The 72089-nt window shown below is 30.4% G+C and overlaps 3 protein-coding genes across 5 annotated transcripts; 1 reads left to right on the forward strand and 2 right to left on the reverse strand.

The window, feature by feature from the left end:
• The first annotated feature begins 2267 nt into the window (after positions 1-2267).
• Positions 2268-24183, forward strand: LOC112638092 (putative fatty acyl-CoA reductase CG5065). 3 transcript variants are annotated; one of them, XM_025409139.1, is made up of 9 exons: positions 2268-2405; positions 7025-7227; positions 11066-11263; positions 12334-12530; positions 15461-15570; positions 15681-15879; positions 16335-16577; positions 16780-17037; positions 23720-24183. In XM_025409139.1, the coding sequence occupies exons 2-9, from the start codon at positions 7027-7029 to the stop codon at positions 23793-23795; spliced, it is 1482 nt and encodes a 493-aa protein (XP_025264924.1). In that variant the 5' UTR covers positions 2268-2405; positions 7025-7026; the 3' UTR covers positions 23796-24183. The 3 variants fall into 3 exon arrangements, with proteins under 3 accessions (XP_025264924.1, XP_025264922.1, XP_025264923.1); XM_025409137.1 differs by lacking the exon at positions 23720-24183 and adding an exon at positions 17138-17892; XM_025409138.1 differs by lacking the exon at positions 23720-24183 and adding an exon at positions 17138-17892 and having other exon boundaries at positions 2284-2400.
• Positions 24184-46331: 22148 nt separating this feature from the next.
• On the reverse strand, positions 46332-47797 carry LOC112638091 (proto-oncogene tyrosine-protein kinase ROS-like). Its single transcript, XM_025409136.1, has 4 exons — positions 47669-47797; positions 47186-47402; positions 46929-47114; positions 46332-46688 (listed from the first exon to the last, which is right to left on the reverse strand). The coding sequence occupies exons 3-4, from the start codon at positions 47100-47102 to the stop codon at positions 46341-46343; spliced, it is 522 nt and encodes a 173-aa protein (XP_025264921.1). The 5' UTR covers positions 47103-47114; positions 47186-47402; positions 47669-47797; the 3' UTR covers positions 46332-46340.
• Positions 47798-55142: 7345 nt separating this feature from the next.
• LOC105258493 (fatty acyl-CoA reductase 1-like) lies at positions 55143-59253 on the reverse strand. Its single transcript, XM_025409147.1, has 3 exons — positions 59027-59253; positions 58926-58963; positions 55143-55272 (listed from the first exon to the last, which is right to left on the reverse strand). The coding sequence occupies exons 1-3, from the start codon at positions 59237-59239 to the stop codon at positions 55143-55145; spliced, it is 381 nt and encodes a 126-aa protein (XP_025264932.1). The 5' UTR covers positions 59240-59253.
• Between the last annotated feature and the right edge of the window lie 12836 nt (positions 59254-72089).

Genomic DNA, 72089 nt, shown 5'->3' on the forward strand with positions numbered 1-72089 from the left:
GTAGAAAAAGAACAAAAGAAGTATCTAACCAGTTTAATTTATATATAAATCAAACGATAAAGTATTTTCAAAATCTCTACTTATAAATATTTCTAAGTTTAATTTTTATCCTATATTATATCTTCTTATATACTTTTCGTTTAAATAAGAATAGTTATATCAAATAATTTTTATTTTTATTCCATGACACTTTTCACACACATACACACACACACACACATATTTTCTTTTATTTTTATTATTTTTATTTGCTTTAATCTAATTAATTTATTTTAAATATTAATACATGAATGTGTATAAATGATAATGTATTTTAATCATGTTAGGTTAGGTTAATGTTTGTTTATTTATGAATGAGATTATTCACGCATGCATTATATTAGTTTATCTATTCAAATTTATGATTTGATGACTTTTGTTTTTTCTGTAAATATCGTTACGTAAAAATTCTAATAATGGCATGTGATGCTTAAATTGCATGCATATTGCATATTATATGTGTAGTAATGCGGAAAAATATGTTTTCCTCGCTGGATGAAGATATACAGATAAGACAGAAAATTATAATAATATATAGAATATTATAATGCATTTATTAATATCGAGCGAGTTATTTTTAAGAATATATCTTTCTCGAGCCTCGAATGCATTTATTAAAGTTTTTTACAATTTTCTCAATAAAAAATAACTGCGAATTATTGAATATATATTCTTAAGAATAACTCGCTTAATATAAATATTAAAAATCATTTATATAAGTGCAAATGTATTCTTAAAATTTCATAAACATGATCTGACACAACTGATCTTAAATAATCTTTTTTATAATTTTTTTAATCACAAAGTAAGCGTATAAGTAATATGTACATATGTATATTTGTGCATATTTGTATATGTATATTTATAATATGTATATTTGTATACGAATTGATATTGAAAAGCTTAAATGGTCAGTAGAGATTGTAATAAGTGATTATAGAATTAGAAATGCAAAAAAGGACATCGAAATTATAAATAAACTACGATTATTTAATATAAAGATTTTTAGAATAAAACAATCATTATTACTTTTAATAAGAATTTATTCGTCATATACAGAAATCGCGATATATTTTAATTAATTTCTCATTCTATTTGACTAAATTCCTATTTCTATCTTCTATTATCGTCTTCACTAATAAAAAAAATGAAAATCGTTATAAGATTGAATAAATTAGATTGCAAAATTATAATTATTTGAATACAAATAATCGATCTATCGTCAATTTTCTTTTATCATGATTCTTATTTGCGCACAGATTTCTGTAGTTTGTGACCAGAAATCAAATCTTGATGCTGTTTTTCTGCAAGTGCATGCTAACGGCCGAGCGCCGCGAAAAGCAGTATCGTCTATGCCGGTCTAGTGAGGGTAGCAAAGAGGGTACTGTCGCGTAAAAAAAGAATATATGTGTATATATATACATTAACATAAAATATTGTTTAAAATTATACATAATATATAAAATAATATAATAAAATTATATATATGTATATATATATATTATATAAAATATAAAATAATATAATAAATTATTATAGTTTCTTTTTCTACGCGACGGTGTCCTCTTTGCTTTTCCGGCGCTCGGCCGCTAGCATGCAGTGGAAAAAACGGCACCAAAATCCGGACTCAAATTGTGATGCGCGTCCATCCGCCCCGAAAATCTTAACGAGGCGCGAGTCGAGCTGCCGCGCTAGATAGGATTGCAAGAGTCATATCGAGATCTCCGGAGAGACGAACTGTTATTATTATTTCGCGTTCTTAATTGTTATTTTTTTATGTTATATTCATTTCGTACATTGGGCAACTCAGCATATCGAGAAGAGGACAAAGAGGAATCTTTCACGACAACCGAAGCGGCGCTTCCATTCCAGCCACAGATTCGAATGCGGAGATAGCGCCCGAGGATATTCGAGTTAGGATAGCGCAAAATCATGGGTAGCTTTCGCTCCAGCAAAAGGAGGAAGAACATCCCTAAAAACGGCTGTCTAGACCCGAGATTACAGGGCCAGGCCGGCGCTACCCTCCGAGGTCGGAGACAAAAGATCGGCTGAAGAAGATCGTCGATAAAGAGTCCCCTAATTTAGAAAATTTAAATTATCGGGGCCGTTACAATCTCCGAGACGGCGTTGTCGCAGGGCGTCGCGAAATCTATTATGTAACGGTGCGATTGGTCGCCTGCGCGCAGGATTGACACTGTTATCGATCCTGAATCGCGAGATCCAGGGAGACACTGTGGTGCGGGCGCTCATCCCAAGTGGTTGTGTTGTCGCTATAGTTTTGTCGTTGCGTGTGAGTTTCGCAGAAACTGAGAGGACGGAGCCGAAGATCATCCCATTCCAAAACAAGAAGCAAGCATATCAGTGAGGTTGCCTATCTTTAATTTATGTGCCATGCCAATTTATGTGTACGCGATTCTGTCCGTTATCCCACCGTTCTATCACCGTCTCTCTGTCGCGCTTATTATACACAGTAAAGAATTTTGTGTTAAATTTAACATATTTCACATGTCCCAATTTATCCACTCTAATTTTAATGTTAATTTAACAGAAGGCAAGTATGTAAATAAATAACACAAGTAATATGTTTAAAAATTAACACAAAAGTGTAACACTTAAACTTTATCTGGAAATAAAGTTTATGTTAAATTAACATATTTATAATATTAAATTTAATTAATAGAAAGTGTTATTCTTACATTTTTATGATAAATAACACAAGAGATATGTCGATTTAACATATGGAAACTGTTATAGAGAGAAAAATAACACAACTTATCTGTTCATTTTAACATATAACATATTTCATCAAAAAATCGTGCATTTACATATTAATTGTGTTATTTTAACTGTTAGAAACAGTGATTATTAAGGGACGACACCACTGTAACTGCCTATTTTCGACTGCTTTCTTTGATATTTTTTTTTTGAGAAAGGAATAAAATATATGGTTAAAAGAACTTTTAGGCTTTATTAGACATATATTGAAGTACGTAAAAAAATTTTTTATTTGTTAAAAAAATACAAAATAGCGGCGCATGAGTCGCTACATCACTACTGGTTTTCAGCCAACTCTCTCCGCGGCACGCAGTAGAATTGTCGTAAATTTGATCTTGGAACAAAAAGTGAAATATTTTCGTTAATTATATTAGTTTTAGCAGTCAAGTACGAAGGGAAATAAAAAAAGATTTTAAAAAAAATAGAGATGAGTTTGAATAAAAAGTTCGATTTTTCGACCATAATTTTCGTATAAAAAGTGATATATTTTTTACAATTTTCAATTAATCGAAAAAAGCGCTCGTACTTGACTGTTAAATCGATCTAAGAAGCTACAGTTAAAATTTCAAGTCGATCGGATGAAAATTGTTTGAGTTCTGCTGCGTGCCGATTTCAAAAACATGGTTTTGAGAAAAACGCGTTTAAAGTTTTCGGTACCAATAAATATAATATAATATAAATAAACTTAAGAAATTCTTTATGTATCTTTAATCAGCGATTCCAGCTCCGTACAGTTGCTCTTCCACGTTGAGATCAGCCTCGTTTTCTTCTCTCCGAGCTGCCAAATTAGCTCTTCGAGCATCTTTTGCCTGATCCGACATCGATCGCTCTGCCTTGGCGATTCGGATTGCGTCACTTTCCATGCAGAAATTATAGCAGTTGGGCCCGATTTTCATGCCTATTACTTCCAAAACTTTGGCAAGAGACATAAGGCCTTCGTTAAATGTCAATGTGGCTATATCAATTCCAACATCGAGCAATAATTTTTCGGAGCGATCGTCCACATGACTTTATTGAAGCACTCGTTCGTATTTTGCGTATATCCGCCTAAGCAGCGCTGAAGAAGTTCGTCTCTGCTTAAATCATTATAAATAGGCTTGATTGCCTCGTATACTTCATTACGCATAACCGGATTATGATTGTATTTTGCTAAATCATTAGCAGTTTTAGCACGTTGCCAAGAGCACCATGACTCTGAGCCGGCTGGGCAGTCGCGTAATGCTTCTTAGAGCCTTTACTTGGTCTATACAGTTTACCCAGCGTTTTTTGTGTTAAATTTTTAACATACTCTTATGTTAATATGACATATTATCGTTGCGTTGTTTTGACATTTCTGCGTTGAGTTAATATTCACCGTTTCTAAGAGTTAAAACAACACAATTAATACGTAAATGCATGAATTTTTCATGAAATATGTTATATGTTAAAATATACAGATGAGTTGTGTTATTTTTCTCTCTATAACAGTTTAATATGTTAGATGGACATATCTCTTCTGTTATTTATCATAAAAATGTAAGAATAACATTTTCTTTTAATTAAATTTAACATTATAAATATGTTAATTTAACATAAACTCTATTTCCAGATAAAGTTTAAGTGTTGCACTTTTGTGTTAATTTTTAAACATATTACTTATGTTATTTATTTACATACTTGTCTTCTGTTAAATTAACATTAAAATTAGAGTGGATAAATTGGGACATGTGAAATATGTTAAATTTAACACAAAATTTTTTTACTGTGTATGTAAGCGTGTCGCGATGCGCAAAAATACGAGACTGCTGAATTTCGAAAGATTCGCGTATGTTAGGAGCGTTATATCAAGAAGTAAAGGAAGTGTGGCGTAAACGGCGTCCGACGGCTATTGATTATCGATCGCATTGACTCGTCGCAAACGAGTTATCACGTTTTCGTAAATTAATTAATTATTCTCGCTCGATTATTAGGTATTCTTTCGAACTGATTGGTATCGATTTGAATATCGAGACTAAAAATTAGAGCGAGTAGAAGTGCGTTTGCGGGAAAAGTCCCGTAAAATAAGACGACGATTCGACTGTCAAAGTATCGTTACATATTTCGATGCGCCATTCGGCCTCGCTAAGTCTGGCCATAAAAAAGGGATAGAAATATCAGGAATGTTACAGCATTTCCTTAGGTTTTCGGTATCGCGTGAATATTCGATCTTTCTAATTTTCATGTTTTGCGAATTGCGATAGATTGTATTGTAATTATGATCACCGCTGTCGAATTATTATTTGTTATATCGTTGCTTCAAATATTCTCTAATTTATGTTACTATTATTTTTCTTTAAATTGTTTCTTTTTCTATTTTATTTTCTTTTTTTTTATTGAATAAATTTGTTATATTGTATTTTTTTATACTAAGTTCGCGCAATTCGAGTGTCGACCTTTTGTGAACGTTAGATTTTGTCGTGATGGTCGAATTTTTGGATTTTCGTAAAGCCTCGTGTAAATTCATTATAATATTTTCCGTAGACCCACTACTGTTAGACAAGCTAGTCGGCTTGTGGCTAATAAAGCAAGCGTTTGTCGCGTTATTTTGGCGTTTAGCGAATTGATACGTGACAGACCGAATCTGGCGCCCAATTTCGAGATTTCGATACGGCCTTCGCTTCGCCGCGGCTCGCGTAATAATACATCTTCCATCTCTGTTCCTCCGAGCGCGAGTATTTTTTTTGTTATTTGTGTTTTTGACGACGTTTGAACACTCAGGATTGTAAAAATATTACGTCGCACAGTGGATCGAACTACGTAAAAATGCGGACATAAGCTCAAAAAATTTTTTTTTTATATCCAGTTTTTAATTGCAAATTTGATTACTTCAAATATCATAGAAATTGTATATAATCCTCATTTTGAAATATATTGTTACAATCGGTGCGTAAAATGACTTGGAACATTACGAGTTTCATGATTCTGTTTCCATCAATTTAGTTGTCTATTTTCAAGGCAATATAGTTTTCTCTACTTACTGTATTAATATACTAATTTTTATACATCGAATGGACTATTCTTTTACTTGAAAAAAGTCCATATCCGAATAAAAAAATAATATAATTTAAGGTTTGATAACCAATTTTATTATATTTCAAAGAAAATTCCGATAACTAAATTATAAAATAACTTTTTAAAAAAATCTTATAATATCTTAAACTTTGAATTGTCAGATTTGATTAAAGGGGTGTCCTACTTCATGAAATGACATGTTTTAGCTGCTCCTATCTGCTACCTTGAGAGATATATTGCAAAAAGAGAGAGGGCACCTCGAGAAAATCTAAAAAAAAAATGTAACAGACGCGGATAATACTATTGACTACTTTTGTTCTTATTAAATTAATGAATGACCTGATGTTATGTGAAAATTTAAATCCATCAACTTCATATTAAAATCAATGAACTTAGTATTGTCGATGTCTTCAGATAAAAGTCGAATTCATTCATGAAAATCCAGAAATTAAAAAAAAACAAATGAAAGAACACAAAAAGAAACAACAAAACTATTACTCACAAAATGTGATAATATTGTTGTAAATTACGAAATGTTGTTTACCATGGTTGATTGGTAAAATGTGTGTAGCTTTATAAGATATAAGTATTATCATGTTCCATATGTTATCTTTGAGGAAAAATCTTCTGAGATAAATGATATCAACAAAGTACTTCATAAGACTATTGATGTCAATGCATATAGTTACGGAATTTCTTCACGGAAGTCTTCACGCAAGACCGTGCAATCTTCTTGCGTAATATATTGGTTACCAGTAATGTTGGCGCGGTATTTATATAAATTTTTAAAAATTGTTGTTTAATACAATATTGCATACAACAATTATTTAAATTGGTTAGGTATATACTTCATAATTGTGTGTGCATAATTATTTCGCTCTAGTTGTATTTAATTGTTATATCATTCTTACAAATGTGATGTCCGCTCTTTCCTATGTTTCAATCCACTGTGCGTCGCAAGCTTTTGCATGAAAATTATGAGTTGCAATGTAATACGGTGATTTGAAAATAATGTAACAATATACATTTCGCGTGAAATTGTATAACAATACGAACACTATAAATATCATACTGCAAAGCGAATTTGTGTGGTTTCCTATATGTTTTACCGCGTAGTAAAATACATTTTCTTTTTTTGTTTGTCGTGATCACAAATTTTGCAATATATGATCAATTTCAGCTATGAATGAATCAAAGTCTGAGATCCAATCCTTCTACAAAAACAAGACCATCTTCATTACTGGTGCTTCTGGTTTTATGGGCAAGGTCCTCATAGAAAAGTTGCTATACAGCTGTTCAGATCTCAATAAAATCTATATCTTAATGCGAGACAAGAAGGGTCATAGTTGCGACAATCGACTTGAAGATATGTTCAAATTACCTGTAAGATATTGTGTGACTCATATTATCTTTGTTATCCTTAATGACAAGATAATGTTGCTATATATTTTGGATAATTATTTACTTTAGGGGCGCAATCTCTGATGACCTTGAGATTGACATATATGTCAAGGTCACTGTCCTGAGTAACATTCAAAAGATTTTAGCCGTCGCTCGTTGTTTATTAAAAAGTATTAAAAAGAAAAAAAATATGAATAAAAAAACTTCACAATTTTATGAATAAAAAAACTTCACAATTTTAATGCTTTTTATCTCTGAAAATATTGATTTGAGAAAAAAAATGTTGTGCGTACACATACATTTGTGATATATTTTAATTGCATTAAATTATATTAAATTCTATATAAATTTAAATTTATATAAATTTAATTGTATTAAATGTATTTAAAATTATTATTTTTTCATATAACAGCTAAAATAGTAGGTTTATGAAAAAAATGCATATAACCTTTTTTATAAAGTTTTTTAGCGGCTTTATTTTTTGCTTAAAATTTTTTTTCTCAAATCAATATTTTCGGAGATAAAAGGTATCAAATTTGTGAATTTTTTTGTTAATAACTTTTTAATAAACAACGAGCGACGACTAAAACCTTCTGAAGATTAGGTCTCAGAAGAGTGACTACTATAACATATGTCAAGGTCAATGTCATCAGAAGTTGCTCCCCTAAAGTAAATAAGTACCATTATGTAAGATATATTGTGTAAATCATATTATATTTTTTATTTTTAATGATAATATAATGTTGCTATATATTCTGAAATATTCTTGTCTTATAAGAATCATATCATATGTTTGTACATTTGTATTTTCCATTTAGATCTTATTAATTTTTTTTATTTGATACAACTAATTTTTATATTAAATTGTTAATTGTTAATTGATTCTTATCAAGATTTACAATTAACTCTTTCGTACCTACCTCCAGCTTTTCGAAAAAGATGCTTTTCATGTAAAGATAATTTTATAGATTTTTGGGGGTACTATATCAAATTTATCATCAAAATTTGAATTCAAAATGGCAGATTTAAAGTAGCGACCATGAAAAGTTTAAATATCAATATATTTAAAATATAAGCTTGCATTTTTTTTTTAAATATACAGAGTGTCCCATTTTATTCTTATCTGTCAAATATCTCGATATTACTTAGAGTTAGAAAAAAATGTTTCAGACAAAAGTTGTATGGCTTGAAGGTAGTCATAAGATGGAGTCATTGGTTTGACCTCAAAAAGTCGTTGAAGATCACGTCACCTTCAATTTTTTAAACGGAACTGCTTACTTTTTATTACATATTCTTACAGCTTATCTCGAGAGCTTTCCAAAACATTATAAGTACTTTCCGAGTTATGAGGCTTGAAATCATTTTTTAATTTTACATAAACCGTAAAATATTTTGTAAAATATTCATTTTTCGATTATCTTACCTTAATACTTTTATGTACAAAATAATGAGACAAATCAATTGGTGTAAAGAAAACACATAGTTGTTTCGAAGAAAAAATATGTAATTTGCAATTAACAATTACATATTTTTTTCTTAAAAATAATTATTTTGTTGTTGAAACGTTATTGAAAAAAATAAGTTGTCAACGCGGAGATAGTCTTCTTCCGTCGACGAACTTCCCGCCGACAAAATAACGGGTGACGAATACATCCGCAGGGACGCAACTCTACCTACATATAGATACATACATATAAATAAATATATATATATATATATATATATATATATATATATATTTATATGTATGTATCTATATGTATGTATATATAATAAATATATAATAATAAATAAATATATAATAAATTAAGGTAAAATAATCGAAAAATGAATATTTCACTAGATATTTTATGATTTATGTAGAATTAAGAAATTATTCAAGCCTCATAACTTGAAAAATACTCAACAAAAAAATATTTTATTATAGTGTTTTGGAAAGCTCTCGAGGTCAGCTACAAGAATATGTAATAAAAAATAGGGAGTGCCATTTAAAAAAATTGAGGTGACCTTCACGTGACCTTCAAATGACTCTTCAAGGTCAAACCAATGATACCATCTTATGGCCCCCTCGAAACCAAACAACTTTTGTCTGAAACATTTTTCTCTCCTGGGTTTGGTTTTCGAGTTATTTGGCCGCCTAAGTTAAAATGGGTCACCCTGTATATATCCGCATGCTTTCTAACAGAAATATAAGCATTGAAAGTTGATATGAATATGTAAAACATTTTCTATTAGTCTGTCATTGTTTACATTTTTATCAACTTGATATTGTTTACGTTTTCTGTCGATCTGATTTTGTTTGCATTTTCAGTTAGTTTAGTATCGTTTACACTTTCGATCAGTCTGGTATCGTTTATATCTTCTGTCAATCTGGTATTACAAATTAAATTAAATGTCTTTCTTTTCTTTTCTAAATGTCTTTCTTTTTTTAAATATTCAACTTTCAATACTTGTATTTCTGTTAGGAAGCATTTGCGAACATGTTTATTAGACTTTTTTTTACTTTAAATGGCATCAGCAACACATCCTTAAAGTATGGACCTTCAGTCATGGGACAGCCTGTAAATATATATATATATATAATTATTACGAAAACTATACTAATTTCTATTTACGAATAAGAATCAGTATTGCATTGATCTTCAATAAAAACGCTTATTTTTTTGGTACTTTATCTTATATCTCACTATTTATAGTCAATGGAAGAAAATTTCACTATAAAATCAGTGATCGCTATATAATTAGTTCGTTTACCATTACGGTGCGCTATTTTTCTCGTACTTAAGTTTTAATCATGAGAATTATATAAAGCTTGCAAAGGATTAAATACATAAAATTAAAAGTATTACTTCGATTTAATATCTGATGCAATCTCAATAGAGGAAATTCCGATATTAAATCGATTTTAAATGTCGGACAAATAAATGTCCAGCTAATAAACAAAAATGATTCGTTCATGATATATTTAAGTAAAATAAATCGTTATCTGTTTAAGATGCACGTTCAATATGCATGTAAATATAAATAAAATTTTTAATTTTTTACGAAGTAGATAAATTATAATCTAATATTATTGAATAAACAGTCAATATTATACTGATACTTTCCATAAAATAATAACTTATAACTGCAGTGATCAGTGATTCTATTTAATGTTTTCACTGATAATATACTGATTCACTTTTAAAGAGTGTGTATAAATGCATTATTTTATTAATTCCATAAGAAAACAAATGTTTAAGAAATAAAAGAAAAAAGTAAAAGAGGAAAACGTTTTTAAACATTTTTTTAATTAAAAAAGAAACATATCTCTTAACGTTTTTCAAGTGAATATTTTAATTATTTAATTATTTATAATATTTTAACTATTATATATTTCATAATATTTTAACTATTTTCTAATTAATTAGAAACGTTTTCAAGAGTCGGTTATGAAACGTTTCAAAGAAGCATTGTTTTTGAAGCGAATACATATGTGCTCTAACAGGGATATGTTTCTCTTTCTCTTTCTCTCTCCCTCTCTCCTTCGCGTTTTAAACCTTTTATCATAATTTATTATATATACAAATTATAACATTTTACATAATTTGTTAAATTAATTTAATAGTACTTCAAAATATTATAAGATTTCAAAAAATTAATGATATTATTATATTATTTGACTTATGATGTGAATCAAACATACAAACAAAAATTTATTATTAAGTTTTAAATATAAATAGATTTAATATTAATTAAGGTTATTCAACTAAAATGTTTTTAAACAATGAATGGTAATATATGCACGAGATTAACAAATAGAACTGATATTTTTATGCAGTTGTTTCAAAGAATACGAACTGAGCAGCCTCAAGTTTTGAAAAAAGTGATACCATTTAATGGTGACATATGTTCGGACAACTTGGGCCTTACTGATGAAGAACGTGAGCAACTAATAAATGAAGTAAACATAATATTTCATTGCGCCGCGAGTCTTCGAATGAATGCAAAATTGAAAGATGCCGTCGAAATGAACATGGTGAGATATTAGCTTCCATAAAGAAATTTAAATCTAATCAATTTAAGTCAATTATCAATCTAGTCGATTTAAACAATTGAATTTATATTTTCTATAACGTGTTATTAGTTGTTTGCATTGGATGCAAAGTTCTTGATTACAGTATAATTATTTTTAAACTTTGTTTGCTCACGCGATAGATTTTTATATAAAAATGTAGATAAAGATATTTATTTATAGAAAGACTTATATGTGTGTATGCGTGTTAAAACAACATAAAAATTAGTGATAGGACCCCGCACGAGCCTTATGGAAAAGTGGTTTTAGTAAAATTGTCTAAAAGTTGGATATGTTTTAGTTTATGACCTCCTGATCAAAAATTCTAATGGGCATGATCTTTAAACATTATTTTTCGTTACAGACATTCAAAACGGACAATTAGATTCGCTAAAGATGTATTCGAAAATACATGTGGAATTGTGTTGATATATACGCAGGTATACATGAACTCTATGTGTGTATATGTATATACAGAGCATCCCGTTTTAATTGTACACCTTTATTAACATTGTAGAAAGTGATCGGATGGAATTCAACTTTGTTTTTTTAAATTAAATTCCTCATTTTTTATAGCACAACTCCTCGTATTTATTATAGCACATCTCGAAAGCTTTCCAAAATACATTAAAGTATTTTTTTGTTAAGTACTTTTCGAATTATTTTTTCATCCGACCATTTTCTGCGATGTTAATCGAAATACAATTGAAACGCCACATCCTGTATATGCATATACACCCACATAGACTGTATGTATATACGCGCGAATATATCAACATATTTCCACATGTAATATCGAACACATCTCCAGCGTGAATTTAATTGTTCCTTTTAAATGTCTGTAATGAAAAATTTGTCCAAGAAGTCATAAATTAAAGCATATCCAACTTTCAGACAATTTCACTGAAACCACTTTTCTATAAGATTTGAGCGGAATCCTTTATAAATAATGAGACATAGTATATTTTTTAGACTTAATTTTGCATATTATAATATTCTTAATGATTTATAAGACATAAGACTTATTTTTCCAGAATGGTACAAAAAGGATACTAAACTTGGGAAAAGAAATGAAGCATCTGCAAGCTTTTATACATCTAAGCACAGCCTTCTGTCACGTTGATCAAAAGGAAGTAGGCGAGCGTATATATGACACCTCTAATAACCCTGAGGATATCATGAGACTCGTTCAATGCTTAGATGAAGATACTATCGATCTTATTACGCCAAAGTAATTAAAAATTGGTTTTAATAATTAACGACATCTTAAAATCGATTTTAATAATTAACAACATTCAGCATACAGATATTTAAAATCGATTTTAATAATTAACAACATTCAGTATAAGCGTGACTCGCGCAAATATATTTTATTTAGTCTTATTAATAATATATTCTATAATTATAATTTTTTTCAACTATTTATAATTTTTTTCAACTATTTATAATTTTTTTCAACTATTTATAATTTTTTTAATATTTAAAATTTAAAATATTTAAGTATTTAAAAATTAAAATTTAAATAAAGGAAAATTAATCAATTGATACAGTGGTTTTAAAGATAAAATCTAAATGAAATATAATTGATATAATTTAGGCAAAAAGAAAACCACAAATTATGGATGTAATATGCAAAAAAGAAACAAATTGTTAGAATTATTAAAATAAATTATCAGTTACAAATGTACGCGCAAACGTTTCGATCTGTTTCAGATGCTTCTCAATGCTGACATAATAGAAATTACAAAGGATATAAATACAAGTGTAAAAGGTCGCTCGCAAATAATAACGTTCGCAGAATTTGAATCTAAATACAAAGACAAAATTCGAATTAATAAAAAAAGTCGGCGCAAATAAAATATTCGTCAGTGTAGCGGAAATTACAATAATAAAATCGAAATACATGGTAGAGAAAATTAAATTTGTAACGTTTGGATGGAAAAATATAGATGTGGAAATGCCCACATGTCGACATGTTACTCAGGTATATACACAGAGATCGCAACTGTGTAGGAAAGAAAGCGTTGAAAAACAATGGCATGCGAGTAAAGGACAGAGATACCGCACGCTATCCACACTTTGTATAAAGCCAAAAAGATTCCTAATTTTGCAAATTAATAAATCCAAAGCCAAATAAACCTGGACCTGAAAAATAAAATTGAGCAGAGCAACACGCGTTTATGCAATACATATCACATTAAAAAGAAAAAATAAAAAATAAAAGAGAAGAGAAAAATTAATGTGAGAAAGCGATAATTGAGGCAAATTAATAAATGCAGCTTATTAAGAAAAATTACATACAAGCAGTAGAGAAGCCCGTTAAATAAACGACAGAAAAAATGAAGGAAAGAGAGCAATTACACTGATCAATTATAAGAAGCATGTAACTCATCTAAGACAATGAGACGTACTGAGCTGCGCGATATTGTAGCGCCTCGGCTTACGATGACGGTGGGAGGGGAGGGGGGAAGGAAATTCAGGAACGGATAATGTATGAGAATAGTAATTTGAAATTGTAGAAAATAAAAGATGATTTACGACCGAAAAGATTTAATAATTGGAAGGTAACTTTTGTCGAATTTTTCTGTGTCATTTTGAACATTCAAGCCATTGTCCTGTCGTGTAATGTGAATCATTTCTGAAATAATCCTCCTAAGAAACGAAGGATCTTAATCCAAAATTTTGACGTTATTCCATGAAAATTCGTGTCCCTCCAGTCTATGATGGGACAAGACTGATAGATATTTCGTAGGTCGATCAATGTTCAATCGATGCTCGCGGACGCGAGTCGAAAGTTGCCTGCTAGTCTGCCCCACGTAAGAAGGAAGCAATTATTGCAACAAATTTTGTATACAACATTAGAATGTTTATCTATCGGTAATGGATCCTTATGCGTTTTTATGAAACGATTCAGCTTGTTTAACACGACGTAAGCAAGAGATTTATCTAGTTTGGCAGCAATTTCTTTAAAATGCTCGGAAATACCTTTTATGTATGGAATCACAAAGAACGAATAAGAAGGAGAAGGGGAAGGATGGGAAGTGGGAGAGGAAGGGAACGTCATATTGCTATGAATAAGAGACTTAATTCTGTTCGTGATTATGGAAAAAATGAAATTTGTAGGATAACCATTATCGGAAAGTATCTCAAAAATGAGTTTGAAATTCTTCTCATGACATCGGGGATGCGACAATTTAAAAATTTTGTCAGTGAGCCCAATAATTACGCTCTTTTTGTGTGCAATAGGATGTTGCGAAAAGAAATTTAAAAATCTTCCAGAAAAAGTGGGTTTCATATACCAATCAAATTCAATGTGATTGTTGTTAATAATAATTGTTACATCTAAAAAATTAAGTTGATTATGATTGGCGATTTCCATAGTGAATTTGAGTCTCTCATGAAAATAATTGAAAACTGTCATAATGAGATCAAGAAAGGAGGAAGGCGCGATCAAAGCAATGTCATCCACATATCTAAAATAGAACGGAAGATGGAAGGGAAGCTGTGAAATGGCTCTATCCTCCAAATCCTGCAAGACCAAGTCAGCACAGATAGGGGAAAGAACGGAGCCCATGGGAGTTTCGAATATTTATCTGTAAATAATCCCATTAAATCTGAAAAAAGTAGAATTTAAAACGAGCTTAAGTCCAATGGCAAATTCAAAAAATGGAATCTTAATTTTGTTCTTGATCAAATGCCAACGTTTAGCAATACTGCCAACAATCAAGTCCGTAGGAATGTTAGTAAATAAGGATACAACATCAAGAGAAATGAGTTTAAAATGGTCTTCTACATAAAGATTATTAATTTAGAAAGATTATTATTAAAATTTAAAATATTTAAATATTTAAAAATTATTGTAATAATTATATAAATTAATAAACTATATATAAATATAATAAATATAAAAATATAATAAACTAAAAATATAAATATAAATATAATAAATATAAAAATATAATAAATTAACTATATATTGATGAAGGAATATTAAAAAACAGTATTAGTAATATGTAAATATAATGCTTATAACTAATGTTTATATGTTTAATGAAATGAATTACATACATTAATTTAATTAAATTAAGTTATTTCTCTCTCTTAATTGTGCATAGGAAAATATATAAGATTTTATCGTGTTTATCTTTGCAATTCTTTTAGATTAATACAGCCGCACCCAAATACTTATACATATTCGAAACATCTGGCTGAAAAGTTGGTAGCCAATGAATTTCCTGAACTGCCTTGTTGTATTGCTAGACCATCGATCGGTAATTATTGATATATCATATTAATTATAAAAAGATTATAAAATATAATATCTCAGCGGGTACTGTGTATAGACAAAAAAGAATATAAAAATTAATGAATCTCGTCGCAGTGTTCCCTTCTTACAAGGAACCGTTACCAGGATGGGTCGACAATTTAAATGGACCTATAGGATTACTTGTCGCTGGAGGTAAGGGTGTTATCAGATCGATACATGGCAACGGCAATCTTAATATCGAAATTATACCAGTTGATCTTGCAATTAACGATTTAATAATAATTGCATACAAAATAGCCACTAGCCTGAGAAAGTAAGTTTTCATTTTGTTCAAACTTTTCTTCTGCAATAGTAAAATATATTACAATTTAAATTAAAGTGACATTTAATCATCTAATATTATGCTCGTAATATAAACAAATCTTTTTGTCACTAGTGCTCCTTAAAACATTTTTGATATCAAAATTATATAATGTTTTAAATTGTTATAAAGTATCCTAAATTAAAGTATCGTAAATTGTTAATGTATCTCATCTTTTTTTAAATTTTAAACTTTTCTTAAATTTATTGTTGTGATTTATTAAAAATAAATTTATTACAATTTTTAAATTATGTAATATTATGCAATAGAGAGAAATGTTCGGAAGCTTTTCATATATTCTTTAATTGAATTGCATTCTTTAACTATTTTATATTTGCACAATTGTCTTTCATTTATAAATAAAGAAAGAAATATTAATTTTTTTGTGTTTGATTTATCATTTTTAGTTCGAAAAGTATACTCGTAGTCAATATGACATCGCAAATCGATACAATGCGTATCACATGGAGCGAGATATGGAAAAAAGGTAAACAATTTATTCATGAATATCCTTTCGAGAAACAAGTTTGGTATCCAGGAGGCGACTTACATAGCAATAAATTTGAGCATAATATTATTGTCTTATTTTTCCAAATCATACCTGCATACTTCATCGACTTTCTGATGCTAATATTTCGACAAAGAAGATTGTAAGTTTCTCATGTTTTAATATTTTTAGACATTATGTATTTTTTATTCAAATTCTCATTTTATCTGTTGATATTATATATTTTTTATTTATTTTTATCTGTTGACATTTTTTTGCTTTTTTACATGTAATTACATAATATGTATTATGTAAATGTATAAATTTCCTTAACTATTATCTTTTCTTGTTATTCTTACAAACAGTATAGTCAGAATCCAGAAACGAATTTTAGACAATCTCGCAATATTACAATATTTCATCGAACGACAATGGATATTTTATAATAAAAATATAATTACTTTATGCGACGATCTAACACCATTAGATAAAAAAATATTTCCAACTATGATTTATAATTTCGATGAAATGGAATACTTTAAGCATTTAGTCCTTGGCATACGGCAATATTGCATGAAAGAAGATTTATCTACTTTGCCGAAAGCCCGTCGGCGTCAAAAAATGTGAGTATACTTTACATAAATTTATTAAATTTGGCGATATTCGTACAATCAAACAATATCATTACCATACTAATAATTGTTAAAATTTGACACTTCTCAGACTTTTCATACACAGGATTACCGCGTGTTGGCGCTGTAGATCACTGAAATATATCTATACTGGAAGAGGCACTGGCTTTGTTTGCCGTAGACGGAAAGCGTGCCTGCGATAGATAGATGTTTGGGGATTGCTATCTCGTTTTTTCCGGCGCTGCGTCTGCGCAGAACGAAACAAGTCACATGATGTACAGGCGAAATCGAAAGTTTAGTTTTTTGCTTGGCTTATTGAGGTAACGGTGGCAATGTGGCATGTTCTGAAACATTTTATTTTAATCAATTCGAAAAAAGACATTAATGTCAAATTCTTGATGTTTGAAATAGATTTTGTGTTTCAATAAGTTAATATATCTCTATATAGTTCTCGGTTCTCGAACCGTTACAGTGACGTCCTTCCTAACCTTCCTTATGATACAAACACTCTTGGACCTGACTGTACAACAAAGACAGGTAGCCCCTAAATCTTCCCTCTCTCTCGGCACGCTTTCTGCAGCTCAGTGCCTCTTCCAGTATGTATATATTTCAGTGCTGTAGATTGATAACTTTTTTAGTATTCTGTTACCTAACTATCAAGAGACACGGTAGTGTCTTGAAGTCGAGTCATCATCACTCAGGCGCAAGACACACCGTATTCGCTTTACGCGAATGGCTAAGTTGCGAGTAATGCATATTATCGGTTCTCAATAATCGCTGAATCGATCAAATTCTTATTAGGTTCAATCAATTGCTTGGGTTCGATTTATACAGGGTGTCCGTCGATTTTCGACCAAAATGAAATAAATAAGTAGATTGGCTCGAATTAAGAAGGAATGACCTGTATTGTGTTGGGATTGTCGCAATAATTAACGAAATATTAAATAAAAAAGATCGGCCAATCTGCGTGAGTAAAAGCGCGCGGCGACGAGAGTCGTCCCACCGTAATCCGATACTACGAGCGCGGCGAAGCGGTGGGCGGGTCGCTCTCCGAGACATGATGGTGGTTTGCGATATATCGCAATACCGCGCCGAAAAATGACCCGTCCCCCCTTTTCGTGGCGAGAAAATGATGCGCTATCATTTCCACACCACCTTGCGGTAGATAGCATGGTGCGCTTTTTTTATAGTGGTTTCCCCCATAGGCCTATTCCACTCTTAATTTAAAAATTATTCAAAATGCCATTTACTATACGCTGAATATATCGTAAATGTAAAAAATTAATGGACAGTACCTTTACAAAAATTGATTCGTGGTCGAAAATCCCTCGATAAAATGTATTGCACACGTTGATAATGTGATACGATGATAAAATTCTTCAAGAATCCTTTCTTCATCTCGTACACGAAGACGCACTGCTGGACCGGTTATCCCGATATTATGCACGACACTCAGTTTCACATAATTATTGCACAACACGTAAAATTGTACGGCCACTTGGTTTTGGTGCACGCCCGAGAAATGATTCCATGTAAATTGCGGCCGCACGATAAGTATTTTCTCCCGCTAGTCCGTATGCCACAATCATATCCGTATATTCCTGCAGAGTACACTTCATTTTCTCTGTTAATTTACTATGCAAACACAAGATTTTTATTAAAACGTCTTAGCTCTCGCACGCTGTTACCAGACTGCGTACGCCAGCAGCACGCACTACAGCTGACAGCTGAGCGGACTGTGAGTGTAATCATAGTGCGCAGGCGTCGAACTCACACGTACGCTTACACTCGCATGTCCGCTCAGCTGTCAGCTGTAGTTGCGTACTGCTGGCGTACGCAATCTGGTAACAGCGTGCGAGAGCTAAGACGTTTTAATAAAAATCTTGTGTTTGCGTAGTAAATTAACAGAGAAAATGAAGTGTACTCTGCAGGAATATACGGATATGATTGTGACATACGGACTAGCGGTAGAAAATACTTATCGTGCGGCCGCAATTTACATGGAATCATTTCTCGGGCGTGCACGAAAACCAAGTGGCCGTACAATTTTACGTGTTGTGCAATAATTATGTGAAACTGAGTGTCGTGCATAATATCGGGATAACCGGTCCAGCAGTGCGTCTTCGTGTACGAGATGAAGAAAGGATTCTTGAAGAATTTTATCATCGTATCACATTATCAACGTGTGCAATACATTTTATCGAGGGATTTTCGACCACGAATCAATTTTTGTAAAGGTACTATCCATTAATTTTTTACATTTACGATATATTCAGCGTATAGTAAATGGCATTTTGAATAATTTTTAAATTGAGAGTGGAATAGGCCTATGGGGGAAACCACTATAAAAAAAGCGCACCATGCTATCTACCGCAAGGTGGTGTGGAAATGATAGCGCATCATTTTCTCGCCACGAAAAGGGGGGACGGGTCATTTTTCGGCGCGGTATTGCGATATATCGCAAACCACTATCATGTCTCGGAGAGCGACCCGCCCACCGCTTCGCCGCGCTCGTAGTATCGGATTACGGTGGGACGACTCTCGTCGCCGCGCGCTTTTACTCGCAGATTGGCCGATCTTTTTTATTTAATATTTCGTTAATTATTGCGACAATCCCAACACAATACAGGTCATTCCTTCTTAATTCGAGCCAATCTACTTATTTATTTCATTTTGGTCGAAAATCGACGGACACCCTGTATAAGGAAAGTGTCTTTATTTTTGCTCTATATGCTCTATAAGCAGAATTATAACGATGCAAAGTCTCAATGTGAAACTTTTTGATTAAGAAACGTCACCGTCGTGGCTAGCTACATTCTTTACATATTTTTCTTGTACGGGTCGCACGTTTGACGAAAGAGGCGCTGTGTTCTCGTGACGACGAGAGATGTATAATTTTTTTATCATGCGAGAAATTACCGACTGTAATTGGAATGAATTGATCGGTACATAATATACTTTCCGATTCACGCATGATGCGCATGAAGTGACAGAAAATGTATAGTTTATGTTACGCATATTATTATACATTTTCTGTCACTTTATGCGCATCATGTGTGAATCGGAAAGTATCTATAAATGTCAATTATTTGAATCGACCATGCATATCGAATGTAATACTTATCCAAATAATTGCTACCTATGTATCGATTAATTTATTGCAATTGCAATCACCCAGGTAGCAAGCACACGTCATTTTGATGTTTCAAATCATTCACTGATTATTCTTGACGTCACGAATTGACGTTTTTAAGACGTAAAAGTGACGATCTAATGTCACAGATTCCTGACATCATGACATGTACCGCATTTTGACGTCTTTCTCTTAGCATAATAATATATTTAATAATGTTGTCGAATAAAGGACTCTCTAAAAGTGAATCAGTGTATTATGACTGAAAAACAGTAAATAATCACTGATTACAGTAATTATTATATAAGTAACAGCGCTGTAAATCAGTAATATTTTATAGAAAGAATCAGTTAATAATTTTGACTATTTCAGTAATATCTCAGTAATATTCCTTTCGTTATTGCCAGTAATATTAAACTTTTCAATTCATCTCTCTATTTCATAAATATAATATAATAAATATAAAAATATAATATGTAATAAATATAAATATAAATAAATAAATATATAAATATAAATATATATAAATATATATATATATATATATATATATATATATATATTTAAAGTCTGATCGCGAAATAAGTCATGTCATATAAAAAATTTTAAAAGATTTCTTTTATGGGATCGATGTCCTAACTAATGACATTCATAATAAAATAATAGTCACTTCATGACTGAAAAATGACGTCAAAATAATACAGCAAGACGTCAATATAAAGTCATGTAACAATAATCAGTCATTTTGACAACATATTACCAAAAATGACTAGTTTGGAACGTCAAAATGACGTGTGCTTGCTACCTGGATAGTAATCCCTCACATAAAAAAATTGATACACGAAAAACTCATCCTATATGCAGTCTCCTGCACTATTACACTATCTAGTAACATTAATAACAGATTTCTGAAGTTATTTAGAGACGATTTTTCTTCATTGAAAATGTCGAAGGTTTGTAACTAAACTTAAAATTAAAATTTTATTAAAATGAACTTCACCTGGAATTATAATAATTGAAGAATGTAGCTTTGTTAATATTTTAACTTTACGAAGTTTGCAAAAAGTATATTAAGTAGAGAAGATCGTCATATTTTAATGAAATGACGGGGCTGGTGGCAGATTCTTTGCTTATTTATTTGGATATTTAACATATTCTCAGAAATTACTTTTTTAAAAAGTATAAAAAAGTTAATCATGTGTAAGTATTAAATTGTAAAAAATTTTATGTTATTGTAAAAAACTGTTTTATGCACAAGACATAGTATTATTTAAACTACAAAAATGTTACATTAAACAAAGTTAATGTGCAAAATAGTAATTTCTTAATTGTCTACAAAAATTAGTGATATCCTAAAAAAATTACCTTTTCAAAAAAAGGTAAAAAAAAGAATTCGAGTCATCTCAGTAGTAAAACATTATTGTATAGAACTATTTTACAAAAAATTATTTTAATAAAAAATTGCTGTATTAAAAAAAATTGTGTAAAATAGTTGTCATAACTATCTACAAAATTTAATGATATATTTAAATAGAAAATTACGTCGAGAATAAAAGAGTGCGATTTTATTTTATGTTTATCAACAGTGTGTGTGTGTGTGTATGCGTGTGCGTGTGCGTGTGTGTGTGTGTGTGTGCGTGTGCGTGTGCGTGTGGTGTGTGTGTGTGTGCGTGTGTGTGTGTGTGTGTGTGTGGTGTGTGTGTGTGTGTGTGTGTGTGTGTGTGTGTGTGTGTGTGTGTGTGTGTGTGTGTGTGTGTGTGTGTGTGTGTGTGTGTGTGTTAGATGTGATTGACTGCTGATAAATAATTAGATGAAGAAAAATTATGTTTATATTTTCGTCGAAAGTTATTACATCTTTGTCGTAAAAGTCAGAATCCCGATTTCTTCAACGATGAACAGTTGATTCATGTAGTTCGTAATTTAAAAAATTTTAGAAAACTCCACGCTGCCAAATTTATTTGTATATTATTCAGCAGCGTCGAGTTTTTTAATAATTAAAATTTTTTAAATTACGAACTACATGAATCAACTGTTCATCCTTGAAGAAATCGGGATTCTGACTTTTACGACAAAGATGTAATAACTTCCGACGAAAATATAAACATAATTTTTCTTCATCTAATTATTTATCAGCAGTCAATCACATCTAACACACACACACACACACACACACACACACACACACACACACACACACACACACACACACACACACAGACAGACAGACAGACAGATACACACACACACACATTGTTGATAAACATAAAATGAAATCGCACTATTTTACTCTCGACGTAATTTTTTATTTAAATATATCATTAATTTTTGTAGATAGTTATGACAACTATTTTACACAATTTTTTTTAATACAGCAATTTTTTATTAAAATAATTTTTTGTAAAATAGTTCTATACAATAATGTTTTACTACTGAGATGACTCGACTTCTTTTTTTTACCTTTACATTGTATAACCTCAACTCACACTCATTGCTTACTGCATCGTAAACTTACTTTGTATTTTTAAATAATAAAAACTATCAAGAATAAAATCTGCTAAGTATTTTATAGAGATCTTCAAAACATGTACAATAAAATAAATGTTTCAATAAGTACAAGAGAGAAGTGGATATATAACATTTGATTATAAAATTTGCGGAATCTTTGTGTATTAACCCATTTACATCATTAGCGTATATAAACGCGCATGCCTTCCATTCTTCTCTTTATCTCGTTTATTTCTCTTAACCCCTCTTTTTCTCTCTTCCAATTGTCCTCCCTTTCATGAATCTCTGCTCTTATCATTTTTATTTCTTCCCTTATCTTTTCCTTCTGTTCCTTCATTTCCCTCTTCATCTCCCGCATTTCCTCCAACAATTCTCTAAACATAATCTTCACTCCCTCCTTCTTTACCGGCAATCTTTCTGTCAAATTACTTCTCTTGAAGATTATTTCCTCTTTCTTTCTTCTTCTCTCTTTTCTCTCCTCTCTTTCCCTCTTCACAAATTCTTCCATACTTCTCATGCTACTAATACTTGCACTCCTCTCTCTATCTGATATCCTTTCTCCTTTGCATGGCCATCCCGGCCTCCTCTTACTCTTCTTATCTTTTCCACCTTCCTCCATTCCTTTGTCTCTATCCTCTCTCGCTGCCTCTTTACTTCCACTACCTAATCTATATCGCTCGTTGCTGCTCCGTCACTGCGTTCGCCTATCTACACACCGTTAGTCTACGCCCAACCGACTCCACACAGCACTTTCTCTTATCTTTCTTCCTCTATCCCCTACACCTTCTCTTGCCTTTTTCACCTTCACACGCTCCTTCGTCTCCATTTCCTCTCCTTTCCTTCTCCTTCTTCCAACTAATATTCTCCAACCCATTTTTTCATCGCTTTAATAAATTCTCTCTCGCTACATGTGACATCAGCTATACAGGCTGAAATGAAAGTCCTAAAATATATTTTATATTTAAAATATATTTAAAATATATTTTTGTTAAAAATTTTTATGTTATCGTATTCTATAAAGCTTATTTATTTCAGGATGTACATTCTTCATATCACGACGATATTTTTATTTCACTTCGGTGTATTATATTTTATTTACAATAATTGTTGAAATGATAAGATTTTTCTTGGACTACGTTACTAAAAAAATAAAATCGCTAACGTTTATAGGCAGATTCATAAAGTATGTTTAAAAGTTTATTTGAAAAGCAAACGTTGTACTGCATTTTTGTTTATTGCACTATACGTAATTTGTGGAACGTGAAGATGAGAAGACGAGAAACTATAGTCCCTTGATCGTTCATTGCCCGACTTATCTCTCTCTGTCTTACGTATTTATATTTTTAAATTACTTACACTTATGCGCAAGGGATATGAATCGACTTGGGATATGAATTATAGAGTGAAAGCAAAATATACTATCTATCTACTAATAATCTACTAATTATTATCAGAATTACTATTAGAAATCTTCTTACGATTAATATATACTATTAATACTAGCTGTAATATGAAGACAAAGATTAGATTCTATATATATATATATATATATATATATATATATATATATATATTACGGACATTTACAAAAAGAAAAAAAAAGTAAACCTTACTAAAACATTTTTAATTCCTCAATAAAAATATAAATATAATATAAATGTTTCTAAGATACTTAAAATAAATATACAAGTTTTTATGAAATATATGTGTTATTCTTTTGATAAATGTATTATTATGTTATCCGAAATATATGTATTTACGGGAATAAAAGATATATATATATATATATATATATATATATTTTTTATATATAAATATGATACATTTGATAAAACATATGATAAAATATGTGGTGTGAAAGCTTTATTATGTTTCAAAACATTAACTCTTTGTCATGACAAGCTCCATTAAAATCTAACATATGATTTATCACGTGTGATTTATTACATTATTCATTTTATTTAAAACATATAAATAAAAACGTACATCACAGATAAATTTATCGTTTATTTTTCATTATACATTCTTCCCCATATGTATTTATAGAGGATATTTTTTAAATATTTTCCACAAAAACATTTACGGAATCAACTAACGGAAGAAATGATCAATAATTGAGTTGTGTTTCAAATCTTTTTGTATCAGGAATTAGATTAGAGTCCGATTAAAGTGGATTTTTTTTATCATGAAATATTTCGAAATCTCACAAGAGAGATGGCTAAGATATGTTCGTATTGAACATGACGCAATAAATGAATCTTTGCATCTTGTATATTAAGAATTTCCACGGATAAATGTATTTTTTTTTATCGTTCAAAGACTCGAATTAATTTCGCGTTCACTGCGTTGCTTAATAAAAGTTTATCGCATTACTATTATTAAGAAAAGATCTTCCTTTTTTTTTAATAACGGTTCTTTTCGGCTCTATCACTGCTATTAATAAGAGTTCTCTATTAATAAATAATCCACAAAAATGTTTTTATTGCTTAAGAATAATGGTTGAAATATTTTATCATTATGTATCTTTTTAGCCCAAGTAGCAAACACATGTTATTTTGACGTTTCAAACTAGTCATTTTTGATTATATGTCGTCAAAATGATTGATTTATTACATGACTTCATATTGACGTCTTAATATAACATTATTTTGACGTCATATTTCGGTCATGGACTGACAATTATTTTATTATTAATGTGATTAGTTAGTATATCGATCCTATAAATAAATTTTTTTTAATTTTTTATATAACATGACTTTCGCGATCAGACTTTAACAATTTTTCTTTCGATGCATATGTTCATCTGTGCTGATTCATGTTGCTTAATCACTCAAGCGTTCGCTAAATTAATGCACAGTGAAAATATTTGCTATATCAGTCGAGTAATTAAATGCCAAAAAATATACATATTTTTTATAATACAGTTGATTGGCAAAATATATTTTTATAAAATGCAGACAACGGAAGACATTATTTGTTGAAATTTTACACGATGTTTACACGATGTATGTTACATCCAGACTCTTGAAAGGTCGGGCCATATAGAAAGACTTAAAAAGACAGAAATGATTATTTCTCTAAAAAAGAATTTTAAAATTTAGTATTAATAATGTCATATAGTTACTTAATCTTTTATATGATTTCTATTTAGTGTTTAAGATACTTATTTAATATAAAAATTATAAATGCAAAGATTATAATTATAAATGCTGTTTTTAAAAGATATTGTTTCTTCTATAAAAAGATTAGAATTTTTTGTTATTCAACAAATTAAAAGATATTTATATAAAGTTATAAAGAATTTTAATAGATTTGAAAGTAAACAACAAAACAAAATTTTATTTAATGAAAATAAAGTTTATAATTTTTTTCATTTTCCTATATATTCTTCGCACTGATAAATAGGCAATATTTATAAACTATTATTTTTTAATATTTATAGAATTCTTAATAATGTTTACAGAATATTAAATATTTATGATTATATTTATAATATTAAATATTAATATTTTTTTAAGATTCATATAATATTACAATAACATTAAATAATATTATTTCTTTAATATTTATAATATTATCAAGAGTGGACATATAATCATCTATTAATATTTTATAATTGTTATATAAATATTATAAAATGTTATATTTAATATTCTAAGAATATTTCTAACATATTACTTAATATTAAATAATATCACGCGCTTATAAAGTTATGACCTGTCACTTTTAATTTTACGAAAATCTTATAATGATTATTTGCAGATGTAACTTTTTTTCCTTTCAAATCGAAATACAATTGAACAAAAAATGTAAAAAGAGAATGGTACATTTTCTAGAGGTAATACAGTTACGACTTATATATAGGTAATACAGTTTTACAACTTCAATTATCAATGTCCCCCCTCCTATCACTTTGGTCAGCGCGAAAAGAATAGGAAATGAAAGTTTATATAATGAGAAAAGTGCGTAAACGATGAACACGAAAACGTAATGCAGATTATGTATCTTTAATTGACGCATATTATTAATTACATAACACAGAAAATTTTAATTTTGCAATTTCTGAATATACAATTTAAGTTTGATTGATACAACGTTAATCAAACACTGTATTATCAATGTCAGTCAAATTTTTCGCTTTTTTTTATTATCACAATTTTGAAATCTAATAATTTGAAAATATATTTAAAGATATATTCAAATTACCTGTAAGATATTGTGTGAATATTATCCTTATATTATCTTTATCGTATCCTTAATGTCAAGATAATTTTTCACAGGATAATGTTGCTATATATTCTGACATATTCTTATAAGAATCACATCACATGTACATTTGTACATATGTATTTTCCATTTAGATTTTATTAAATTTATTTATTTGATACAACTAATTTTTATATTAAACTGTTAATTATAAATTGATTCTTACTCTTATCAACATTTGTAATTAAGAAAGCTATATCAACTTCATTGATTTATTAGCTAATAATATAATAGTATGATATAAAGGATACTTTAAGAGTAAGAATGACCAAATAAGTAACGTCTCTCATAAGAATTTTTCTGTTTAGCGACATTTTAACTTTTCTAAATACATTTTTTAATAACTTTTAAAAATAATATAAAATTTGTTTTTAGAATAAAATGTATTATACACACAAAATTTTGTTCCCAGGTAGCACGTTCGTTTCATTATACGTTTCTTAACGTATCCAATGTTTTTTAATCGTAAAGCATTAATAAAAAACGTTTTTATAGAAACATTTTTAAAATTATAATTAAGGAAACGTATTTTCCACATTTCTATAGACAAAATAAGAATTAATTTTTCAAATTAATTTTAAATTAATCATTTCCTATTTATTTTCACAAAAATTATCATGTCATCCATCGCGTCGATCGTAATATATTATGATTGTTTCCCAAAACAGTTCAATTTAAATTAAAAATATAACTTCAATGCAGTCACGAATTGATATATTTCTATTTCTCCACATCTCCACATCTCCATTTCTCCATATCTCAATTTCTCCATTTCTCCATTTCTCCACATCTCTATATCTCCAACTCTCCATTTCTCTACATCTCCATATCTGTAAACATGTTCGCATGCATCCTTTCCTATTTATTTTCATAAAAATTATCATGACAGCCATCGCGTCAATCGTAATATATTATTGCTTCCCAGAACAGTTCAATTTAAAGTAAAAATATAACATCAATGCAGTCTCGAATTGACATATCTCCACTTCTCCATTTCTCAATTTTTCCACATCTCCATTTCTCCTTTTCTCCATTTCTCCATTTCTCCACATCTCCATATCTGTAAACATAGTCGTATGCATCTTTTCCTATTTATTTTCATAAAAATTATCATGACAGCCATCGCGTCGATCGTAATATATTATGATTGTTTCCCAAAACAGTTCAATTTAAATTAAAAATATAACTTCAATTCAAATTAAAAATATAAAATAAAATATAACATGTTATTTCTTAAACATTAATAATTATACAATTTCTTTAATATTTCTGAAGATAATTTTGATGATTTAAATTTCACTTTTAAAACATTTTTATTCTTAAAACATGTTATATTTACTTTTACAACGTTTTTAAAAATAAATTCAACTTAATTAAAATAATTTTAATTAGGATTATTGGAATATTAAAAGTAAGAATGAATCTTACTTAACAGCCCTAACAATCCTACTATTAAACGATTTTTTTAGGATAATTTTAATTGCTCTAACAATCCTACTATAAAAGAATTCGAATGATCTTAGAGCCCTATCAACCCTAATATCAAGAAGAATTCTAATGATTTTTACTTAATAGCCTTAACAATCCTACTTCCTAATTAACTAATATTATTTAAAATTTGAGGAACCTATCTCTAATCATCACCTCACTATGTATATATATTTTAGTCACGTGCCCTAACCGCGTGCCCTAACAGCGTGCCCTAAGAACGTGCCCTAACAGCGTGCCCTAACCGCGTACCCTAATCGCATATCCTAACCGTACTTCAGGTCAGTTGAACCTACTTTTCGTTTGATCACTTTCTTTCTCGATCTCTAATCAAAGATCGAAGAAGGGGATAATTACTCCTTTGTTTACCGGATAATTACCGGCAAAAAAACGTGAAATATTTACGCTCATTTAGTAACGATCGTTTGATTTCACGATCGCTCGTTAAATACTGAATATAACTTTATTTTAACTGAAATAAAGCCAAATTACTACAAATTTCTATAAATTATATTTTATAATAAAGTATATAATTAATGTGTGTATATTTATCATATTACAAATTATTTAATTAATTAATCATTTGGCTTTATATTAAGTTAAAGTAAAGTTTAAAGACAATATTTACAAACAAATTCTACGATGGATGAGCTATGAGCAATTAGATAAGTGCATATTATAAGAATAAATTAGCATCAAAAATTGATAAAATTGATAATTGTTAATGCGTGTTCTCTATTTAATAAATTAGATAAAAAACCTTTACAAAAAAATCTTTTTTTGATCTCTTCTCTTTTTAATTAATATTTCAATATATTTTCGCAATAGATGCAAAGCATCTATTAATTTAATTTAATAATATAAGCATTAATTTAATTTAATAAAATGATCATCTGTTAATTTAATTTAATAATATCTAATTAATTTAATTTAATTATTTTATTTAATTTATTTGATTTAATCCATCCTAGCTCTTCCATTTTAAGGCAACGGATTTATCTACAATCTACAATCTACATCTACATCTGTAATCTCTACGAATCCGTTACCTTAAAGTTAAATAGAAGTTTTTTTCACTCACCGGCACTGATGCGCAACAGCGGAATTGTTGTTATCGAAGCTGGTTATCTGTAATATACAAATATAAAATTCATTTATAATAACGCTCACAAAATGCAATTAATATTTAAAAAAATTTTTATTGCGTGAAATTTTATACCCGATGTGTAAAATAATAAGCAGATAACCACGTATAAAAAATTTTTATAAATTTTTGAAATTGTATTTTAAATAGAAAATTTTATATGATTTTTATAAAAATCTTTCTCTTTGATTCATTTAAATAATAAAATCGAATTATTGTTTGTTCATAACAAGTTAACGATTTATAACAATTAATATACAAATAACAGATATTCACCATTGCTCCGCCGATGTAAAATGCCTCTCCCAGGCCTCCTCCTCCTCTCATGTTGTTGGCGCGTGATACTTTTAACGACACTTCCGCACTCGCGAGCGATATTTTTATATCGTTATTTTCGTTATTTTACGCGCGATACTGAACGGCACTCCCGCACTATTTCGATGCGATTAAAAATTTTATATTTGATCGCGCGATGTATAAACTTAATATGTGTATACCTTTAACGGCACTCCCGGTTTCGGTACGAGCGAAAATCTCATTTCACTTTCAAGAATTACAACGCGAAAACGCGACGCGTGGACGAAGCGCTTGCCGTCCGCGGCATGTTAACGGCACCGACGACGCGAAAAGGTACTTAGCTTCCCATTCAGGCAACTTAAAATTTATCATAAATTGAAAAATTTAAGATAAATCTCAAGACACCGTCCAGATGTACTAAGTCCTCCCACCGCGACAAGGTGTACCCCATGGGAGGGTTATATTATATTATATATAATTTTATATATAATATAATATATTGTCACGGGGTGATTTCCGCGAGATTCGTCGATAGATAACGGGATCGGAAATCCGAGTTCGAGGTTTTGCAAATGAGCGAGAGCGTGTGTCAGAAATAAAATAGACAAGTTTATTGTGTGTCTGAGATACAGTGTGTATGCATGTGCGCGTGGTTGTGTGTATGTGTGCGCGTGTAGCTATGTGAGAATGTGTGTAATTATGTGTGAGCGCGATGTTCGGCGCGAGACGCTAAGTCTTTATTTTATGCAATTTTATTCGAGTCGTAGATGCATGTCGTAGCGTGCCGCGATAAGGAGCTAGGATTTATTAAAACTGATATGATCGTATACAATGGTGTGTATCGCGGATATAAGATATTTCAGATCGTAACAATACTTTTAAATGGTATATACGGCGCGTGTTGTGTTTCTGGCGCGGTCAATGACCGTTGACGCGGCGAGTATCGTTTTTATGTACGCACGCCGGGAAAGCCGTGTTTTTTAATAAATTTCTTTCTGGCTGGTGTTAGGAACGCGCGCTATATTTCGCAGAATTCTAATAAACGCGTGGTATTTAAATAATCAATCCCTTGCAAGATGGATTTTCGGGAACGAAGTGCCGACGAGAGCGACTCGTCCGAGGTAGCTCTCTTCTTTACCTCGTGAAAGATGCACTTGCGTTTAGCGATCGGATCTTAGACCGGTAGTCGAGATCTCTCGACGGAATCGGAGTTCACTCGGATTTCTGTTCTACGATCGGTTTTATAAAGATCGGATGGAAGTGATCTGACTTTGTGGATCGAGAGCACTCGATGGAGGAAAAGTTCACTCTACCTCCTTTCTGAAAGCGAGATTTTAATTTCGGAGCGGTCTAGGTTTCGGAGCTGCTTCTCTTTCGAGAGCGGATTGGAAAAGGGTGATTATTATGTCGAACGGGCCCTTTTTATACCAGCTTAATTGCTCGCGTCGGCGCGCGGCGGTATTACCCCTTCCGAACGGGTTACGGAAAGCGATACGGTCGGAGGCCCGCTCGAAGGGGTTCGGAATGCGCGCCGAGCGCGGGTTTTTCGCCGGTCGCCGGATCGGGGCCCGTCGGCAACGCTCGGCGGTATTCGGATTGTTCTTTAATAGTTAAAAATGTGGGCGCACCGCACCCCTGCCTCTGTCCGGCGGATGTTCTGCCGGGCGGCAGCTTCCGGCGGATCGCATGCCGGGTATACGATGCATTTAAGGAGGTGCACGGGGTGCATCGTTACATCATAATTAATTTTGTAATATACTATATAAATTTTAATTCACAAATATAAAAGATAAATAAAAATATAAAAGATAAGAGAAAATCTATTATATAAAGCAATGTTCAAAATAATTATTAGAGAAAGAATTTGATAATAGGTGGAACGTCACATCATTACCTCACTGCTCGAAGGCCATTGAAGGAATGATCGTAGGTTATAAACATTACCGGTACTGTTTATATCGCCAAGATTGACTATGTAGAGAGAGAATTTGATAATATATGAAACGTCACTACTTTATTGTTCAAGATTACTGTGCGAATGATCATAAGTCATAAAATATTGTTGAAATATTCTATGAATGATTGTCGATTAAGAAAATTTAAAGCATTGGTCGAAATTTATTTAATTTCAATAAGTATCATTAAATAAATTATTATAATAAGCATCAATAATCCAAAGATCATAATAAAATTAATTTCTTTATCCCCTTTTATGTTCTCTTTTTCAATTTTCATTCGCAGTAATTAATGATTGTGATTCGATAAAGATTTATCGTTGATACATTTTTATGACGTTTATCATAAGTTAATTTATTTTTAATTATTGGTAATTATATCAAATTATGATTCGATACTAATCGTAATCGTGTTTAGAAAAAAAATTCGACAATATGCGAAGCGTTTCGCACTATTTTATCGCTCGAGTGTCACCATGCGAATGATAATAAAACCGTAACATATTAATAATAGTGCGCTATTGTTTATGTTGTCAAAGTCAAACACCGTGTTATTGATAATTCGTTGCCGAAATATTTTACGTACTATGACATATACTGTTATACATGAAAATATTAAATTGTACAAGTTTTATAATTTATAGATTAATTATTAACGATTATTTATTAAACAATTAATTAACATACGAAGCATTTCCCATCATTACTTTACTGCTCGAATGTCACCGAACAAATGATAGCAAAACCGTAACATACAAACATTAACATACTATTGTTTGCGTCATCAAAATCAAATATAATGTTATTGATAATTCGTTGTCAAAATATTTTATATACTATAAACAATTATAAAACAATTTATACACTCCTCACAACAATTAGAGGATCACTTAAATTTCCTTAAAAAATTGACAAAATTCAGTCAGCTGTAACTTCGTTAAAAGTGAACCAAATTTAAATTTAAAAAAAGGATTTTAAAGCTTGAAATCTCTACTTTCGAAAACTCATTACTTCTTTTAAGTTTCTGTAAGTTTGGTAATTTTTACATGTAGAAAACTGCGAACTGGACAAAATTATAAATTTTCTTCTCATTTTGCGGACCTGCTACGTGTGTAAAAAAAATCTACGAAATTTTTCATCTTTCTAGTGTGAAAACTTAAAGTTCTTTTAACAAAATCGTTTTTTAAAAATGTTTTTACGATTTTTTATTACTGAGTTATCGCCGATTAAAAGAAAAATGAGCAAGTTGACTTTAATCGTCCATAACTCTGTTAAAAATAATCGTACCGCAATTTTAAAAAAAGATTATTAAAGCTGAAACTTTGATCTGAAATCTTGATCGTGCATTAAAGGTTGACATATGTCATGTTGTCATTTAATCATGATACTCAGTCAGAAGTTGGCTATATCGCAGGGTCGAAAATGAAATGGTGGACGTCGCCCGCGATATTTCAAGCCGGAAAATCTCGTATAATATGTAAAATATTTACATTAAATCATACATCGTTATATTCGTTTCAAACAGCGCTACAACTTTTATTATATCAAAATATCTACATTATTATAAAAAATTATACATATCTCCGTTCTTTAACACAGATAAATTTTGTAATCAACTACTATACTCACAATAAAGTTCAGTTAAAGCCATTTAATTTCATATATATTTGTTATGATCTATCTCTTTTAGTTTAAAAGATAAAAGGGGGTGGCCATTTCTAGGTGGGACACCCTGTATATATAATTATCATAATATAAAATTGTTAATTGTATTTTATGTTTAATTTAATTAAATATATAATTAATTACATAATTAATCATATGATTTATAGTTTTTATATAAATTTCTTTTTATATAAATTTGATGCTACAGTTTAAATTATAATTTAAAAGAAATGGCTAAAGAGTGATGGCAAATTTAGTCCATTTTTTGGACCTCAAATTTCGAACTTTTTTTCATGCCAAATAGTACTATTAGATGAAACATTAATCTCAGTAAAATTTCAAGATGAGCATAGGCACGATTCTGGAGATACAAGGGGGTGAAAGTGATGATTTCCAGTCAGGGTATATCGCATAAGGAAAAATACGTGGCTGAAGTTCATGTAATATTGAGGATATATTCTATCGAATGGATTCATTGTTTAGAGAATGAACGATCTACTATTCACCGCTATGGGGGGAGGCGTGCTTTATAAAGCACCCTGAAAGATAGAGTCTCGCTACATGACGCATTGACAAGTTCTCTCGCAGTTGAAATACTGTACTATCACATGAAGTATATTCCAAGAATCTATCTATATACTATTCTAATGCATTCTATTCTATTCTTGCTTGTTTGTTTTCCATTTTTTTGTTTGTACTTCAACTCCATCTATTTCGGGGAATTTTCATGCTAGACGAAAACTAAGGTCATATTTCAATCCGGCATAAAAATCCATAAGAAATGGTATGTTTCACTTCGTTATATATATTTTATTCCTTGGTATGGATACTTAAAGAGTTTCGTGTACCTTCATGGATTATGGAGAAATCATCACTTTCAACCCTTTATATCTCCGGAACCGCGCTTATGCTCATCTTAAAATTTCTCTGAAATTAATGTTCCATCATACAGTACTATTTGACATAAAAAAAAGTTTGAAATTCGAGGTCCAAAAAATGGGCTAAAAAACAGGTCTTTTTGCCATCACTCTTTGATTACTTTTGAAAGATAAGTGTATATATAAATTGGAAATATATCTTAAATATTTAATGACATTGAAGGTAAAAAATATTGGAAATGGTAATGATAAAGATGATAAAATATGAAAGAAACGGTATAAGTTTAAATTAAAATAAAATTAATTTAATTTAAATAAAAATAGTAATTATAGTAGCATAAGGTATTACTTACTTGTCTTTTATATATATACGAATATATATACTCTGCCAAAATATCTCTTCAGTAATCATGTCTTCTAATATGCGCAATACAGTGGATACTACAATTATATAATTTATATCAGAATATGAATAAGATAATAATTATAGTAAATAAGAATTAATAATTTTGGTAAAATTGCATAAAACGTTACACATCACCGATTTATCATTATTTGAATATGTTATAGAGGAAGTTGTCCTGAGTAATTCCGCGCAAAAAAGTAAATGAGAAACGACATTGATTTAAAAGATATAACAAGTTAAAGTTTAACAATTTTAATACTTTTCTTAAGCAAACTGATATTAAGCACAATTAATTTGCAATTAACAATTACGTATTTTTTCTTAAAAACTATGTTCTTTCTTTACACTATGTTCTTTCTTAAAAACTATGTTCTTTCTTTACACTATGTTCTTTCAACTATGTTCTTTCTTTTCTTAAAAACTATGTTCTTTCTTTACACCAATTGATTCGTCTCATTATTTAGTACACAAAAGTATATTAAGGTAAGATAATCGAAAAATGAATATTTTACTAGATATTTTATAGCTTATGTAAAATTAACATAAAGTACTTTTTCATTGAGTGAAAAGTACTTAATGAAAAAGTACTTTATTATAACGTTTTGAAAAGCTCTCGAGGTAATCTACAAGAATATGTAATAAAAAAATAAAGATTTTTATGTAAAAAAGTATTAATGACCTCGACCTGACTTTGACGAGGTCAAGTCCATATTTTCATCATATGTACTCCTTCAAGGTATGCAACTTTCGTTCGAAAAATTTTTCAATAAAATCATCGGCGAAATAATCGACTGTATCATTCTTAAAAAGAAACATCCTGTATATGTAATATATTTTATATATAATTTTATATACTACAGCTTCATTATGTATGTATATATGTGTGCATGTGTATAATGAAAAAATTATACAGGGTGTTAGGAACATTTTTGCAGTCCCGAAGTGTGAAGGTAGATTAGCTCAAATTAAAAAGGAAGGTACTATACTAGAGCTCGGCAAGAACTGCACATTTCGGCCGATTTTCAGCTGGCTCCGCCTAGCGCGTCCTCCCTTACTTTGCCGTCCCGCGCAAAGCCTACGAGCCGCTCAGCGCTCAGGAGCGGGCGTATGGCAATAACTTTCCACGTCACCCATGAGGTACTATTATTGACGCGTTTTTTTTTAAAGTGATATCCCCAGTAAGCCTAATCCACTGATGACTAAAATGACCTTTTCATTAATTGCATAAGACGATAAAGTTTATCACATCTTATGCGACTTGCTACATGCCGTATGCAAATAGATGTTCCTAATCTCGCTTGTAAAAAATCCCGAAAGTCATAAATATTCATCATATCAATTATTATTTATAATTCCGTGCAATTAGTTAAAAAGTCAGTGGATTAGGCCTACGCGCTAGGCGGAGCCAGCTGAAAATCGACCGAAATGTGCAGTTCTTGCCGAGCTCTGTACTATACTATTTTGCAATATTAGCAATAATTAACGAAAAATTAATTAAAGAAGATCGGCCAATGCGCATGGCTAGAAGTGCGTGGCGGTGAAGGCGATCTCACTGTAACATAATAACGGCGCGCGGCGAAACAGTGATTGGGGGGGGAGGGGGGAACGATGAGTGTGTAGGCGCGCGGCGAAGGCTCTTCCTCTCTCCAATCACTGCTGTTTCTGACATCCTGTATATAAAATTAAAATTTTTATCAGTTATTCTATTTGTTTTTAAGCCTTTATTTTCAAAAATTTACTCATAATCAATTTTTATTTATATAATCATACCTTTAATGTAACTGTAATGTTCAAAAGAAATGTTGAATGATGTATTATAAAGTGATGTATTATATTCAGTATCGAAATGAAGGGATTCGTGTTGAATTTGTACCACAAACAAGTCCATCATCCGGGTACTTGGGAGAGTCTATAGAAAATAGTTTAAATGTATTTACTTAATTAATATTAGATTTAACACACAATAGCAATATGCATTAGATCTGTTACTTTCTACGTGTACGTAAAAAAATCTATTACACTCTTAATAGAATAAATGATTTAAAAATATAATATATTAATAACAAAAATGATTACCCGACATATAACTTAAAATTAATATTTTTAGAATTATTAAAATATATTATATAACAAAATTATCTTATTACACAAATTCTACATGTATACATATATTATGTGTAATCTGAATGATAATTTTTCTTTTTTAATTTTAAATATATAATTTTATAAATTATATATATATATATATAAAATTATATTATATTATATATATATTATATATATATATATAATAATTTATATATAATAATTTTATATATAATAATGATAATTTTTCTTTTTTATATACAGGATGTTCGTCAATTTTCGACCTTAACAAAATAAAGAAGTAGATTGGCTCAAATTAAAAAGGAATGACCTGTATTGTTTTGGGATTGTCGCAATAACGAAATATTAAATAAAGAAAATCGGCCAATCTGCGTGAGTACAAGAGCGCGGCGACGAGACCTCGTCCCACTGTAATCCGATACTACGAGCGTGGCGAAGCGGTGGGCGGGTTGCTTTCCGAGACATGATGGTGGTTTACAATATCAAGAGACACGGTAGTGTCTTGTGCTAAGTCCCGCGTAACCCAGCTAACAAGGTAACGTCAAAATGACGTGCATTTTTCAGCCCGCAAACGTTATTAGTAACATGAATTGGACGTCATTTCGACGTACCTATAACGTCATTATGTCACAGTCTATTGACGTCATTTTTGCAACGTCATATGACGTCGACAAGTTACGTAAAAATGACGTTTTTTAGACGTCTTAGGAACGTTTTTTAAACGTTTTATTAACGTCAGTTTGATGAAATAAATGAAAACACAATATATATTTTGTTTCAATATATTTTATATTATTCATACAAAAGAAATACACAATAGTAAATATATTATTTGTTTTACAAAATTAAAACATAGTTTTTTAACTATAAAATAGAAATGATTTCTAATAATGATTTGTATGTAATAAAGGAAAAGAAACATATTTCTTTTTATAAGAAAAAACTAAACACTTAGCATCTATATCATTTAATTGCCATATTTTTAAATCAGATAGTTGTTCAACAACAAAAATATTAATATTTAATTCTTCTGAATGAAATGGATAGTTATATAATGAACTATATTTAGTAAACATTTTTCCTACTACGATAGTTCCTTCATGTTTTAATTTAATAAAATTATGTATTTAAACAACATTTGATTTAATGAGGCAATAACAGTCAGCTTTAGAATAAATTTTTAATATAAAATCTTTAAAATTAACTTTTTTGTAGCAGAAAATGATGTTAATATATTTAGTATTGGTCCAACGCAATGTTCTCTTTCTAATGTAGGATATATTTGTGTATTATTTTTTTTGTCTCCCAATAAATCATATTCTGCAATTCTATTACAAAGTTGTACTAATGGTTCTTTAGGAGATTTTACAAGTCGCGATAACTGTCCTAGAAAATTTTCGAAGGGAAAAGCAGAAAAGTTATCAAGTTGTCCGTATTTTTTTACATCAGTTGGTAAATGTATGAGAGAGTGAACATTGTATACCATAAATTCAGGATTGTATAAATGTTCACAATGTTTTACAAAAGTCTTCAGCATTTTAGAAATTAATTCACAACCGTGATTTGATATGTGTTTGTCAGAACACAAAATAACTATAGAGAAATGAAAAAGTAGAAAATGTTCGTAAAATGAAACATTTAAAGTTTCTACAAGCACAACTGGCCCTAAATATAATAAAAAAGAACGAAATTCAGTAGCCTTAAAACGCGCAATTTCACTTAGTGGCCTAGGTTTTCTATTTATTTCTTGCGGAAAATATTTTTTTAATGCAACCATTTTTTCAGAAATGGTATTTATTTCGCGACTTGATAATCGTAGATGTAAATCTCCACTCATCCAACAAGTTAAAAGTTTGCGAGTTACCCCTAAGCATACATTATGCATGTAATCTATTGGAAAGCAAGTAACAAATCCAATATTTAATTTTAATAAAGGTGTATCGCTTAAATGATGCTTTTCATCACGTTTACATCGAAATGATTCATCTGTTCTTAGCTTTTCGTCTACATTTTTTAGTATTACCTTTCCTTTCATAGCTGTATTGAGAATTTTCGTTTTACTTTCTTTACATAATAATCACCACGCACAATACATTTTTCACAAGAAAAGTAACCGCCGTGTGATTTTACACATTTCAAATACGATCGCGCAGGGGCATCGCAAACAAATGAATAAATCTGTACTTTATAATGTTTTTCTGCTAATTGAAAGCCATTAGTAAGCAAAGCGACAATTCAATTATAAAATCATCCAAGAAATCAGATAATGGTTGTGATTTCGATATTCCACAAAAAATTCTAATCACAAATGGTTTCCGAACAGAATTTTGCACCATTCCTAAAATTGGCCACAAATTTATACTAGAACTTTTAAATAAGCAGAGTCCATCTACATTAATAATAAGTTTAATAATATTTTCCGAAAAATTAGAGTTTTTAAAAAGATGTGTCTTTAACGCATTTTCAATGCCAAGATAAATGAATTGTCCATTTTTCAATTCTTTGATATTAAATTTCAATGACGAAGTCTTCAAAAGCGTTCTAACATCAAGAGGCAGTTCTGGATGAAATGAATGTAAAATACGAAGTAATGAACTAATTGATGCATGAGAAACATTCGAGTTTGTCAATGCCCACATTTTTATAGCATCTACAATTGAACTACAGTTGTTAGATTCTTGTATTGTATGTGTATTTTGCATAGATTCTGTATCATTACTTATTTCTTCAATACAATCAGAAGATGTATTAAAACAATAACTGTCAACATCACTTGTCGATAAATCTATGTCAGTATAGTCAACCATGATTGGAGATTTACATGTAGGAAGATTATCAAATTGCGTGAATGATTCTTTTAATGTTTCTGCTACTATTTCTTCCCGCATTTTACTTTTAGTGTTTGAATTTAAATGTAAAATAATTTCATTAACTTCTTTTTCTGCCCCTCGATATAAATGTCTGTTAATAACAAATTTTTTACTTTTACGATTGCACGTATTATATGCAGACATAATGATAAAAATAAAATAATTCTATAAAAAAATTATATAATAAAATAATAACAAATAAAAAAGAAAATTATTAGCGTAATTGCACGAATAAAGAATGTTTCTTTACTGATTATTTTGTTTTTTTAACTCCAATGTAAGACGTTGAGGGGAATGATTCAACCAGTTTTTAATGCAAACAGTTACATCATCTTCTGATGTTTGTGGTATTGCAATTTGAACTGCTCCCTAAATTAAAATGTTAAATAATAAAACTGTAATAAAAAAATTAAAAAGCAAAATAAGAAAGTAAAAGAAACTTACTAATTACTGCTCTATTCAAATTTATTGTTGAAAATGCTTTCTTTTGGTTTTTGCTACCAAGAAAACTGTAGCGAGATGCCACTTCATTAGTAAGAATCTTTCTTAAAATAGCGTTTGTTTTTGAAGTAACATCATGGCCTCCTAATGTTGACAAATATGATATCTACAAATATAATTATTTATGTAATCTTTATAAAGACACTTATATTTTAAAAACACTTGAAAAGCATACCAATTCAGAAAAATTCTCGTTGTCATTTATATGATCATGAAGAAGAGTCACTTCTTCAAAATTTTTCAATGGTAGTTGTACAGGTAAATTTAGCTCTTGAAAATTTGGGCCCTGAGAACGTTCCTTATTTTTTAATATTTTAAGAATTTCTTCGTTTTGTTGTATTATTTGTCGATTCTATTGGTTAACGAAAACAAGTGCTTTCAAAAGAACTGTGGTATTATTTATAACGTTTGAAACTTTCTGTAAATAAATAAAATAAATAAATTATGAAATACGATTGTGTATGGGTGTGTGTGTGTATGCGTATGTAAATAAATTTTATGTAGGAAAAGTGATGTATTACCATTTTCGAGCTCTTTTTCTGTATTTGTTGTTACTTCCTGAATGAGATTTACGGGAGTAGATGTTTCTTTGAAATGTGTCTGACAATGAGATAATGATGATGAATGTGCACTTACTGCTTTAACTATATTGGATTTATTATATAAAGTATTCTTCACAATTTGAGGAGGCCTAGGAGGTATCTTTTTATTGATAGTTGCATGTGATGTCAATTCTTCATTAGAAGATTCATGATGTTGTTATATACTTTTTTGGTTTTGTTCTATTCCTTTTTCCAATAATATTTTCATTGTTATCTGTCGCGATATCAGATGTCATATTTTTGCAACTTTTTTTTGCTTTTTCAAAATTGTCTGAAAATATATAAGAAATTAAAAATTTTATAACCTATAATTTTTAAACAGAATGTTATATTGTTCTTACCAGTTGTAAAAAGAACTTTTTTTATTTTATACATTTGCCAGTTTTCCGTCGGTGTTTCCTTCTTTTTTAATAATTTATTAAAATTGTCCTGTGTTTTAAGGTGGCCAAAGTACTTCTTGTTTTCGTGGTGTAAGCCACTGTGAAAGAACAATAGCCAAACTTCCATCATCATCTGCTTCTGTACAAAATTCTACTCCTACGAATGCCATCTATGTATCAACAATTATAAAGACTGCATTTTACAATATTAATTAAATTTTTTTTAATGAGTTATAAATGTAGATATTGTAAAGCATTTATAATCTCTGTTTCACAATATAACCTCACATGTTTAATTCATACGTATATCTATACAAAATAATACAAAAATATATTTTTATTTTACCTTATTGATGTTGAAATACACTTTACTAATGTACAAACTTAAACTTTAGCACAATTTAAACTTCTGCTCTCTTACTTAAATTTACTAAAAAATAACTTCAAGCACATGATACATGTGGTTTCTGCCTGCACGGGATACGGAAAACGGAAACGCTTGCCGCTTGCAGCGCTGCAAGAAGTGACGCGGTAGCTAATAAATCATGTCCTTATTAAAAGCTTTTATCAAAAAGCGGTATGTTGATTAGTTACCGTGTTATTCTTGCCGCGCAGCACCAAGGTAGCAAAATTAGTTTTGACGTCAATTTTACATCAAATTACGTAAAAATGACTATAATTTATAGTTTTTTGTTAATTGTTTTTATAGTTTATAATAGCTTATAATAACTTAGAAATTAAAATTATCATCAAAATATATAACGCGCGAACAATGCCATGTCATTATTTGGGCATACAAAATACATTTATATATTCGACATTAATGTTATGTCTTTTCGATGTAACAGTAATGACGTACTATTTTAAAATCACGTCAAAATAACGTACCATTTAAGTCACATGACGTTATCGTGATCAAAATTACGTATTTTTCACGTCATTTTGACGTTGTCTTGTTAGCTGGGAAGCAACAAGATACTCCGTGTATATTTACGCGAGTCAGATAGTTGGAGATTATTCGAAATTATCATATTGAAATAATCGCTGAACGGATCGAGTTCTTACTAGGCTTAATTGATAGCTTGAGCTTGATTTATATCAGAAAAGTGTCTTTATTTTTGCTCTACGTGCATCGTGAACAGCAATATTATGATCCAAAGTCGAAATATGAAAAATTTTCATTAAGAAACGTCTCCTTGGTCAACGCTCAAGTCCCCAATGCGCAAGCGTACAAAGTTGTACGTTTGACGCATTCGACGTAAGATTGCGCTAGCGGCGTTCCGTGATGTTAAGACTACTATATATACAGGGTTCTAGACCACCCGTACAGCCCTTTTCTTTCAAAAACTAAGCATTTTAAAGAAAAACGTTTTCGATAAAAATTGTATGGTTTTGAGGGTTAATCGTTAAAGTCAATTGTTCCGAAGAAAAAATATGTAATTTGCAATTAACAATTACATATTTTTTCTTAAAAACAACTGTGTGGTTTTTTTACACTAATTGATTCCTCTCATTATTTTGTACATAAAAGTATTAAGGTAAGATAATCAAAAAATAAATATTTTATAGTTTATGTAAAATTAAGATATTATTTTAAGCCCTATAAATCGAAAAGTACTCAATGAAAAAATACTTTATTATAGTATTTTGGAAAGCTCTCGACATAAGCTATAAGAATATGCAATAAAAAGTTGGTAGTTCCATTTAAGAAATTAAAGGTGTCCTTGACCTGACCTTAACTATGCCATCCAAGGTCAAACCAATGACATCATCTTATGTTCCCCTTAAAACTATACAATTTTTCTTGAAAACGTTTTTCTCTAAAATGCTTAGTTTTTGAAAGAAAAGGGGTGTACGGTTTCTAATGACATATAGATTTGTAGTTATTTTTGCAATAAGAATAGCAAAGAAGTTTGAAGGATCTGAATATCTATATAGTAAGCAAAGAGGACCGTCTAATTTTAATGAAATATGACGGGGGTGATGGCGGATTCTTTGCTTATTTATTTAAAAATGTTTAACATATAGTACAAAAAAGAGTGATATCCCTAAAAAATTATCCTTTTACAAAAAAGATAAAAAAAGGTGCTAAGTCCGCGTAAAAATAGTATATATATTTGCAAAATAGTGTATTATTAACTGTAAAAAACTACTGTATTGTATATCCTACAAAAATAATGATATCAAAAAAATTGCGCTAAGGGAAAATAAAAACTTTTAAAAATACTTTAACCAAAAAAAGTTATACAAAATAGTTGTTTTAATTTTCTACATTATATCCTAGAAAAATAATGATATCCAAAAATTACGCTAATTGAAAATAAAAACTTAAAATATTTTAACTAAAAAAAATTGTACAAAATAATTGTTTTAATTTCCTACAAATAATATTAAAAAGTTGCACCAACTGAATAAAAATTTTTACTATAAAATAGACATATTTCTTTTTTATTTTCAATATTAAAAGAAAAATGATATTAAATGAATTGTAATATATCTATTATAAAAAATCGTTGAAAATATGAACAATCATATACATTGCAATAATCATGTGCATATATCCTGAAAAGTTTAATTAAAAAAAAAAAGAAAATGATAATACAAAATACAAAATTAAAAATTAGAAATTAATAAATAAAAAATAAAAATTTATATAAAAATTAAAAATTAATACATATAAAAAAATTTTAGTTAAAAAACTTAGCGCTGCTACGCTGAACAATGTGTTAATGAAATTAGCAGCGCTAAATTTCTTTTAATATTGAAAATAAAAAAGAAATATGTCTATTTTATAGTAAAAATTTTTATTTAGTTGGCGCAACTTTTTAATATTATATGTAGGAAATTAAAACAATTATTTTGTAGAATTTTTTTTAGTTAAAATATTTTAAGTTTTTATTTTCAATTAGCGTAATTTTTGAATATCATTATTTTTCTAGGATATAATATAGAAATTTAAAACAACTATTTTGTATAACTTTTTTTGGTTAAAGTATTTTTATAAGTTTTTATTTTCACTTAGCGCAATTTTTTTGATATCATTATTTTTGTAGGATATACAATACAGTAGTTTTTTACAATTAATAATACACTATTTTGCAAATACATATACTGTTTTTTACGCGGACTTAGCACCTTTTTTTACCTTTTTTTAAAATGGTAATTTTATAGGGATGATAAATAACAGAAGAGATATGTCGATTTAACATATGGAAACTATTATAGAGAGAAAAATAACACAATTTTATTTATCTGTTCATTTTAATATATAACATATTTCATCAAAAATTCGTACATTTACATATTAATTGTGTTGTTTTAACTCTTAGAAATGGTGAATATTAACTCAATGCAGAAATGTCAAAATAACGCAACGATAATATGTCATATTAACATAAGAGTATGTTAAAAATTTAACACAAAAATTTTTACACGAGAAAATTTTAACAGAAATACAAAATGTATTTTACCGTGAGGATTTTAAGGATTTTGCACCGAATTAACATATGTTCTTATGAGAAATGTATAATCATCGTCGATTCAAATGACAAAACACATAGATATAATATTCAGAATTTGTTTAAAATTTGCAAAAGTTTAGATACAGAGGAAATATTTGGTCGAATAATATTATACAAGTACTAATTGGTTAAAAAGATATTAAATATAGTTCAATAAAGTTAATCATGTATCTGTCATGTTTGCAACATATATATTTTTAGTCACGTTTGCAACAATCGGTTAAAGCTTTAATCGATAGATGTGACTAATTTATAAACAGTAAAGTGAGTCAAATGATATATAAATATACACATAAGCAAAGTCGCAGACATTTTTGTTATGATAGAAAACTATGTTAAATTTTTGACAAGTTGTTTACAATATTTAAATAAATTTCCGGTAAACGTTCAGTATCCGTTTGCAAATTTAAACCATTTTTTTGCCTTTTTATATATAGCATTTCAGAAATCAATCTTTAACTCAAAAATTCCCGATCTAAAATCTATACATCTTCCCAATTAAAGGCATGATCTTCTGATTTCTTTAATTTTTATTCATGATTTTTATCTAATAATTTCTTTAATTTTTATTTCTTTTTGACTCTATGTTCAGTTTATATTAATTTAAAAATATTTTTAAAAAATTTTTTTAAATTGGACATTATTTATTTCCATTATGTTTATATTAGTTTATATTATCCATTTATCTTGTTCCATTTTTTTACATAGGCATCGTCAAGATAATGAGATACCGAGACATTTAGTATTACTTTGGACGGCATCCTATCTCATTGATCCAGATATATAACACCACACATTGTTATATTTTTATCACATCATAACATTTGCGCTGAAGATGACCCAAAAATAGGGTCAAAACGTCTATCTCTTTTTTATTTTCATTCTTATTTTTATTTATATCATGCTTTTTTATTGTATAATAAATAAATAAATGTGTCATAACATCGACACTCGACTCGTACTGCTATTGAAACTAATTTGATAGTTCATTTATACAACTGCATACTTTTGTAATCATCAATATAATTTAAATATATAGTAAAACATTAAATATAAAGATAAAATATAAATACTTATTCTGAATGATGTAAAAATTCATACATGATAACTGTTATAAATTCAAAAATAATTATATTATTACATTTATATATTTACAACTAATGATAGAGGATATTACTTGCGTTTCCTCCTTCACTTATAAATTTTACAATCAGTTTATAATTATTGGTTATATATAATGTCGAAAATTAATGTTGTATTTCCATGTTGAAAAAAATATTGTTTATACATATATAATCGCAATTATTAGATTTCGCTTCCATTACTCAAAAAACACAAATTAAATATTATTATATTACGTTGTTTACAATTATAAAAACGAATGAGATAGTTTTTAATAATCAAAATTTTATGGAAGATAAGATTAAAAAATTTCTTTTATCTTTATTGATAAATCTAATATTAAGATTAAACCTGAACATAACAAAATCAATTTAGAAATATTCTAGAAATATTTTTTCTACAATAAGATTTATTGAATCGTTTGGAAAATAAGATAAATATTAATTTAATTATTTCTAAATAGTATCGACTGGACTCAGTAAGGCATCTTCCATGTTCTTTCTTAATGCTATAATATTTTCCAGACAAAATTTAAAATTTGGTCTAGCATCCGCTGCAGTCCAGCAACGTAGCATCAACTGGTACAATGATGACGGACAGTTAAGAGTAATCGGCAACCTGCCTCCAGCACGTACATGATATATCACTTCTTTATCATTCTTGTCCATATAAGGTTTCTCATCCAACGATGTAATTTCCCACATTAATACCCCAAATGACCAAACATCGCTTTGAGAAGTAAATATTTCAATCATCAAAGATTCGGGTGCCATCCAGCGAATAGGAAACCAATGTTCTCCTTTCTAAAACATGATTTAAACAAAAATTTAATGTTCTGATTCAAGTTGTTCATTTTTAGAATATGTGCAAAATGAAAAAAACGTTAATTTATCTCTTGCTTTATATAAATAAAAATTATTTATATTCTATATTACTTAAAGAAACAATGCACGATACTATTATGATAAAAAAATGGAAAGTATTTTCAAAAGAATTAATTTTTTAATCATTAACTTTTTTTCAAATTTTTTATAACTGTATACCATGCGATAATAATTATCCTTGTAGATATCTCTAGCTAATCCAAAATCTCCAATTTTTATGACACGATTCTCTCGATTTCTCGAAGATACTAAACAATTGCAACACGCTAGATCTCTATGTACGAAACGCAACTTTTCCAAGTAGCAACAACCTCGCGCAACATCTTCGCACATGGCGAGCAAATCCTGCAAACACAGAGCAGGCGAATCTGACGCTTCCAAATTTCGACAATCTCTCAAATATTTTAACAGATTACCAGTTTCCATCAATTCCAACACTAGTAAAGGAGAATCCCCATCTAAACAAACGGCTAACAATCTTAATACATGTTTGTGTCGAAAATGATTCATAAGCCTGGCTTCCTTTAACAAATTCTTTTTCTCATGGGAAGAAGCATCTTTCCGAAGCGTTTTTATTGCAACGGATATCTGTGTGCCCGACCTTTCTAAGTTTTTCACCTTTCCTTGAAACACCTGCGAAATATTTCACACAAATTTACATACGTACTTTATTAGAAAATGTATATAGTTTAATGTCAAGTAATATTATATTTTACTTTATATTAAATAATTAAAAAATGTATAATAAAGTGCATGTTTGTTGTCTCATCTAAATTTTATATTTCATATAATCTATTATAAAAATTTATGTAATTTATATTTTTATAAGAAAATACAAATCTGTTTTGTTGATCCAGAAATTCATTTGAAACACTGCTTGCGAAAAAATTAATTTTTACCATTCCGAATGCGCCGCTACCAATAAGTTTTGTAAATGTAATTTGTTTACGTGCGATTTTAGTTATCGCACATTCATCTGGATTACAATGTAACATAGAACTGTAAATCGTATTGAATTCAGTGTATTGGCAAGGTTCATGTAGAATAGCCAATTCCATATCGGTCATTGATAAAGACAAAAATTGTTCGTTATTAGCTCTGTGTTGACGATACACTGTTATAAAATTTCGACTTAATTATGTAATAATATGTATTATAAAATCTACTGTTTTTTAGTAAATTTATTCGTTTAGTTTTATATAAGTAAATTATTATTTTTAATAAATGTTTAGATATTATATCAGATATATATATATACAGGGTGACCCATTTTAACTTAGGCAGCCAAATAACTCGAAAAATAAGCACACTACGAAAAAATGGTTACAATCAAAATTTCGTCATTTCGAGGGGAACGTACAATGACGTTAAAATCAGCCCCCCCCACCCCTCCCCCTGGGCGGTGAGGGGGGGCAAGTTTGAAATCTTAAATGGAACCCCCTATTTTTCATTGCATATTCTTGTAGCTTATCTCGAGAGCTTTCCAAAACACTATAATTAAGTACCTTTTTATTAAGTACTTTTTGAGTTATAAGGCTTAAAATAATTTCTTAATTTTACATAAACCATAAAATATCTAGTAAACCATTCATTTTTCGATTATCTTACCTTCATACTTTTATGTACAAAATAATGAGAGGAATCAATTGGTGTAAAGAAAACATATAGTTGTTTTTAAGAAAAAATATGGAATTGTTAATTGCAAATTACATATTTTTTCTTAGGACAACTATGTGTTTTCTTTACACCAATTGATTCCTTCATTATTTGTACTTAAAAGTATGAAGGTAAGATAATCGAAAAATGAATGGTTTACTAGATATTTTATGGTTTATGTAAAATTAAGAAATTATTTCAAGCCTTATAACTCAAAAAAGTACTTAATAAAAAGGTACTTAATTATAGTGTTTTGGAAAGCTCTCGAGATAAGCTACAAGAATATGCAATGAAAAATAGGGGGTTCCATTTAAGATTCAAACTTGCCCCCCCTCACCGCCCAGGGGGAGGGGTGGGGGGCTGATTTTAACGTCATTGTACGTCCCCCTCGAAATGACGAAATTTTGATTCTAACCATTTTTTCGTAGTGTGCTTATTTTTCGAGTTATTTGGCTGCCTAAGTAAAATGGGTCACCCTGTATATATATATATATATATATATATATATATATATATATATATATATATACAGGGTCTACCAAAAGTGTGGAAACCCCTAAATATCTCGGAAAATATACGTTTTACAGAAAAGTGTTTCCAACAAAAGTTGTAGGGTTTAAGAAGATCTATATACTGATTCTATCAGTTTTGACCTTGGATGGCGTCGTCAAGGTCAGGTCAAGGTCACATTGACTTTTTTAAATGACACCCCCTACATTTGATTGCATATTCTTATAGCTTAATTCAAGAGCTTTCCAAAACACTATAATAATGTTCATTTTTATTAAGTACTTTGCGAGTTATGAGGGTTGAATGATAGAGTAGCGCCGGTATTAACATTATCCAAGGTGTACTACATGGAGGTTACTCGCTCGGATTTGCATCTGTTGTGTGTGTGATCCAGCTAACTAAGGCAAGATCGATTCCTCAACATATCCTCATATTTCGCTGAAGTCAAATTGCCAAAAAATTGCTCCATAAAACGTGTATGAAACGTCTCGTTAGTTCCTTCATTTACCGCTATGTGACGCACTACATGCAGTCTAACTCGCATTTAAAATTCAACTAAGAATGTATAAAGCTATCAAAGAACGAGCACCTTCTAACTTCAGCTTTGAGTAAGCAGAAATTAATGTTATCGTCCAAATACAACGTACGATTAATTAAAATTAAACGTTTTAAAAATGGCTGGCGACTTGTCGGAACGTGAAAGAATCACTATCCTCATGATGCGTGGATGGGGTGATAACGAAAGATCGTTCTCTGATGTCGTTCGATTATTTAATGACACGTATCCGAACCGTCGAATTAATAAGTCCACTGTGTTAAAAACAATAGAACGTTTTAGACAAACTGGTAGCGTAAGAAATCGCTCTAAGTCAGGAAGACCATTGTCTGCAACCAACGAAGAAAAACAACTTGATGTTCTGCAGACATTTATTGAAGATCCCAATTCTAGTGTTCAGAGAGTCGCTCAAACTCACGATATTGCTCCCATGTCGGTTTTGGAGAATTTTAAAGAAGAACAAGTTCCATCCATATAAATTGCAATACGTTCAAGAATTGCAAAACGGAGATGAGGAGCGTCGTATACATTTCTGTGAAAGAATGATGGCACTAATAGATGTCCGGCCCATCTTCCCTTATCAAATTGTTTTCACAGACGAGGCAACTTTTACCTTAACGGGAGAAGTTAATAATCAAAATTTTCGTTTCTGGTCAGATGAGAATCCGAATTGGGTGCGGGAAACTCACACACAACATCCACAAAAAATAAATGTATGGTGCGGAATAATAGATGGCTATTTAATAGGGCCGTTTTTTTTGAAGAATATTTGAACGCTCAAAGGTATGAGAGATTACTTGTTGATCAAATAATTCCAGCCATACAGAATACTTTTCCAAATAATTTCCAAGAAATATGGTTTCAGCATGATGGAGCTCCTGCTCATTTTGGTGCAGGACCACGTCGTATTTTAAATGAGACTTTTCCGCTACGGTGGATAGGAAGAAGGAACGGAAATGAGGGAGGAGAGGATTGGCCACCTCGGTCACCAGATCTAACTCCTCTTGATTATTATCTATGGGGATATCTGAAGAGTAAGGTTTACAGAACAAAACCTAAAACCATTCACGAATTGATACAGCGAATAAGGGATGAAATGGCTTTGATACCTTTTGAAACGAATCGTAAAGTCATTTCTACATTCTACCAAAGATTAGCATATTGTCAGGAAGTAAATGGCAGCCACTTTCAGCATTTACTTTAACACATTGAAACACATTTGCAATCGTTTGGTGCAACCTAACCTGATCTCTGTATACACGCACCGCACGCACGCACACGCACACATTTCGAACAATTATTATGATAAATGAGCATCCACAAATTTATTTACTGTTTACTATGTCGATTGCTTTCCAGGTCTTTAAATGCTCGATTGTAATTTGGTTGGGTCTTTGCTTTTGCTGACTGGATCCACGACCGATCTTGCCTTAGTTAGCTGGATCACACACACAACAGATGCAAATCCGAGCGAGTAACCTCCATGTAGTACACCTTGGATAATGTTAATACCGGCGCTACTCTATCATTCAACCCTCATAACTCGCAAAGTACTTAATAAAAATGAACATTATTATAGTGTTTTGGAAAGCTCTTGAATTAAGCTATAAGAATATGCAATCAAATGTAGGGGGTGTCATTTAAAAAAGTCAATGTGACCTTGACCTGACCTTGACGACGCCATCCAAGGTCAAACTGATAGAATCAGTATATAGATCTTCTTAAACCCTACAACTTTTGTTCGAAACACTTTTCTGTAAAACGTATATTTTCCGAGATATTTAGGGGTTTCCACACTTTTGGTAGACCCTGTATGTCGCGCGTTATTTATTGACTTTGATTATGCGTATCATAATTGATCTTCCTATTATTATCGATGTAATTATTCGTTGCATTTTCTTGCGAATTTTATCGCTATTTATTTTGTATTTTAATCATTGATTTATATCAAAGCTTGCTCTATCTTTTTTTGCGTTTTGAATATAATTACCTTTGAAATATTATCTTTGATAATTTATCGCAAAATGTGCCAGTAACGCAAATAGTTTCTTCTACAATTGAAGAAACGATCAATAATTTTAAAATTGATCGTTTCTTCTACAACTAAAGAAGCATACTTTGCGTGGAAAATACTTTTGAACTGTGTTTTCATACTATAGTTCTACCTACACGGTGTCAAATCTATATTCTCTTTCTAACTTCTTTTGTTAATAACTTTTTAACGAACAGCGAGCGACGGCTAAAATTTTTTGGATGTTACTCAGAGCAGTGATCTTGACAACATATGTCAAGGACGAGGCAATCGACGCGGGCTCCCTTCATCGGTATATTTTTTTTTACCAACTTTATTTTCCAATTTATAACTCATTTATTTTCAATCTTAACTTTAAACTCATTACTATTATGTAAGTTGTATTTTAATTCTAATTATTTTGATTTACATATCCAATACAGAGGTTTTTATTTCTTGAAATTACATGTGCAATTATTTCAGATATGTAGTAGTTCTGTAAATAAAGCAATAATACATTTTAATATAACACATTTTATCAGTATTTTTGGGTGGGGGAGACATTATAAAAGCGTCAATAAAATCTGAAGACAACAGTTTCATTCGTACAACATATTATACAACATATTATTATTTCGTTATCATTATTCAATATAATGGCATTTGTAAGTATTGTATTAATTATACTGGCATGCATTGCCATAAAATGCTGCATTTTAAATTACCGGTGGGAACAATTTTCTATTAAAATGTTAAATACCATGTCTGGTCCAAAATCATATCCGCTCTTTGGAAATACCTATTATTTTTTTCGGCAGAGTTCTAAAGGTAATAATGAAGAGATCGAAACATTTACCAAAAATTAATCACTACTAATATTGCATTAATTCGAAATAATATGTTGATAAATTATAATCATGCATAAAATATCACATATTATAATATATAAAATTATCACATATTATAAGTCATAAAACATTTTTTAGACTTTTTGGATATTATGATTAAATTGACAAGAGATTATTCGTCTCCATTTAAATTTTGGCTAGGCAACAAATTATTCATTGCAATATATGAAGCAGATCAAATACAGGTAAAAAGAATAACTTTATGTTTTGTTATAAATATAAATATATACAAGATGTCTCAGCCACCGTTTGTTAAAAAAGTCATAAGTAGAGCTCGCTAAACTGAACTAAAAGATCCTGTATCATTTTGCAAACAACTACGTAAAATTTCGAGATATTAATTAAAGAAGATTAACCAATAAGAGTGCGAACCAGGTGGCTAGGTAATTGATCATTCTAGTGCATTAGCGAGGACGGCCCACCGTTTATCCGAAACAGCGACAGCTCGCGACAATGAATATCGGGCGGCAGCGAAAAACGAAGTAAAAGTGATTCTTATAAACTTATAGACATCGTATCTAAAAATCAAATTTATTTTTCAAATTCTTAACATTCTTCTGAATAGTTCTAGAGTTCTATGTAAACATTTTAAATAATTGTGATGATTAAATACAAAAAATCAAATCCAAAAATATAATGCGTTAAAGTTCACGCATTGTAAGTCATGAAAATCAATTATATCTTTAGAATTGTAGTTTATTTTACAATAGTTCTGCAATTCTGCGTCAAATATACCAATATATAATATAATAGTTTTAGCAAATTAAAAGTAAAAAATCGATTTCTGAAAATTCTAACTATAATACGTATACGAAAAGTTGTGATTTTTTGATATGCGGGACGTTGTATATGTACAGAGTGCCAGACCACCCATACATCCCTTTTAAATTGAAAATAAATGGCTTTTATCAACAATCGCTAACAATTTTTAAATAAATCGTATTTTTAAGTAAATACGCTCTATCAAATGATAATATTTTTAGCTTTTGATTCCGACCGGAAATACGCCATCCAAATCGGAAGTTGAATTTTTTTAAGGAAACATGACACTTTCTATTACAGATTCCAATTATACGTGAAAAAGTAAGAAACTTTTGTATCAAAAGTTTCTTACTTTTTCACGTATAATTGAAAAAATAAGGGTAACTTTGATACGCCATAACTCTGCAAAAAAAATTGTACAGATTTCTTTTCTTATTTGTAGGGATAAGTCCATATTTTACTGTAATTAGTGTGAGATTAGTAATGAGATTTGCGATAAAAATGTATTGCACGCCGTAGGGCGTGTCAAACTATGCTACGCATGTCATTATTATATCATTAATTTAAGAGAAAAAATCAAAGAGAAAGAAAGAAAAAGAGATTTTCTAAAGTATACAGCGTGTGTCAAAAGTTCCGGGACGGCTGGATAATTTGAAAAATACGCATCACAGAGGAAAATGACCTAGACAAAAGTTGTAGGATTTTTCCCGGGCAATCCGACGGTGATCTTAGATTTGACCTTGGATAGTTTGAAGGTCACATAAAGATTACCTTCAATTTCTTAAATGGAACCCCCTATTTTTCATTGCATATTCTTGTAGCTTATCTCAAGAGCTTTCCAAAACACTATAATTAAGTACCTTTTTATTAAGTACTTTTTGAGTTATAAGGCTTGAAATAATTTCTTAATTTTACATAAACCATAAAATATCTAGTAAACCATTCATTTTTCGATTATCTTACCTTCATACTTTTATGTACAAAATAATGAGAGGAATCAATTGGTGTAAAGAAAACATACAGTTGTTTTCTTTACACCAATTGATTCCTCTCATTATTTTGTACATAAAAGTATGAAGGTAAGATAATCGAAAAATGAATGGTTTACTAGATATTTTATGGTTTATGTAAAATTAAGAAATTATTTCAAGCCTTATAACTCAAAAAGTACTTAATAAAAAGATACTTAATTATAGTGTTTTGGAAAGCTCTCGAGATAAGCTACAAGAATATGCAATGAAAGATAGGGGGTTCCATTTAAGATTTCAAACTTGCCCCCCCTCACCGCCCAGGGGGAGGGGTGGGGGGGCTGATTTTAACATCATTGTACGTCCCCCTCGAAATGACGAAATTTTGATTCTAACCATTTTTTCGTAGTGTGCTTATTTTTCGAGTTATTTGGCTGCCTAAGTTAAAATGGGTCACCCTGTATATATATATATATATATATATATATATATATATATATATATATATATAAAGCATGTGTGTGTGTATGTGTATATATATATATATATAAAGCATAGTATAAAGTATTTTTTCAATATATTTCCATATGTAATATCGAATACATCTTCAGCGAATCTGTCCGTTTTGAAGGTCTATAACGAAAAATCATTTTTAAAGATCGCTGCTCATTGGGACTTTTGATTACGTAGTCATAAATTAAAAGATATCCAACTTTTAAACAATTTCACTGAGACCACTGTTTCATAAGATTTGTGCGGAGTCCTTTGATTTTTATGTTGCTTTAATATAAGGTTTTCTAAAAATAAATATCTTTATCTATATTTTTTATATAAAAATCTATTGCGTGTAGTTTAAAAACAATTACACTGTAATCAAGAACTTCGCATCCAATGTAACTAATTAACAACACGTTATAAAAATATAAATTTAATTGTTTAAATTGACTAAATTGATAATTAACTTAAATTGACTTAAATTAGATTTAAATTTTTTTATGGAAGCTAATATCTTACCAAATTCATTTCGACAGCATCTTTCAATTTCGCATTCATTCGAAGACTCGCAGCGCAATGAAACATTATGTTCACCTCACTTATAAGATGGTCACTTTGTGACCAGATGTCACTGGTTCTTTAACAGTAAGACCCAAGTTATCCAAACATATGTCACTATTAAACGTTATTACTTTCTTCAAAACTTGAGGCTTTTCAGTTCGTATTTTTTGAAACATCTATATAAAAATATCAGTTCTAATTGCTAATCTCGTGCATATATTACCATTCATTGTTTAAAAACATTTTAGTTTGAATAACCTTAATTAATTTAATCTATTTATATTTAAAGTTTAATAATAAATTTTCGTAATATTTTCATTTGTACCTTTGATTCACATCATATGTCAAATAATAGAATAATGACGTTAAGTTTTTGAAATCTTATAACATTTTGAAGTACTATTAATTTAACAAATTATATAAAACATAATTTATATGTATATAATTAACTATGATAAAAAATTCCAAACGAAAAAGAGAAAGAGAGAGAGAGAGAAAGAAACACATCCCAGTTAGCATATATTCATTCCAAAAATGTTTTACAAATATTTCTTCGAAAAAAACATTTTATAACCGACTCTTGAAAACATTTCTAATTGATTAAAATGTCCACTTGAAAAATGTTAAGAGATATGTTTTTTTCTGTTAAAAAACATTTATAAAACGTTTTAAATACGTTTTTCTCTTTTACTTTTATTTATTTTATTTCTTAAACGTTTTCTTATGGAATTAATAAAATAATGCATTTATACATACTCTTTAAAAGTGAATCAGTATATTATCAGTGAAATTAATGAAAAAATTATCAGTGAACAGTAAATAGAGTCATTGATGCAGCAGTTATAAGTTTCTTATAGCACTGTAAATTAATAATATTTTACTAAAGCTATCAGTAATATTGTTTTAATCAATATTATTAGATTATAATTTATCTTTGCATAAAATTAAAATTAAAATAAAAATAAAATAAAAATAAAATATTAATAAATAAATAAAAATAAAATTAAAATAAAAATTTTATTTGTATTTACATGCATATATTAAACATGCATCTTAAATAGATAATGATTTATTTTACTTAAATATATAATAAACGGATCATTTTTGTTTATTGGCCTGATATTTATTTGTCCGATTTATAAAATCGATTTAATATCCTCTGAAGTTCCTCTATTCAGATTGTATCGGATATCAAATCGAAGTAATACTTTTAATTTTATCTATCTAGCCCTTTGCAAGTTTTATATAATTCTCATGATTAAAATTTAAGTACGATAAAAATTTCATCTTAAAATGACTTCTAAATTAGACTCCTAGGTCAAAGTCAAGGTCACCATCAAGTGCCTTATTTTGAGCCATACAACTTTTGTTCAAAACATTTTTCTCTAAAATGCATTATTTTCGAAATATTTGGCTGTTCCGAAACTTTTGGGACACTCTGTATATACATATGTGTATATACATGTGTGTATGTGCGCGCGCGCATGTGTGTGTTTATATGTATTGTATATAATTATTTTATGTGTGTGTGTGTGTGTGTGTGTGTGTGTGTATGTGTACGTATAATTTGAAATTAATTTAAAATTAATTTTAAAAATTAATTCTTATTTTGTCTATAGAAATGTAAAAAATACGTTTCCTTAATTATAATTTTAAAAATGTTTTTATAAAAACGTTTTTTATTAATGCTTTACGATTAAAAAACATTGAATACGTTTAAGAAACGTATAATAAAACGAACACCTGGGAACAAAATTGTGTGTGTATAATACATTTTATTCTAAAAACAAATTTTATATTATTTTTAAAAGTTATTAAAAAATGTATTTAGAAAAGTTAAAATGTCGCTAAATAGAAAAATTCTTATAAGAGATGTTATTTAGTCATTTTTACTCTTAAAGTATTCTTTATATTATACTATTATATTATATTATTAGCTAATAAGTCAATGAAGTTGATATAGCTTTCTTATTACAAATCTTGAATATAAGAATAAGAATCAATTTATAATTAACAATTTAATATAAAAATTAGTTGTATCAAATAAAAAAATTTAATAAAATCTAAATGGAAAATACAAATGTACAAATGTAATGTGATGTGATTCTTATAAGAATATGTCAGAATATATGAGGTGTGTTCAAAAAAAAAGGTGACTTTTCAAATTTCGCGGGCTACGTACATTCGATTTTGGAATTTTTTTTTTGTTATGTTGGTACACATGTCCCCAACATATGTTGATATTTAGTGCGTTCGAAAATATGTTTGGTTGGTGTTGGGAAAAAAGATAAAGTTGACGGTATTGAAAACTCCCAGTGCTGCGTTTCGTTTCTCCCACTGGGATCACTAGGATTAAAAAAATTTGCTACTTGAGATATTAAAAGAGGTAAATAAGTAGTTAAATATATATTTTATAATAATATGTTTAATAACATCACATATATTATTATTAATACAAACGTGTGTTTTATATTAATAATGCTATAATTATAATAAAGTGACATAATTTATCTAAAATGTGATTTAAATTTAATATTTGTATATCTGGTAACAACATTTTCCAAATAATCTGTTATTTTTGATACTATTTTCCTTTCATCTCTATTGTTATTACCTCTATTTTCGAATAAAATATTTTGTAATTCTTCATTATTATCATCACTATCTGAAGAAGAACTACTCGAAGATTCAAAAATGACGTTTTCGAAAAATATATTGTTCTATAATAATTAGTAAAATATATTGTTCTATAATAATTAGTAAAATATATTGTTCTATAATAATTAGTATAATTGCAACACTTTCATATATTGTACATACGATACAATACAATCTTAATGATCCCAGTGGGAGAAACGAAACGCAGCACTGGGAGTTTTCAATACTGCCAACTTTCTTTTTTCCCAACACCAACCAAACATATTTTCGAACGCACTAATTATCAGCTGTTTTGCATGTTTGGTTTGTTTTTCACAGATATAAGGGTTAGACGTGTTTTGGTGTGCTTGGCAATTTTTTGCTATCGAAAAAAATGGATCAAAAAATCTGTATTAAATTTTGTGTGAAAAATAAAATTAAGTGCTCTGACGTACTTGAAATGTTGACTGCGGCATTTGGCGAGTCTACTCTGAGCAAAAAAATGTTTACAAGTGGTACAAGCTCTTCACAGAAGGTCGAGAAGATGTTAATGACGATGCCCGCCCTGGACGCCCCAGCACGACCGATCAACAACCGATGACAACGTCGAAGCAGTGAAGAAAACTGTTATGGAGAATCGTCATACGGTCAATAAGGAATATTACCTTGAAATTATGCGCCGTTTACGTGAAGCAATACGAAAAAAACGTCCGGCATTGTGGAAGAACCAGTCATGGATATTGCACCACGATAATGCGCCAGCTCACACGTCGTTGCTTGTTCGTGATTTTTTGGCCAAAGTCAACACCGTAACCATGCCTCAGTCACCGTATTCACCGGACTTAGCCCCCTGCGACTTTTTCTTGTTCCCAAAAGACCCATGAAAGGACGGAGATTTGCCACGATTGAGGAGATAAAGACCGCATCGCTGGAAGAGCTCGAGACCATACCAAAAAGCGCATATCAAAAGTGCTTCGAGGATTGGAAAAAGCGCTAGCACAAGTGTATAATATCTAAGGGGGATTACTTTGAAGGGGACAAAATAGATATTAATAAATAAATAAATATTTTTTGAGAAAAATAATAAGTCACCTTTTTTTTTTGAACACACCTCGTATAGCAACATTATCCTGTGAAAAATTATCTTGACATTAAGGATACAATAAAGATAATATAAGGATAATATAATTCACACAATATCTTTCAGATAATTTGAATATATCTTCAAGTCGGTCATCGCAACTGCAACCTTTCTTGGCTCGCGTTAAGATATAGATTTTGTTGAGATCAGAACAGCTGTATAGCAACTTTTCTATAAGGACCTTGCCCATGAAACCAGAAGCACCAGTAATGAAGATGGTCTTGTCTTTGTAGAAAGATTGAATCTTAGATTTTGATTCATTCATAGCTAAAATTTACCGTATACTGTAAAATTTATAATCATGACAGAAAAATAGACAAAAAAAGAGGAAATATACTTTATTACGCGGTAAAACACAGGAAACTATACAAATTCGCTTTGCAGTATAATATTTATAGTGCTTATATTGTTATGAAATTACCCCAGGTAGTGCATATTCGTTTTAAAAACGTTTTATAAATTTTTTCAATTCGTTTTAAAAATGTTTCTTTGAAGCGTTTCATAAAACGTTTCTAATTGGTTAAAATGTCCAATTGAAAAACGATAAGAGATACGTTTCTTTTCTGATAAAAAAAAACGTTTAAAAAACATTTAAAATACGTTTAAAATACGGTTTTTTACATTAAGAGTTTGTTATACGTTCGTTATACGTTTATAATACACTTTTTAACGTTAAACATTTATTTTGTTATGGAATTAATAAAACAATGCATTCATACACACTCTAAATTTTAAAACGAGAAAGAGAGAGAGGGCGAGAGAGAGGAACACATCCCAGTTAGCACATATTCGTTTCAAAAATAATGTTTCTTTGAAATGTTTCATAACCGACTCTTGAAAACTTCTTTCTAATTGGTTAAAATATTCACTTGAAAAGATAAGAGATATGTATCTTTCTGATAAAAAAACGTTTAAAATACGGTTTTTTACGTTAAACGTTAGTTATATGTTCGTTATATGTTTAAAATTTTTTAACGTTAAACCTTTGTTTTCTCATGGAATTAATAAAACAATGCATTCATACACACTCTTTAAAAGTGAATTAATATATTATCAATAAAAACAGTAAATAGAGCACTGATACAGCAGTTACAACCCAGGTAGCACATATTCGTTTCAAAAACGTTTCACAAATGTTTCTTCGAAACGTTTTATAACCGACTCTTGAAAATGTTTCTGATTGGTTAAAATGTCCACTTGAAGAACGTTAAGAGATACGTTTCTTTTCTAACAAAAAAAACGTTTAAAAAATGTTTAAAATACATTTAAAATACATTTTTTCTCTTTTATTCGTAAAACGTTTCGTTTTTATGGAATTAATAAAGAATGCATTCATACACACTCTTTCAAAATGAATAAGAGTACTGAAAACAGTAAACAGAGTTACTGATATACAGTTCATATGCATTTATTATAGCACAGTAAATCAATAATATTTCGGTAATAGAATTAGTAACATTGACTGTTTTATTTAGTAATATTAATCTATCTTTATACTTCGTATAAAATTAAAAATTTTATTTATATTTATATGCATATTAAAACATAAATGTTAAATAGATGATGATTTATTTTACATCCTTAATATATAATGAACAGATCATTTTTCTTTATTCGTCGGACATGTCCGACTTATAATATCGATTTAATATCTGAAATTCTTCTATTGAGATTGTATCAGCAATTAAATCGAAGTGATACTTTTAATTTTATCTGTCGCCTCTTGTAAGCTTTATATAATCCTCATGATTAAAACGTAAGTACGAGAAAAATAGCGCGCCATAGTGGTAAACAAACGAACTAGCGATTACTGATTTTGCGATAAAATTTTACTTCCACTGACTATAATTAATAAGATATAAGATAAAGTAACAAAAAAGGAGCTACTAGAGATCAATGAAATACTGATTCTTACAATTAGTGATCTTATCCATATATTTGTAAATAGAAATTAATATAGTATATTTTCATACTAATTATACAGGGTGTCCGTCGATTTTCGACCTAAATGAAATAAATAAGTAGATTGGCTCGAATTAAGAAGGAATGACCTGCATTGTTTTGGGATTGTCGCAATAATTAACGAAATATTAAATAAAAAATATCGGCCAATCTGCATGAGTAAAAGCGCGCGGCGACGAGAGTCGTCCCACCGTAATCCGATACTACGAGCGCGGCGAAGCGGTGGGCGGGTCGCTCTCCGAGACATGATGGTGGTTTGCGATATACCGCAATACCGCGCCGAAAAATGACCCGTCCCCCCTTTTCGTGGCGAGAAAATGATGCGCTATCATTTCCACACCACTTTGTGGTAGATAGCATGGTGCGCTTTTTTTATAGTGGTTTTCCCCATAGGCCTATTCCACTCTCAATTTAAAAATTATTCAAAATGCTATTTACTATACGCTGAATATATCGTAAATGTAAAAAATTAATGGACAGTACCTTTACAAAAATTGATTCGTGGTTGAAAATCCCTCGATAAAATGTATTGCACGCGTTGATAATGTGATACGATGATAAAATTCTTCAAGAATCCTTTCTTCATCTCGTACACGAAGACGCACTGCTGGACCGGTTATCCCGATATTATGCACGACACTCAGTTTCACATAATTATTGCACAACACGTAAAATTGTACGTCCACTTGGTTTTCGTGCACGCCCGAGAAATGATTCCATGTAAATTGCGGCCGCACGATAAGTATTTTCTCCCGCTAGTCCGTATGCCACAATCATATCCGTATATTCCTGCAGAGTACACTTCATTTTCTCTGTTAATTTACTACGCAAACACAAGATTTTTATTAAAACGTCTTAGCTCTCGCACGCTGTTACCAGACTGCGTACGCCAGCAGCACGCAACTACAGCTGAGCGGACATGCGAGTGTAATCATAGTGCGCAGGCGTCGAACTCACACGTACGCTTACACTCACATGTCCGCTCAGCTGTCAGCTGTAGTTGCGTGCTGCTGGCGTACGCAGTCTGGTAACAGCGTGCGAGAGCTAAGACGTTTTAATAAAAATCTTGTGTTTGCGTAGTAAATTAACAGAGAAAATGAAGTGTACTCTGCAGGAATATACGGATATGATTGTGGCATACGGACTAGCGGGAGAAAATACTTATCGTGCGGCCGCAATTTACATGGAATCATTTCTCGGGCGTGCACGAAAACCAAGTGGACGTACAATTTTACGTGTTGTGCAATAATTATGTGAAACTGAGTGTCGTGCATAATATCGGGATAACCGGTCCAGCAGTGCGTCTTCGTGTACGAGATGAAGAAAGGATTCTTGAAGAATTTTATCATCGTATCACATTATCAACGCGTGCAATACATTTTATCGAGGGATTTTCAACCACGAATCAATTTTTGTAAAGGTACTGTCCATTAATTTTTTACATTTACGATATATTCAGCGTATAGTAAATAGCATTTTGAATAATTTTTAAATTGAGAGTGGAATAGGCCTATGGGGAAAACCACTATAAAAAAAGCGCACCATGCTATCTACCGCAAAGTGGTGTGGAAATGATAGCGCATCATTTTCTCGCCACGAAAAGGGGGGACGGGTCATTTTTCGGCGCGGTATTGCGGTATATCGCAAACCACCATCATGTCTCGGAGAGCGACCCGCCCACCGCTTCGCCGCGCTCGTAGTATCGGATTACGGTGGGACGACTCTTGTCGCCGCGCGCTTTTACTCATGCAGATTGGCCGATCTTTTTTATTTAATATTTCGTTAATTATTGCGACAATCTCAAAACAATGCAGGTCATTCCTTCTTAATTCGAGCCAATCTACTTATTTATTTCATTTAGGTCGAAAATCGACGGACACCCTGTATAATTAGTATGAAAATATACTATATTAATTTCTATTTACAAATATATGGATAAGATCACTAATTGTAAGAATCAGTATTTCATTGATCTCTAGTAGCTTCTTTTTTGTTACTTTATCTTATATCTTATTAATTATAGTCAGTGGAAGTAAAATTTTACCGCAAAATCAGTAATCGCTAGTTCGTTTGTTTACCACTATGGTGCGCTATTTTATATATGTATGTATGTATGTATATGTATATGTATGTACATATGTATATATAGGTTAAAATTAATTTGAAATTAATAAAAATTAGTTTTTATTTTGTCTATAGAAACGTAAAAAATACATTTCCTTAACTATGATATTAAAAGCGTTTCTATAGGAACGTTTCTTATTAATGCTTTACGGTTAAAAAATATTGGATATGTTTAAGAAACGTATATAAAACGATATGTAAAACGTATATAAAACCGTGTGCTACCTGCGTAGCGATTACTGATTTTGCGGTAAAATTTTACTTCTACTGACTATAATTAATAAGATATAAGAAAGTAACTAAAGTAACAAAAAAGTAACAAAAAAGAAGCGTTTCTACTAGAGATCAATGAACTGATTACTGATTCTTACAATTAGTAATCTTATTCATATATTTGTAAATAGAAATTAATATAGTATATTTTCATAATAATTATATATGGTATATATGTATGTATGTATGTATATGTATATGTGTATATACATATAGGTTAAAATTAATTTGAAATTAATAAAAATTAGTTTTTATTTTGTCTATAGAACGTAAAAAATACATTTCTTTAACTATGATTTTAAAAGCGTTTCTATAGAAACGTTTCTTATTAATGCTTTACGGTTAAAAAATATTGGATACGTTTAAGAAACGTATATAAAACGACCGTGTGCTACGTGGGAAGCCAACAAAACACCATTTGCGGGAAGTTTTACTTTTCCTGTTTAATTCAAAGAAAAGTGCTGCTGAAAGTCATCGAGTGCTGTTGGAAACTTACGGTGAACATACTCCATCGATAAAAACATGTGAATATTGATTTCGACGTTTTAGAAGTGGTGATTTCGATACAGTTGACAAAGAATGCTCTGGTCAACCGAAAAAGTTCGAAGATGAGAAATTGGAAGCATTACTCGACCAAGATTCATGTCAAACGCAAGATGAACTTGCTGAATCGTTGAATGTTGATCGTACAACAGTTTCTAAACGTTTAAATGCACTCGGCATGATTCAAAAGCAGGGAAATTGGATGCCATACGAATTAAAGCCGAGAGATGTTGAACGGCGATTTTTCACGTGTGAACAATTGCTTCAACGGCAAAAAAGAAAGGGTTTTTTGCATCGTATCATCACTGGCGATGAAAAATGGATACGCTACGATAATCCTAAGCGTAGAAAATCATGGGGTTTGCCTGGTCATGCATCGACGGCAAGGCCGAATATTCATGGTTCGAAGCTCATGTTCTGTATGTTTGGTGGGACCAGCTTGATGTTGTGTACTATGAGCTGCTTCAACCGAATGAAACCATCACTGGTGAACGCTACCGAACACAATTGATGCGTTTGAGCCGTGCATTGAAGGAAAAACGGCCGCAATTCGAGCAAAAGCACGATAAAGTAATTTTTCAACATGACAACGCTCGACCATATGTTGCTCGTGTAGTCAAAAAATACGTAGAAACGCTGAAATGGGATGTTTTACCTCACCCGCCATATTCACCAGATATTGCTCCATCAGATTACTACTTGTTCCGATCCATGGAACACGGCCTGGCTAAGCAGCGCTTCCAATCTTACGAAGATACGAAAAATTGTATCGATTGATGGATATCATCAAAACATGAGTTGTTCTTTCGACGCGGAATCCGTATGCTGCCAGAAAGATGGGAAAAAGTAGTGGCTAGCGATGGACAATACTTTGAAAAATACTATAATAATGTGCACAATTTTTCACAATAAAACCTTGAATTTACAAAAAAATCCCTCAAAATTAATTCACAGTCCTAGTACTAATGTCTGTAAATATACACCTTTAATAGTTAGTCTCAATATTACCCACTATAAATGTAAATTTTCACAAAAATTTTTTACAGTGTATGCAGGGCGCAATAGGCGATATGCTAAGGAGCACTATGCCATTAATAATACGCGAATTACGCGGACTACACTGACTTTGACTCGGAATCTTAATAATGCACCCACGATATACTGTTCAAGAGTGATGAATAGGAATCACTCAGCTGATGGCTCGAGCGGCACTGCAAAGCACGAAATATGTATTTTCGCGACAGCTGGAATGTACTGATATAGTTATATCGCGCACCTCTTTTTCTCGATTGTTTTTATGAGTTCGCTTACCCTCGCGTCAATGATTTCACTCGCACTCTAGGCACTTCTGTTCGTCTCTCTTACAGATCCGGCTCGAAGGATCATTCAGTGTAGCCGTGCCTTCGATTAACACGATCGCATTAAAAATATTTATTTTTTTCGTCGGTGAGAGAGGTAGCCGAAATCACAAGAGTTAAATTATTTTTATTTAAGAAAAAAAAAATCTTCTCTTAAGTGGCGTCTACAATGAGATTTTAAGGAGACTTAAGGTGTAAGACTTAAGAAATTGACCAATAACAGTCAAGTATTAAGAGAACATTCGATTGTGATTAGTCAATTTCTTGAGTCTTACGCCTTAAGTCTCCTTAAAATCCCATTGTAGACGCCGCATTACGGACCGCCCGAGCGCGTTTCGAACTTCAGCTCGTGAAAAAAAGTAATATTTTTACGGACAAAGATGAGCGGCGTGTACTTCGTGTGACTTCTAGTTGTACAATGAATCTTTTTGAGAACAAGGAATAAGATAACGAATTATCCAAACAAAACATCGAGTCAGATCGTTCGATTATTTCGACCAATCGTAGATCGACAAAGATACCTTTGATGGAAGATATGTTTGTCTTGATCTGGATATTGACTCTTTGACGTAAAGCCCGAAAAAACTAAATCAAAATATCTGCCTTTGTTCGCAAAAATAACGTTTCATTTGAGAATTATTCGAGAAGACTCTTAAATCTAACGACTTTATAATATAATACAAACTTTCTTGAACAACTTTTTAATTTCTTTATTATTTTTTAAAGGTGAGTAAAAAAACTTATTAAAAAGTTTACTCGTAATAATAACTAGTATAATTATTTTTTAAAATATTACTTATTTTAGAGTATATGATATTTAATGTGATCCGCTGATCCTTCCCTAGTAATTTCTACATCGCCTTCTTTACCCTTGTCTTTCGATATCATTGATTCAAATTCTCTGGATTCCTCAATTGAAGATGTCGTATAAGTACTCTTCTCGTTGAATGTAACGTCTCTAATTACCGAAATTCTTTTGGTACTGGGATTGAAGAGGCGATAGCTCGCAGTATTTTCTTGATATTCTACGAGAATAACTTTCCTTGCTTTAATATCTTTTTAAGGCATAAATAATATTAATAAACGCTTATAAATAAATTTTAAAATATAAAAATTAGTAAGATAGTAAAAAAAGGAACTGTGTGGAAAAAATATTCTATGTAAAATTTTGAGTTAAGTTTATTCAAGATTAAAAGAAAAAGATCAGTGTTTAAGATTGTAAAATTAATTTTCGTTTTGAAAATTATGAGATTATAATTGCTGATGAACTGTTGACTCCTGATCTGTTATAAAACTTTATTTTGCCCATTAGAATTGCAACATTAGAGATCAGTTCCATCGGTTAAATTTTTCACGTGATGATTCCTTTGTCCGCAAGAATTTATCTTTTCCTGCATAGACATCTCTCCTAATGTAATAGTATGCGTTGAAGCACTTGACGATATTGTATTCGTTGTGGATTGAGCTTTTGTAATAAATCCACTGCATCCGAATCGCTTCAGTAACATCCGTTTGATCTTTTTTTTGCACACAAATATGATAAATGTGCAGAAATTTTGTACAATGTCCATCAAATTAATAGCATATGAAGTGTAAATTGATAAATTTCCAGACAACCATGTTGCTGTCATCAGGGACCATTTTATGCCAATTACTATAAACAGCATGATAAATAGCTTCAGATACAAATTGAACCTGCAAACAAACAAACATATAATAACAATTATAAATACTATTAATCAAGTTATCTTTTTCATTTTTATTTTTGAATTCATTAATCACATTACATTGCTTCTTAGCTCACAATCAGTGAGCAATTGTGTTTCTGCATGCTCCTATTATATATAATAATGTGATTCTCACTTTACCTTTTTTTGATTAGATTAGATATTTTATATATAATTGCATATAAAATTTTACAAAAAAAATTTATATATGCGAAACTTTATCTTCTTTTTTCAAATTTGATTTTTAAAAAAATAATGAAAAAATACTCTTTAAAAGTATTCTATATATATTTTAAATGCATGATTGTTGATCAATAAAATAAATATAATTTTATTTCAACGTCAGGGTCTTTAAAAAGTTCCGGAATGCTAAAATATCTCGAAAACGAACACTTTAATAAAAAACTATAATAAAAAATATGTAAGAGACAAAGTTGTAGGACTAAATAAAATGCACCTAATGATGATAAGAATTTAAGACCTTAGATGAAGTACTCAAGATCATGAAGGTCAGGTTGTTTTTTTTTAATGAAACTCCCTATTTTTTATTATATATTCTTATAGCTTATTTCAACAGCTTTCCAAAACACTATAATTAAGTATTTTTTCGTTAGGTACATCTCGACGAGTTATGAGGCTTGAAATCATTTCTTAATTTTACATAAACCGTAAAATGTCTTGTAAAATATTCATGTTTCGATTACCTCACCTTAATATTTTTATGTACAAAATAATGAGAGGAATTAATTGGTCTAAAGAAAACACATAGTTGTTTCGAAAAAAAATGTAATTGTTAATTGCAAATTACATTTTTTTTCGAAACAATTATTTGTTTACATCAATTGATCCTCTCATTATTTTCTACATAAAGTATTAAAGTGAGATAACCGAAAAATGTATATTTTACAAGACATTTTACGGTTTATGTAAAATTAAGAAATAATTTCAAGCTTTATAACTCGAGGTGTATCTAAAGAAATAATACTTAATTATATATTTATTCGGAAAGCTCTTGAAATAAGCTATAAGAATATACAAAAAAAATGGAGAGTGCCATTTAAAAAATCAACTTGACCTTCATATGACCTTGAGTACTTCATCTACGGTCAAATTCTTATCATGATTAAGTACATTTTATTTAGTCCTGCAACTTTGTTTCTTACATATTTTTCATTATAGTTGATCGTTTTCGAGATATTTTAGCGTTCCTGGACTTTTTGAAGACCCTGTATATTAAGGCTAAATTTACATGTTAATAGAAAGAAAAAAAGAATAGAAATATATATATATATATATATATACAGGGTGTTGAAAAATTAAGTGCCATAAATTTGTGTGATGAAAGAAGGAATCAATATAAGCATTTTAAGTATAGGAACCGTGGGTCGGCGATGCTTAGTTACGGCGTGACAAGGGTTTAATTAAATTATCACAATGTCTGCAATACAATGATTTTATTCGGTTAATTTTAGATGTTTATAATAAATGTTCGAAATTACGACCGCCAACGTTCCGACAAAAATCAGAACGACGGAGCAATGATTCCCGCGTTCTTTGGAATATTCCAGGAGTTTGTCGGATAGTTTCAGACGCCTCAACGATGCGAGCGACCAGATCCTCCTTGGATTCAACCGGTTCGGAATAAATCATATTTTTCATTGCAGAAGTAGAAATCGAGAGGCGTCAAATCTGGTGACCTTGCAGGCCACGCCACAGGTCCATCCCGCCCGATCCATCTGTTGCCGAAAGTCTCTGTCAGATGATTGCGTGCTTCAGCCGTAAAGTGCGCTGGGGCACCGTCGTGCTGAAACCACATGACTCTTCTGATTGCGAGTGGTACTTCCTCCAAAAGTTCCGGCAGGACTTGCTGCAGAAATATTAAATAATTGTGTCTATTGAGTCTGGGAGGCATAAGATAGAGCTCGCGTAGCAGACGTTGTGACAATATTCCAAAGAACGCGGGAATCATTGCTCCGTCGTTCTGATTTTTGTCGGAACGTTGGCGGTCGTAATTTCGAACATTTATTATAAACATCTAAAATTAATCGAATAAAATCATTGTATTGCAGACATTGTGACAATTTAATTAAACCCTTGTCACGCCGTAACTAAGCGTCGCCGACCCACGGTTCCTATACTTAAAATGCTTATATTGATTCCTTCTTTCATCACACAAATTTATGGCACTTAATTTTTCAACACCCTGTATACATATATACAGGGTGAGCCATTTTAATCTATAATTGCAAATTTCTCCAAAACTATGCCAGATACAAAAAAATGATTGCTATGAAAATTGTAGAGGATGAAGGGGGACATCTGACTGTGCCAATAACTTTGACCTTGAGATCAATTTTCAAGGTCATTTGAAGGTGAAGGTCATTTTTAAAAATTAGAACCCCTATTTTTGACACCGGATTTAGAAGGAGCGTAAAATTTTACGTTAGAAGTGATATTTGAAAAAAAAATCTGAGCTCAAGAAGGTCAAAATCAAGGTCAATAATTAATTATTAATTTTTTGGTTTTTTTTTACTCTTATTTTTAGCGTTACCCGGAAATAACGACGTGGACGTAGTAAGTTCTGTTTCCTTCAGGGTGCTTTATTTTTGTGAGTCCCCTTGCCTCTCAGTATTTTATCAATCACCCACGGAGTAGCTGTTCGAAATTGCCTCCGTTTGCTCCAAGGCACAAATTCATACTTGATTGAAATTGAAACCAAGCTTAGCATTAGAGTATTGTAACTGTAAAACACATTTTTAAAAATGGCTGACTATCCTCCTAATGAAATTGTTGATATGATATTAATTTTAGGGGAATGTCATAACAATTGTGCTGCTGCGTCAAGGCTTTATGCTCAATGTTTTCCAGGTAGGAGACATTCAAGCAACATAACAATAAGAGGATTGACTCAAAGAGCTCGCAATGGACATCTTGTTCGGCAACGACGATGTCATGATTATAACGAAAATGATGCGCGAGCTGTTGCTGTTCTAGCAATGGTTCATTATGATCCTTATATTAGTACTCGCCAAATTGAAAGAGAAACAGACCACAAAGAACAGTTTCAAGAATTTTAAAAGCTCTAAAGTATCATCCATATCACATCACTATAACACAAGCTTTAAGGCCGAATCATTTTCAATTGCGTATAGACTTTTGCCAATGGGCTTTACGAAAAATACAGGATGATCCTCATTTTTTTGAGTACGTGCTTTTCTCTGATGAGGCCACATTTTATAGCGACGGACAACTTAATAGACACAATTGTCATTATTGGTCGGATGAAAACCCTCACTGGTACAGACCTTTAGACCATCAAAATCGATGGGATCTTATGGTATGGTGTGGAATGGTAAATGGCTATTTAATTGGTCCTTATTTTTTTGAAGAAAATGTTAATAGGAACAGCTACTTACAGTTGCTAAGAGAGCACCTACCAGGGCTATTAGAAAATGTTGACTTAGCAACTAGACAGAGAATGTGGTTCCAACAAGATGATGCACCGCCACATTACGCACTCATCGTCCGTGCCTTTTTGAATAATCAATAATAGGTGAATAGGACGAGGTGGTCCAGTTGCGTGGCCTCCTTGCTCACCAGACCTCACACCGCCAGACTTTTATTTGTGGAGATACTTAAAAAATGTTGTTTTTGCTCAACGGACTACAACAAAGGATGATATGATGGAACGCATTCGCAGAGCCTGCGCAGCTGTCCCTAGAAACACTTTGCTTTCAACAGTGAGAAATTTTGAGCGACGTTTAAATTTGTGCCTTGGAGCAAACGGAGGCAATTTCGAACAGCTACTCCGTGATAAAATACTGGTGAGAAAATACTGGTGAGAAAATACTGGTGAGAAGCAAGGGGACTCACAAAAATAAAGCACCCCAGATGTGAGAGGCAAGGGGACTCACAAAAATAAAACACCCCGAAGGAAACAGAACTTACCACGTCCACGTCGTTGTTTCCAAGTAATGCTAAAAATAAGAGTAAAAAAAAACCAAAAAATTAATAATTAATTATTGACCTTGATTTTGACCTTCTTGAGCTCAGATTTTTTTTTCAAATATCACTTCTAACGTAAAATTTTACGCTCTTTCCAAATCCGATGTCAAAAATAGGGGTTCTAATTTTAAAAAATGACCTTGACCTTTAAATGACCTTGAAAATTGATCTCAAGATCGAAGTTATTAGCACAGTCAGATGTCCCCCTTCATCATCTACAATTTTCATAGCAATCATTTTTTTGTATCTGGCGTAGTTTTGGAAAAATTTGCAATTATAGATTAAAATGGCTCACCCTGTATATATATATATATATATATATATATATATATATATATATAACATATATTTGACAGTTTGACAGTTTTTAACAAACACTTAAAAGAAATAAAGTTAAAAAAAGGGAAAAAAGAAGATAAAGGAGAAGGAGAGGCGAATAGAAAGATATATATATATATTTATATTTATATTTATATATTTATTATATATATATATATATATATATTTATATATTTATATATTTATTATATATATATATATATACAGGGTCTACCAAAAGTGTGGAAACCCCTAAATATCTCGGAAAATATACGTTTTACAGAAAAGTGTTTCCAACAAAAGTTGTAGGGTTTAAGAAGATCTATATACTGATTCTATCAGTTTGACCTTGGATGGCGTCGTCAAGGTCAGGTCAAGGTCACATTGACTTTTTTAAATGACACCCCCTACATTTGATTGCATATTCTTATAGCTTAATTCAAGAGCTTTCCAAAACACTATAATAATGTTCATTTTTATTAAGTACTTTGCGAGTTATGAGGGTTGAATGATAGAGTAGCGCCGGTATTAACATTATCCAAGGTGTACTACATGGAGGTTACTCGCTCGGATTTGCATCTGTTGTGTGTGTGATCCAGCTAACTAAGGCAAGATCGATTCCTCAACATATCCTCATATTTCGCTGAAGTCAAATTGCCAAAAAATTGCTCCATAAAACGTGTATGAAACGTCTCGTTAGTTCCTTCATTTACCGCTATGTGACGCACTACATGCAGTCTAACTCGCATTTAAAATTCAACTAAGAATGTATAAAGCTATCAAAGAACGAGCACCTTCTAACTTC

This window comes from Camponotus floridanus, unplaced genomic scaffold (assembly GCF_003227725.1).
Source record: "Camponotus floridanus strain SB8 unplaced genomic scaffold, Cflo_v7.5 scaffold243, whole genome shotgun sequence".
NCBI lineage: Eukaryota > Metazoa > Arthropoda > Insecta > Hymenoptera > Formicidae > Camponotus > Camponotus floridanus.

What these genes read in the sequence shown, in the direction of transcription:
- LOC112638092 (XM_025409137.1), top strand. Translation starts at nt 7,027, where the DNA reads ATGAATGAATCAAAGTCTGAGATCCAATCCTTCTACAAAAACAAGACC. An exon ending in ATAGCCACTAGCCTGAGAAA is followed by an intron (nt 15,880 to 16,334) that starts GTAAGTTTTCAT and finishes TATCATTTTTAG; the next exon opens with TTCGAAAAGTATACTCGTAG. An exon ending in ATATTTCGACAAAGAAGATT is followed by an intron (nt 16,578 to 16,779) that starts GTAAGTTTCTCA and finishes TCTTACAAACAG; the next exon opens with TATAGTCAGAATCCAGAAAC.
- LOC112638091 (XM_025409136.1), bottom strand. Translation starts at nt 47,102, where the DNA reads ATGTGCGAAGATGTTGCGCGAGGTTGTTGCTACTTGGAAAAGTTGCGT. An exon ending in AGGATAATTATTATCGCATG is followed by an intron (nt 46,689 to 46,928) that starts GTATACAGTTAT and finishes ATCATGTTTTAG; the next exon opens with AAAGGAGAACATTGGTTTCC.
- LOC105258493 (XM_025409147.1), bottom strand. Translation starts at nt 59,239, where the DNA reads ATGAATGAATCAAAATCTAAGATTCAATCTTTCTACAAAGACAAGACC. An exon ending in AATTATCTGAAAGATATTGT is followed by an intron (nt 58,964 to 59,026) that starts GTGAATTATATT and finishes AATTTTTCACAG; the next exon opens with GATAATGTTGCTATACGAGG. An exon ending in GGTGTGTTCAAAAAAAAAAG is followed by an intron (nt 55,273 to 58,925) that starts GTGACTTATTAT and finishes TTACTGTTAAAG; the next exon opens with AACCAGTGACATCTGGTCAC.